This window comes from Salvia hispanica, chromosome 6 (genome assembly GCF_023119035.1).
Source record: "Salvia hispanica cultivar TCC Black 2014 chromosome 6, UniMelb_Shisp_WGS_1.0, whole genome shotgun sequence".
Taxonomy (NCBI): Eukaryota; Viridiplantae; Streptophyta; class Magnoliopsida; order Lamiales; family Lamiaceae; genus Salvia; species Salvia hispanica.
The window spans coordinates 41,233,044-41,305,132 of NC_062970.1; the positions used below are offsets into that span (position 1 = coordinate 41,233,044).

Genomic DNA, 72,089 nt, shown 5'->3' on the forward strand with positions numbered 1-72,089 from the left:
ATTCTCTATAACATTGATTCAAATGGGACTATAACAGTGAAGAATCACAATAATCAATGGCATAACTATAATCAATATCCATGGCAATAACTGGTGCTAGTGAGCTCCTGATTTACCGATTGCGATGTAACATGCAATGTGATGATGTTTAAGTGCATTTGCAGCGTAATAAAAAAAATTAGAAAAAGGAAGAAACCTCTGCTTGAGAATTCCTCGGAAGCCGGGAAGCTGAGAAATGTAGCAGAGAATCCCAACTTGAGATTCTTCGACGGAATTCATGCTCATCTCAGGCCGGTGGGAGTAGGGTTTTTAGAGAAGAGGAGATTTTCAGAAAGGGTTTAATGTTTTTCAGTGATTTTGCAATTTGACTCCTCAGCATATACTAGCAGTTAACGAGTAAATAAATAAATTCAACCGCGGTAGAAATATATGTCACTAAAATGACGAAAGCTTGGTCGAATTTTGTTTGTTAATTCGTTGATAAATTATGAATTTAAAATTTTTTGTCGCTAATACGAAGTGGCGCGTAAGTGATTTTTAGTAGTGGTGTGTGTATCAAATGTCAATGTTGGTGAAATGGATTAAGTACTAAATAATTTAAGCAATAATAATAATGATAATAATAATAAAAGACAAACTGTTTAATATAAATAATTTCTTCTCATTATTTGAAAATAAAATTACAATATAAATTATAAACTGCTAAATGCGTGTTTTTCTGCATACTCCATAGTAGAAAAACACTGTAGACCACCAACGTTTTCTCTTCCGTCGTGTGGACTCCTTTAACCTTGAGGAATCCCTAATTTTCTAAATCCCAATGAGCTCCCGATCAAACTCTAACCAATTGAATGTCTTCAACCGGAAAAATCGTAATATTCTTACTCACCAACAGCGATTTGCCCTCGACGATATCCATCACACCTTATGGCTTGCTCCATGTTCCCCGTAGCAACAAAATCACATCTGAATGATCTTTGTAGCGGAAATCAACAAGTATCATCCGAATTCATAGTCCGTAGACTTGTTGCTAGTGCTCCCTCCTGCCCTGTTCGTTAACACCACTACTAATTTTATGGGTTGCAATTTTCCAATCTCGACAGAACGAGAGGTAGGAGTGAGGGAACAAGAAAATAAAGTTTGAGTTTCTATTTTTGGTACATAGTATAGTTTTATAAATTATAGGAATTGAGTATACAATAAAATAATAAATATTGTAAACTATAATGATATATATTATCTTTAAATAAAAAATTTATCTTCGCTCATTCACGGGTAATCAAGTCAAAAAATACTTGAATAATTTATATTTACAATATATTATTAAATGATGTTCGATTTGAAAATAAATAAAATTGGATTTAATGAATCTTACGTTGACTTATGATAATATCACATAGGATTAATATTGCCTTAGTATTGATTATTGAACCAGTTCAATATGAGACAACATTAATCTCCATTACTATTAAACCAGTTCAATATGAGACGATCTCAAAACAACAATTCAATAAATTCTATTTACATCAAATATCAACTAGCCAATAAGAATTCAGAGATCACTTATATAATGGATCCAAAAGGGGGTTTCTGATAGGGACTCGAACCCAACCGGGAACCAGGCGACGATGAGCAGCCCATTCACGCCCGAAGAAGTGAAGATCCTTGAATATCTTTAGTTTATTATATTTCCATAGCTAGACTTATTTCTTGTTATTTAATTATGTTATATTTTGTATTCTTTTGATATCTTGCAAGGCAAGATATCGTTTGGGTCTAGTTTATAATATCCTCGGGTTTTCTTGTCGGTTCTTTCCCGAAACGAACTAGGAAGGTCGAACCGTCTAGGGTTGCGGATTCTATAAATACTAGAATCTCATAGATAATTAAATCATTGAGAAATATGAATTAACTTCTATTCTCATTCTTGGTTCCGAAACCTAGCACTCCAACTAGGTTTATCTTCCTTTTGTTCTTGTTACAAACGGTGTGTCGAATCCCGATAGAACGAGGTTCTATCAATTGGTGCTTTACATTGATTACTCTTCCTCCATCAAAATTGATCTCTCAAAATTCCTCAATCTTCCTCACGCCAGTTAACACAAATCTTTCTCCAATCCGTCAAAAACTCATTGCACCCAGATTTTTCTCTACATACGATGCCTCTTCTCAAGGAATCACACCAAAATACTTCTCCCACAAGTTCAATGATGATGGAAACAGCCGCCAACAGAAAAATTGAGGAAACCCTCACCAAACTGTCAGCCTCCGTCGCCATCGCGAGAGCGAAGGAGCCACCAGACCAACAACTAGTCGCAACATCTCCGCACAGTTGGGCGTTCCTTCCATCGGTCACTAAAGCACCGCTTGTGCCCGAAGCCCTACCACGCCTCCGTCTCAAACCCCCACGTTTTGACGGAGAGAATGCCCCGGATTGGATTAATAAGATCCAAACGTACTACAACCAAGACTACACATCGTTAGATGATCGTCTTTATCTTACACAATATTTATTCGATCCACCAACATCAGATTGGATGGAGTATTGGGTGGAAAATAACAAAGGAAAGGGTTGGGATGACTTCTTGTCAGCCTTAAAGCAACGATTCGATCCTGATTTGTACGACTACGTCGGTCGATTGGCTACTCTCCGGCAAGCTTCTACAGTCGAAGCCTATCAAGCATCGTTCGAATCATTGCTACAAAAGGCTTCTCACATCGGGGATGCGACACTATCCTCTTTGTTCATTGCGGGTCTCAAATCCCCGCTGAAGCAGGTAGTCCTCATGCGGCGGCCTAGCACACTCAAGGAAACTTTCACCATCGCCCAGAAATTAGACCAGCGACAACCCAACTGCACAACGGCGTTTCCAGTCGTGAACCGGGAGCCCATTCGCCCGCCACCACAGCGAAACGAGGAGGTCAAACAAGAGGTATTTGCTCCGCCTTTCTTTGACGTGGCAGTTTCATGTGTGGTTGATGACAATCAGTTAGATGTTCTACCTTCAAATGAGTTAATGGATTCTTCGTTTGGAAATAAATTGGAGGTGGAATTGGTTGAGAATGATGCCCTCGTTGGCATAGATTGCACAGTGAACTCTAATAGGGTGCTTGACTTGAAGCATGGTCAGGGAGATTGTGAGGAGTCGAGGAAGAAGATTCACATGACATTGTCGATCCCATTGAATCTTGAGGTTGAGGGCCCGGTTCGTCTTTCGGATTCTGAATTATTTGCGGATATTTTACTGACAGAGAATGATGATACGGGACTGCCCTGCCGAACAGCCAACTCTTCCTCGTCTTTCGAGTCATCGGCTGATGAGGAGCAAGTTGTCCGTGCTTCTCATTTGAGCAGCTCTAGCTTAGAAATTGTTGACCATTCTCCTCTAGTGCATTCAGTAATTCCCAAAAGGGTTGAAGCTTCCGAAAGCTCCAATAGCTTGAATCATCGTTCGACATCAGTATGTTCCGATTCTGATACTGGATTTCACATGAAGCTTGTCAAATGGTGTGATGATGAAGATGACGATGGTTTTCTTTATGTTGAATCTGCACAATCTGTGAAAGATTTTCCATATTCAGCAACTCCTACACTTTCTTATAGTGATGATACGAAGTCTTATGAAACTCAATTGGGTGAAAGTATTGACACATCGATCCTGCAGCCGCATCTGCTTACCCTTGAGGTGGAGAGTTGTCTCTTGGATTTGATGAATTCCAAGATGATGGAGATGCCCTTTTCTGGAAATGCCGAATGGGGCCAGAGATTTCGTGATGCGAATCGAGACATGTTTAGTGCCATATTCAATATTTTTGCTTTTCTAGTTCGTGCACCTAAGTGCTATTCAGGTAACAAATATGGGCACTTGGATAGGATTTTACTTGATGGCGAAGGAAGCCGAGATACTCTTCAATTTGGTAGAGACGAAGGAGTTCACATATTTGACCCAGGAGCCCTTGAAGTGAGAGTTGGTTCTATGGGTTCCTTTGTAGTTTTTACGGTTCTGGATCATGACATGTGGAATGTTGCATATGGGGAAGCTAGTATCCGGCTGGGCGATAGTCGAATCGGTGAGAGCTCAAGCAGACCTCAATCTCGCCCACAATTCCAGCAGGTTCAACTGTGTAAGCAATCGGTTTTGGTGATAGAGAACAGACATGAGAATAGATCTACATACATGACGCTGTTCGAGGTCTTGGAAATGGACGAGGATGGATACTCTCTGGTGTTTCACATGACAAACTTTCATTTTGTGACGTCGTTTCTGTGGGGACGATGGCCTTCCGTGGTGGCAAATGCTGATCGTGAAGTTGCTGAAGCAACTATGGAGGACCGACCAAATGACTGTGTAGACACTAAGGTATTTTGTGAGGCTGTAGCAGAAATCAACAATGAGCATGAAGCCATTGGAGCTGGAATTTATGCCCTGAATGTGGCAGATGTGATGATACGATTTCCAAATTCTACTCATTCCTATCAATCGGGTGATGAGGATCCTTCACCGAGTGTTGTCGATCTTTATGCACCATATAATGATTGTGGTCATTTACATGTAGGTGAACAGGTGTTGGAGCTAGAATCATTTTGGTTTAAGGATAAAATGTATGTGCAACCATCATCTCAGTCAGATACGAAGGAGAATGAGGAGGATGATATGTATACTGAAATTTATAAGATTCTTCATAGCTATTTTGACTCCCACCTTGAGGGCAAGGTGGATTTCAACCGTGGGGGAGTTGATAGGGACTCGAACCCAACCGGGAACCAGGCGACGATGAGCAGCCCATTCACGCCCGAAGAAGTGAAGATCCTTGAATATCTTTAGTTTATTATATTTCCATAGCTAGACTTATTTCTTGTTATTTAATTATGTTATATTTTGTATTCTTTTGATATCTTGCAAGGCAAGATATCGTTTGGGTCTAGTTTATAATATCCTCGGGTTTTCTTGTCGGTTCTTTCCCGAGACGAACTAGGAAGGTCGAACCGTCTAGGGTTGCGGATTCTATAAATACTAGAATCTCATAGATAATTAAATCATTGAGAAATATGAATTAACTTCTATTCTCATTCTTGGTTCCGAAACCTAGCACTCCAACTAGGTTTATCTTCCTTTTGTTCTTGTTACAAACGGTGTGCCGAATCCCGATAGAACGAGGTTCTATCAGTTTCATTTGATAGAGTGGGGCTCGATGGATTCCTTTATGCATCATCATTTTTTTTGTTTTTAAAATGATCAACAATGGTTTCTCATCTACCTCATAGTGATTTAAACTCCTGACTTGTTAGATGGAGGAAAAATATTTTACCTACCGAACTACTATTTGTCGTCAATGACGAGCATCAACATCAGCGGGCTCTTCATGCATCGCAATTATTGCTTACGTTGCTGTTGGATCGATATGATTTTTCCCTTCATTTGCAGTCATCAAAACCTCTGATAAAATGCCCCTTTACAATCATTTTCTCTCTTTAAATATTTTCATCCTATCTTTGTTGAGGAAATCTGCCTAGGTTTCTCCAATGGCATTGCTCGACACCACCATCACCACCATCTGCTTCTTCACATCACTTAACTTTTACCAAAAGTTGAATTAATATTTTCTGTTTGCTGAATCAGTAGGCACACTTCAACAACGTGATTGTCCTCATCAATTAAATACTTCAATTGCTATTAGTGGGATTTGATACCTAATTAGGGAGTAGTAATTAAGTTAGAAGACTCTTATTGCGAATTTTTGTTCGATGATGGAATAAATTCATCGTCGGTCAAAATGAAATTCAAGCCAGAACCTTGTAAGTTAGAAACTTCTACTTACCCATTATATTTTCTCTTAGCACACTAACACCACCATAATATCAAAAACTACCTTATTATCTTTATATATTCCAAACATAAAAGAATCACAATTAAAATGAAAAGCATTAGTAATTATTCAACGGCCTTGATCAACGCATATATTACACACATTTAAGAATCTATCATAAGTTATATATAGTACAAAAATCTCGATAGCATTTATTTTCTAAGTCCAACTCTAGTAACGCAAAACAATGTTTTAATACAAGAGTAATAATGACTAATTAATGATACTTAGTTTAATTTGAATTTTATTTTCTGTAACTAAATATACCCCCCTTAAATTGAGCATAGGAAAACATTATTAAATCAAGTTATTCCAATGTTTCCTTCAAGAAAGACACTATGTCTAATAGTGATTTTTTCATGCATCGTTTTTCTAGTAATGCAAAGCATCTGAAACGAAAGGTTATGGAGGAAATGCTCCTCAGTTGCAAGGTAAAAATATTGAATGTCCGACATTCACAGTGAAAAATATTGGAATTGTTAGCTTAACTCTTTAATTCCTCTTTTCGTTCCATTCTCGAAATGGATGCGCTCATTGATTTATTGTACTCCGGCCTAATCTTCACTTTGTTAATTCGGCCAAGACCAATCCATCACTACAAAAAAAATTACAGATGAAAAATATAGGTGGGCCTGGGCCTGGACCAGCCCACTTGACAACTCCTCTATTTTGAGAGCTAGTTTTATCAATGGAGTTGAATTAGAATTAGGTCAAAAGAATAGAACAAATGGAGGTTCGATTTGGGGGCTATAAATGAAGACATTAACGAGTCCCCAGTTTAAGGACATTTTATCAACGTATCCTCAATTCAAGAATATATGAACGCTATTCATTATTGTGTGTAATTTTTCGATGGATTTGTCATTTGTTGTAGTATTTTATTGAGGACGTATTTCTTTTAATAGTCAATTCAACTAGTTATAACATATAGTAGTACAACGGTTTCGCCCGTATAAAGAGTCATGTAGTCGGTGAACAACAATTACTCTTTTATTATTTGAATATTTTACGACTTTTAGCACTATTAAAGCATTATTATACTACTCCTAGCGTATAATTTGTTCCCATACAAATGTATCGTTGTTTAACTTAGTCTGGCTTTTTAGGTAATTTCCTATTTGTTTAAACGTTATTAATACAGTAATACTAGTTATTTTAGTACTCCGTATTACATAATTTTAATTACTAAAATAAAGGAACTACGAGTAGTAAACATGGTTCTCACTTCTCAATTTTTTGATTGTAGCAACGACCACGAAATAACCAACTTTATTCATACAATCATACCCAAACGTGATTGTCCTCAATCCTCATCAACAAATATTCAATTACTAGTACTACTCTGTTTAGTTGTAACTTGTATGTTACATAATTAATTTAGAAGACTCCTACGGCTAATTTTCTTGTTCGATGAGAGAATCCACTAGATATATGGAACCCGTTGCATTTATGCTTGGATAACCAACAATTCTTACAAAGATAAATTGGTTATGGTTATGGTTAGAAAAGAGTTTGTCTAAAATTTTAAAGCATTACATAATTATTTGCATTGACGCTGGCGATAACTCGTGTACATTACTGGTCTCAGACCAAATATTGAGAACAATATATAGTAGTACTCCATTTGACACTATTCATACAAATAAAATAAAAATACAGATGGATCGATGGAGTATTTTCTCAAAAATAATTTATGATTCTTTGGTGTGTATTCTGAACTACTATAGATATCAATCTTTCCTAATTCAAGTCTCACTATTCCTACCGTTAGCAACGATCAGTTAGAGATAAATAAGGGTGACTATTAGAGTCAAGTAAATAATCATAAATAAATACACCAAGTTCTTATGGAAGTTTAAGAATTAATAGGTGAATTAATTAATTAAAATATCATATGTCCCAAATATATAGCCAATTTTGCCCGTTTTGTGAAAAAATGTCCAGCTTAAAGAATATCGTTAATATATCAATTAATGAAAACACTAATTTTTGTGTTAATACACTACCTACGCTTTAAAAGGTATCATCAATTTTTTTAAAATGCGTTTGACAGATATTTTTAAGGAATCATTAAATTAAATGTGTTTATACAAAAACACATTGGTTAGGAGTATGTCATCCTCCAGCACCAAATTTTCAATGGCCCATGATATGTAATCCCGTGACACTGCATTTAAATTTCACAGAGTGACATTAACCCAACTCAAGTCTCTATTGCTGAAAAAACGTGTTGTTAAAAAGAATGGGCTCTCTGGTATATAGTACTCCCTATGCTTTCATATGATCACAATCACCCCCTTTCTCTCTCACACAAAATGATCAAAATTGTTGTCTGCCTCCTCCTGGTTCTACAAAGCCTCACATTGACGGAAAATGCGGACTGCGGTGACGGGCGTCCGTGTGTGGTAAGCCATGGGCGTTCGGGTTGGCTTTGCACCGAGGGGTATGATGCTTACCCCTTCATTCACCCTGTATCATACACCGCCGCGTGTACGGGATATCCCATGCTCTACCTCTCCCCCTCCGAGCCGGTGAGGACGGATCCGCATCTGCGGGCGAGTTTGGCTATCTCCGAAGGCGACCGTCTGGATCTCTTCCCGCAGATCGTACTCTTCGGGAAGCTCCGAAAGCTTCCTGAGCATTCGGAGGAGTGCTCGAGGGCTGAGAGGGCTTTGTTCGAAGCCCACCCCTCCCTCAGAGGTTCATATTTCTCTGTTTCGTTTCATTTAATTAATTGATGGTTATACTTATACATACATACTCAGTCACATTATATTGTTTTGTTTGCAGGATTTCCAAAGCTGACAAACACCACCTATTCCATTTACATGCTTGTAGTCGACCAAGTTTATCTCACCAACAAAGGCGGCATGCCCACGCTCCTATCCCTCGATGATTACCTTTATGTTAACTACGAGTAGTTTTTATTTATGTTACTGTATTTTTGTTAAATCCTAGTACTACTATTTAGCCATGTTGGGAAAAGTCAGTTAAGTTTGTAACTTTTTTTTGAACTTTTGGTTTGTATGTAAACTCTAATTAATATGATATGGCTGCTCTGCTTGTTTAATATGGTGCCATCCGCTATTTTTTACAGAGAGTAATTGAATAAAGTGGCGTAGAATAGGGGAAAGGGGGAAAAAGGGGCGCAGAAGGTCATAAATAGCTATTCCGTCCAAATTGGGTTGGATTTCATTTGATTACGAATTTATAAATTGAACCCAACTATTTATACTAATAATAAATGTGAAATTATGCCTCATCTACATGACCTCGATGGATTGGTGACTGACTACACCCCACTAGCATTTTATGCCTCATCTAATTGATAAATTTGATTTCGAAATTGCCATTATCATTAATTTGGGCTTAATCGGAAATAAATCCTTTTGGGCCTAAAGACTTTTCAGAGAGGTCTGCCCCGATTTTATTATGAAAGGGGATGGTCAGCATATCAATAAATTGTGAGATATCGATTTTATTCATCATTTATAATTAGGATACAGCCATAAAATTTTTAATCGTTGATATGTTGTTATGATTTTCAAGCCTCCCACCAAACATTTATTAAAAAATTTTACATTTTCCATGCCAAAGCATACATCACAATTCCAAAGTGAGTTAGAAAATAAGTGGCTAATTATAAAAAATTTAGATCCAGAGTTACAACATTCAATCTGATTAAGTGGAGAGTGTTATTTGAATTGCACCATCTGAAAATTATTTCCATCGTATCACCCAAAAAATTATGTTGTAGAAGTTTGTGTGGGCGACCTCGGATTTCCACCACAAAATACTAAAATGAATCATTTTGATTGAGTCAGCTACAATTTAAATTCGAAGTTCATTTTCGATCACAAAATTCTAATATTGAGAGTTGGTTGGCCAAGCCTCATACAAGAAAATAGTACTACTCTTTGTTACGAATGCATTATTCATTCACCAAATTTCAGTTACTCTATATATATTTTTACGTCTATTCATGAATCAATATATTTACTCATATTAATAGTCATACCAATGTAGCTTGATATTTGCTCTGGATATAATAATCCTTTTGTTGCACACGCGGTTCCATTGTCAGCAACAAATTTAATACTCCATCCGTCCTTGAAAATTTATCACTTATTTCTTTTTTCGTCTGTCCCTAAAAATTTGTCACCTTTCACTTTTACCATTTTTGGTAGTGGACCCTACATTCTACTAATTCATTCTCACTCACATTTTATTTTAAAATTAATATATAAAAGTATGACTCATATGCCACAAACCTTTTCAACTCACTTTCTATTACATTTCTTAAAACCCGTGCCGGGTCAAATGGTGCCAAATTTTAAGGGACGGAGATGGGGTTGCACGGTGTCAGCCAACCCCATGTCCACGAATACCGGAAACTATTGAATTTGGGCTTTCGATCAGCCATCGACCCTACCTACAACCCTTCGTCCCAAAAAAGGATAGCCTATCTCTGAAATAGCCGATGAAAATTGTTACTTCGATTCTTGTTTTGTTGTTTTTTTGGTTTTTTAAATGGTAATGAATTTATAATACTTCTCTCAAGTAATCATATATGGTGTAGAGAAAGTCGGTCTTAGTAATCTGATGTGCCAACTGGAAGGCTCATCACTCAATAAGTAAAAGTTACTCTAGGATATTTTGCTAATTCGTCCGACCCAACTATGAATATTCTCTCGGTCTGTGTCATTGCATTCAAGATTGCTCGATGGGAAATACTAATCCCACGAACGGACCATCCACCGTCAGCCTCTCGCCGGACAACTAATACGGGTAGCACCATATCAGTTTACTATTCTATAAATAATATAGCATCATATCATTTACCAAGTTATCAATCAATTTAATATTTGGGCATAGTCACAAAGATCACCTATTTATAAAATTTGTCACTTGAAAACGCAGAACTATTCACCAAAAGAGAGGAAACTATTGTATTTATAATATAATATTGTAAATAATATAGCATCATCCCTTATAACCCTTTAATATGATTTTTTTTTTCGAAATTAATCATGACTTTTAAACTAAATATATTTATAACCTAAAGTGTAACAGCCCGCCCTCATAGGGTACAATAAATGCGGCGGCTGCTACCCAAAACCAACTCTAAAGAAGTAAACATAGACTAGGGTTTCATTTAAAGAGTATTGACCAAAAGAATTGAAAGAGATATCAGAGTATTAAAAGCAACTACTTAACCTAGAAGATTAAAGGAAGAAAAATATCATAAATGGCGATCAAAATATCTTAAGAGCACGGCTCATTATCCAAGACAAATCACAAGAAAAAGACTAAGGCTTCAAACCGAAGGCAAGATGCAAATATTCCAAGAAGAAATTCTAAAGAATATCAAAAATTCAGCGGAAAACGACCAAGAGAAAAGCATAGCTATGTATGGTGACACAACTACACTTAGAGTTCCACATATCCATATTAATTAGTTAAGCTGCTCAACACCCGCCACCGCTCGTCATCATTCAACCTGCACATAAGGAAAACACATGCGGGGTTGAGTATTTTGAAATACTCAGTGAGCTCGTTGCCAAAACATTTTATAAGTTATGCCACCCTTACCAAGTGAACTCGAGTTTTAAGCAGTTATAAAAGGAATATCACGAGTATCACAAAATATATTTTCATAGACTGGCCAGTCAAAATAACCTCCAATTTTCTCATCAATTAACAATCATTCCATGGTGCGACGAAAGTGTGGCCACACTTTTCGCCCACGAGACCGGCCGACTAGCAAGGACGGCTCTCGATCCCATCGTGTACACAGCCTGGTAGGGTTTGCGGCCCATACTCAAACCCGAATTCGTATAAGCAGATCAGATATCACATAAAAACAAACATAGGTATGGCATAACAGTTAAACCACCCTTATAACCCCGAACAACGTTTTGATAAAATAAAAGAGAGTTTTTTTAGAGTAAAGCCCACCTCAACTGCTTAGTTTTCCGTTATCAAAACTGATTCGCTTTTCCGTTATCCGGCTTCGCAACCAAAGTTTCACCTTTTAATCACATAGGCACATATCACAAATTAGGTTCAATACTATTCTTACTCATGCATGTCTCATTACTTTTCCCTCTTCCCAACGATTTATCTTATCAACACTAATTAATCAAGATCATGTTTATCGCACACGAAGATTTAACCATCAAACACACACTACACAACACATCAATACACACACACACGGCACACACACACACACGGCACACACACACACGGCACACACACATACACATGTCCCCACATCCCTTTTTATCCCTCTTTCACTCAACTAAGATGCATGAGGGTTCAAGAAGACCGATTAATCGGTTAGAAGAAGAAAAAGAAGAGGTAGAAGAAGAACAAACATAACTCTTAAACAAAAATACCTTTTTAGCGAAAAACAATCGGTAGAAAACAAGTATTAGCCTTGATTCTTCGAAGTTCTTGGATTAAACTTCAATTTCTTCTCAAAGGATGAAGGATTAATGGAGTAATGTAGAAGAAAAATTGAGAGAGTGTGTGGGAGGGTGGGGGCCGAAAATTATGGGGGCTAGGGTTGATGTTTCTCTTATTTATAGTGCTCAACAAGATCTTTAGGTAATTAGAATAGAATATTTGGTAAGATCTCATTCTCCCCAATAAAATGAAATAATATTGTGAAGTAGGGAAGAAGAATTAACAAAAAATAGATCCTAGGGCAAATCTCCCTAGTTTTCAAAAATTAGGCTCTCAAAATAGCCAAGACTTTGTTTTGGTATTTTTCCATATAGAATAAGATATTATGGAGCAAAATAAAAATAAGGAAAATCCTCCATGAGGCAAGGTAGGGGCCGATTTCTATGCCTTTTAAATAAGGCATGAATTTTTGAATATTGACTAAAATGAAGTAAGGCAAGATCTCTTGAAGTATGGAAAGATTTGGTAGAATAATTAAATTCTAGGTATGGAAGGAAATCAAGCAAGGGATCAATTAAATAGGCAAAATAATATTTCCTTCCCACATGGATGATTTTCGAAAATCACCTAGAGGAATGAGGGGCTCGATTTTTCCATCTCTAAACAAGGAAATAATTGGCTCTTGGAATTTAATTTGGATAAATATCCAAGGATTAAATAATTTCCGGAAAAAAAATAGAAATTCTTTCTCCAAGGGGTCTAGGGTTCGAAAATTACAAGAATTAGGATGACAAGTATTAATGGAAATTTTCTCTAATATTCTCACTCACCCTTAGATAATTAATTTGCCACATAGCCTCACAAATAAATAAATCACATGCCACCTCATTTAAATCACATAGTTTGACTTTTCAAACTTTCAACACAAACCCTAAACTCAAATCGACCATAACACCTCATGAAATAAAAGCATTCTCGATTCCACGTCATCCACAATTAATTTTAGGGCTCAAAGATTAGGGTTCTAAATTCCGGGATGTTACATAAAGAAACCAAGTTTTCACTAAAAATTTCATGGATACACTTTTGGTACCACCACAGCACCACTTGCACATCGTGTGCGTTAAAAAAAATCATGTACTCCCTCAGTCCCATTGAAGATGACCCACTTTCCTTTTTGGTTTGTCTCAATCAAGATGACCCATTATTTAAAGAGGGAACTTTTTTTTTGGTCCACGAACTTTGCCAAAGTATCATTTTAGGTCCGTGAACTTTAAAAATATCATTTCAGGTCCATCAACTATGAGTTAATATCATTTGAAGTACTTTTTTACTATTTCCAAGTTTTTTCGGACAAAAATATCCTTGATACCTTAAAGGGTATATATTTTTAATAAACTTATCCTATACTCATATTTTTTTATAAATATCTTTACTATATATTTTTGATGAATTTTCTAAATATAATTTGACCTTCAATATTATCACTTAATTTTGTGACATGCAAGAAAAGATCCTTATTCAATTTTTTATTATTGAAGAAAAGTTCTTTATTCTATTTTAAAATTCTTTAATATAAAAAATTGAAGAAAAACAATTTTACTTGCATGTCACATAATTAAATGATAATATTGAAGGTCAAATTATATTTAAAAAATTCATCAAAAATATATTGTAAAGATATTTATAAAAAATATGAGTATATGATAAGTTTATTAAAAATATATACCCTCTAAGTTATCGAGGGTATTTTCGTCCAATAAAACTTGGAAGTAGTAAAAAAGTACTTCAAATGATATTAACTCATAGTTGATAGACCTGAAATGATATTTTCAAAGTTCACAGACTTAAAATGATATTTTGGCAAAGTTCGTAGACTAAAATTGATGTTCCCTCTTATTTAAAATGGAAAAACCTTTATCTCTACTTTATTCCCTCTTTCTTACTTTACTCTCTCCTCTTAACACACAAAATATAACTGCATAAAATCCCGTGCCGCCCAAAAATGGGTCATCTTCCTTGGGACGGAGGCAATTTAAAAGAATAATTTGAAAATTATTGTTTTGCACCTAGATTTTTCTCATCATCTGACATTACCTAATCCCATGTGAACATTTTACCAAATTTTGCTTGCTAATTTTGATTAATGTATATAATGAAGTAAGAGACCGTATTCAGAAAATTTTAGGGAAAAAGTTCATCAATGACAATTACTCCTACATTATTGGCAATCTCAAATCTCAATCAGCTCCCATGTCAATGTCAAAATTTATTGCCCTCTCATTCATGAAAATAATACTCATATTTGTAGTGTTTAGATAAAAAAGTTAGAGCATAAGTTTTCTGGTATAAAAATTGATCTTTAGTGGACAACAAATAAAATTAAATACTCGATCTTTAGTTACTCCCTATATTTTAACCAAATGTACACAGTACTTACTCTCCCTATACATTATCAAAAACAAAAAATTTGAGAAAGAAAATGAGGATATATAGTATAAATACATTAAATTAAATAAGGAAGTTTCCTTTTTCTCATGTCAGCACATACAATGGCAAGTACTTGTATGAAGTATTAAGCGAAATTTTCTCATGTCAGCACATACAATGGCAAGTACTTGTATGAAGTATTAAGCGAAATTAAAATTAAGATAGTTATGATAGGTGTGTGATCGAATACTAACTACTTCCTCCGTTTCTTCATAATTGAGGCGAAATTTTTCGGCACGGAGTTTTAGAAATGAATGTTGGGTAAATAAATAGATAAAAAAGTAAGAGAGAGGAAAATGTAGAGAGAATAAAGTATAAAGTGAATAAAGCAGAGAGAATAAAGTATAAGAGAGTAAAGTAAGAAAGAGAAAAAAGTTACCATATATGGAAATGACTCAACTATGAAGAAACTTCCTGAAATGAAAAAATGACTCAACTATGAAGAAACGAAGGGATTACTTTATAGTAATAACTAATAATATCAATTTTGTATGTTAAAAATATCAACAAAAAGACGCAAATTTATCAATATTCGTGTGTTGATAAATTTATGTCTTTGTGTTGATATTTAAATTTACATGTTGTATTGATATAATTATATCTTTATGTTGATAATTTTAATACACAGAATTGAATATTAGTTACTGTAAATTAGTTAGCACACTAACGCAATCCAATTATGATATTATTATATAGTTGGGCCGACTCTTGTCTTATGGGCTTGTATATGTCAATAATGGATGTAGATGATTTTTCTAAGTATAGTTTTCTAATGACATGGGAATATACGTGTTGGTCTGTTGGAGCATTTAGTAGGAGAATACTTTATCAGAAAAAAAAAATTAATAATACTTGATGAATAAACGTAACTCAATCGCTCAAACTTCATTTTATTAGGAGTACTATAAATTATGTGTTTCATTACGTATAATCAGTCTCATATAAACACTAAAACACAACACATATATTAAACTTTATAATTTTAAAGGCACCTACGTAGAAAAAGAGAATCGATTATTAAACCAATACTGATTATTAAACCAATACTAGTAATTTTGTGAAATTGATTATGACAAAACTAAAATTAGTTGTATCCATGTAGTCATGTAGACCACAAATCACATGAAAATCACGAAATTATATTATATCTATTCTAGTTCAAGATCAAATTAACTAATAACAATTGACAGTTAAGTGTTCGGTGAATGGCCAAGCTCCTTGTTGTGCTTAGAACACTTGTGCTGAATAAACCTAGCACCTACTTGTGTTTGGATGTTGCGAGCACCCCTATGTGCTCGGAAAATAGGAGTACCTCCATGTGCTCGGAATGGCGAGCACATGCGTATGCTCGAACTTTTAGTTGGTAGTTCTGAGCACAATGAAGGTGTTCAGATATTTCAAAAGTATGTTTTTTATTCCGAGCACAATTATGATAGTCGGAAATTTCGCAATTAGTAAAAATGATAAATTTCACAAGTGCTTTTTTTTTTATATCCCGAGCACATAAATGGTGCTTGCCAATTTCCGTTGCTGATAGATTGCCAGATCGAGCACGTTGACCGTGCTTGTAATTCCTTTTTATATCCCGAGCACATAAATGGTGCTTGCCAATTTCCGTTGCTGATAGATTGCCAGATCGAGCACGTTGACCGTGCTTGTAATTCCTCGCAAGTTAACACACCCGTTTTTTGTTATTGCCAAGCACTTTTAACTGTGATTGGTATTTGTGCCAGGTAAATAGGTAAATAGCCTCTTTTTTTAGTTAATAAAAACAGTAGTAATATTTATATACGGCCTCTGCCTCCGCTCGATTAGAATATTCTTCTTCCACACATATTAAGAAAATACATGTATTATATTCTACAAAATTTAATACTACTATTATAGTATAATAGTACTATAATTTTCTATTTAATTTAAAGTTTTTTGCTCCACGTGTTATCTTTATCGGCATTAAATAAGACTAGTTTCGGAAATTAAAATTTTAACACAAATTCACATAAACGTGGAATAAGTTCGGCACTCCACAACTAGGCCTGCTTATTCGGTCGGTTCCGGTTCTAACCGGATCGGTTGACCGATTAATCGGTTTTAAATTTTCATAAATCTTAGAATCGGAACCGGAACCGGAACCGGAGCCGATCGGTTCTGGTTTGGAACCGGCCGGGTAAGAACCGGTCGATTCCGGTTTCGAACTGGAGCCGATATGTAATTTTAATCCAAATTTATTTATAATTTTTAATAGTTTAATACTAAATAAATAACAATTCAACATCTAGAAATATAAATAATACAGTACTAACAAATTTAAATAAATACACAATAAATATAAATCAACAACACAATAATATTCATACATGGATAAGAGTGATGTATATTAGGTCGGACTAGTTTATATTAGCAATTTTTTAATACAAAAATAAGAGTTCTAAACTTTAGCAATTTTTTTTTAGAAGTGAGTTTTAAAATTGAATTCAATTTTCCCTTTTTCAGCTAAACAAATATTCATTGGAATTTCTGATACTAATTGATCTTGTTGTGACTTTTTGGTTTATAATGGAACAGTTAATAAATTATTCACAAATAGGTTAAAATCGTATGTTAAATGAATTGCTACATAGATTTGTTATAAAGTTAAATTTCTAGCACATGAAATGAAATTGTATTTGTATAAGTTCTTTTGGAAATTAAAAACAAACTTATGATGTCCTATTCATCGTAGCTAGTTCATAAAAAATGGATTAGAGAAATAATTGTAGTTTCAAAATATCACGGTTTAAACATTTTAAATACTTCAAAAATTAGAGCTCGCAAATCTAACAATGTTTAAATTTAAAAATCACTGAATGTTTCAAATTATTTTACTGTAATTCAAAATTAATTCAATTAATTAGACTTATTAGTATATTAAATTATAAAAAAATATAAAATTGAATTATAATCCGGTTCCCGGTTAGGAACCGGTCGTTTCCGGGATTTTATTTAAAAAGTAAGAACCGGTACCGGAACCAGAACCGGATTTTTCGGTTCCGATTCCTCAATTAACCGGCCGGTTCCGGTTCTGATTCCGGTTACTCGAGAACCGGAGAACCGTTTAAACACTCCTGTCCACAACAATAGAGAGGTTATCTAAACGGGAATAAAATATTACAAGGTCCTAATATCTATATGAAAATCTCCAATTTGATCACGAGTGCAATTTTAGAATTGTATTTTTTTAATAACGCCAACATAATCACAACTGATCGCATCTTATCTAAGTTAATACTCCTATGTTCCATGTTACTTGAGGCGTTTCTTTTTAGTACGGGATTTAAGAAAGTTGTGTTAGTGAGTTAAATAAAGTAGTTGGGAGAAATAAAGTGAGAGAAAAAAAGAGAGAGTAAAGTAAAGAAATAATAAAGTATGTGAGATTAGATGTTTTGTTTTAGCAAAAAAAAAAAGAAATGACAAGTAACTTGGGACAAACCAAAATGGAGTATGATTTTTCTGACTCCATATATACACCCCTCAAATCGATCAGAGAAATCATTATCAAATCAAGTTATTCAATGTCACCTCTAAGAAAGACACTTTGTCTATTGATGATTTTTTCTTGCATTGTTGTACAAGAATGCAAAAACAAAAGGATATGGAGGAGGTGGTCCTCCTGTGCCGTGTACAAAAGTTGATTGTCTAATATATACGGTTATTCACAGTGAAAAAGAATTTGAAATTAGAAATTACAGTCAATCTTTATGGGTGACACGTCCGAGCCTTATTCAATACTCAGTTATGGGTGGTCTTGCAAAAGCCGGAGAAATGTAAGTTTTTTTCTCAGTGTTTCTATCATCGTATGCAATTGATATTCAAATTCGGTGGAAACAAGTTAAATTCAATCCATCTATTGATTTTCAAATCGCATTATATGTTTTTATCCCTTTTCTAAAATTTTCTAAGTGATTGCGTTATGTCTGCATATTATTGGATTACTATACTCGGGGTAATGACCAAGGAGTGTTTATATTTGATAATTATGATATAGGCCATGTATTGATGATGGATGTATCAAATTCTACAGCTGCAAATTTGACTTATACAATCTATTATTACGTACCTAAAAAGTATCAAAATGATGGTCTTCCTAAACCTCTGAAATCCGAAATAAAGCAAGTGAAACTACCTATATATAAATATGCAGTTGTTAGAAGGGTTGATGGCGAGATTATTGAAGATATTATATTAGGACAAGTTGATGCATTGAAGAAACAATTGAAAAACACTAGTTATAGTCGGGCACTGGATCGTGGTCAATTTACATATGTTATGTACGGTGGATTAACTTATAACCAAGGATTTGAAATTCTTATATGGTTTGACTAGTTATACCATGAATGAAATATACTTGGAGTAAAGCCTAAAATATATAAATTTCTATTTACTTTTACATAGTAAATTAGGGGGTGTTATATTGCTAATTCATAACTTAATTGCTAACTACAACTAAATAATAGTCATTAGATATTAAAATTAAGGGCTTAGATCATTAATCCCTAAATGTCAATACGGTCAGCAAAAAACGTCAAAAAAGCCATAGAATTAATTCCAAAAAATATCAATAGGGATATTAATGTCAATTAACTACATGTTTAGTTATAACTAACTTTTAAAAGAAATCCCAAAACTTTAAATTCATATACCATATATCAAATTAAAGATAATTTCATAAGGATTCCAACCAGTGGCGGACACACGTGTATGAGGTGAGGGGCTTAAGCCCCTCCCAAACCCATTTTTTCTTATAAATTTCTACTGCAAAATTTTTAAAAAAAATTCGAACCTATAGTCAGCCCTCGCCAAGTTAATACCTTTGAGGTCTAAATTATTAGAGGTTTAATGGAGAAGAGGGGCTGAAAATTAAATTTACGGACAAAACTTTATAACCATGGCCGTTGGCGCTGAGTTGAGAAGAGGAAGATGAGAGCATTAAATTTAAATGAATAAAATAATAAAAGTTGAAAGTAAATGCCTACTTTCCTATTTAAATGGCACGTGTGTTAGACGTGTAGCTTTACATTTTTTAATAAAAGTATCGTACTCCCTCTGTCCCGCTTTAGCAGTCCCATTGACTTTTCTGTCCTCTTTTTATAAAAATGATAAAAAATAGTTAAAATAGATAAATGATAAAGTAAGAGAGACAATAATGTAGATAAGACTCTTCTCTATGTTATTCTCTCTCTTAATTTACCATTTCTCCTCTTTAATTATTTTTTTATCATTTTTACAAAAAGAGGACAGAAAAGTCAATGGGACTGCTAAAGCGGGACGGAGGGAGTATTATTTTAAATTATTAAATATTGATTCCTATATTTTAGCCAACACTTAATCACTAAAAGTAATTAATTAAAATCTAACAAGGATTTTGTCATTGTTCAGCCCTACTCCACTATTCCAGACGGCAGGAAAAAAAAACAAAGCTTCTCCCACAAATTCACGAGAATTACTTGTCTTCCTCACAACTTTAATTGCTAAAGTAAGGTTAGTTTTTCCCTTTTTTTTGTGTGATTCGGTACTTTATATTCGAAACTTTTATTTACATAGTATTTCTTGATTTATTGAACTATTTTGCTAAATTGCTAATACAGAAGATGGAACGTTACTTCAAAAAAAATGCAAAGTGGTGGTTCTTCATCTTCTCCAAGTGCTAGAATTGTTGAATCAGTAGAAAATCAGTCTACAACAGAAGTTGAATTGGATTTGAATGATATCGATGCTGATCCAGGAAAACGAAAATCAATAGAGGCTTTTGATGTTGCTGTTCGGGATAGAGTACGGAGAGAATATTTGGTTAAAGGTCCTTGCCAACCAATTGGGAATACATATCCGAAAAAGAAATATGGTATTCAAGAAAGAAGTTTTCAAGATGCTTGGTTTACAAAATTTCCATGGTTAGAGTATAGTGCATCAAAAAATGCAGCCTTTTGCTTTTGGTGCTATCTTTTCAAGCAATCAGATAAAGGAGGTCGATATGCAGAAGATGCTTTTACAAAGACAGGCTTTAACAATTGGAAAAATGCACTAGAAAAATTCAATCAACATGTTGGGGCTGCAATTAGTTGTCACAATAATGCTCGAATTCAGTTTGAAGCTTTTCAAGATCAAAGGCACAGTGTGGCAAATGTATTTCGATCAAATACTCGTAAAGCGGAAGTTGCATATCGTGTTCGGTTGACTGCTTCATTGGATGTGACTCGTTTTCTTTTAAAACAGGGATTGCCTTTTCGTGGACACGATGAATCAAGTAGTTCTTCAAATCTAGGCAATTTTCTTGAGTTGCTTCATTGGCTTAGTGAACATAATATCGATATTTCCAAAGTGTTGGGTATAAATGCTCCTGCTAATAATCAGATGACTTCTCCACGAATTCAAAAGGAATTAACAAATGCTTGTGCTTCAGAAGTCACACTTGCCATAGTCAAAGATATTGGGGATAGAGTTTTCACTATCTTGGTTGATGAGGCTCGAGATGTTTCAATGAAGGAATAAATGGGTGTTGTTTTAAGATACGTGAATAGTGAAGGATATGTGATTGAGCGATTTCTTGGGATTGTACATGTAACTGACACTTGTTCTCGTTCTTTGAAAAATGCTATTGATGATTTATTATCGAAGCATAATTTATCTCTATCCAGAGTGAGGGGTCAAGGATACGATGGAGCTTCAAATATGCGGGGTGAGTTCAATGGATTGAAATCTCTAATATTGCAAGAAAATCCTTATGCCATGTACATCCATTGTTTCTCTCATCAACTCCAATTAACAATTGTTGTTGTTACTAAGGGTATTAGAGTTGTGAAGGATTCTTTTAACTATATCTCTATGATTGTGAATATGGTTGGTGCATCTTGTAAGAGAAAGGATCAACTTAGGAAGTTGCAATATGAAAGATTAGTTGCACAACTTAATGATGAAGAAGTGACTAGTGGAAGAGGTCAAAATCAAGAAACTACTTTAGTAAGACCAGGAGACACTCGTTGGGGCTCACATTACTCTACATTGCTTCGTTTATGCTCTATGTGGCCTGTGGTTGAGAAAGTGTTGGAAATTGTTAGAGATGATGCCACTCTCCTTGATAATAGAAGTACTACTGAAGGCTTGATCGAAAGGATGGATAATTATGAGTTTGTTTTTACTTTGCATTTGATGAAACACTTACTAGGAACTACAAATGAATTGTCTCATGCCCTACAACGGAAAGATCAAAACATTGTACAAGCTATATCATTGATCTCAAGTGTGAAACATCAATTGCAAAGTTTTAGGGATGATGGATGGGAAGCCATGTTAGACCAAACAAATAGATTTTGTGAGTTGCATAATATTTCACAAGTTAATATGGAGGACATCATACCACACCCTGGTCGAAAAAAGCATGGAGCAGAGTTGATCACAAACTTACATCATTATCGGGTAGAGATTTTTTATCAGGTAATCTAATATTTTTATTCATGTTTTTATCGATATATTTACTTTTCATTAACTTATTGTGGCTGCAATATTAAGGTTGTTGATTTAATTATACAAGAGATGAATAATCGGTTTTCTGAAGCTAGCACCGACTTGCTAAAATGCATAGCGTGTCTTGATCCAAGAAATTCTTTCTCTGAATTCAATGAGCATCAAGTTATTCATATTGCTACTTTATATCCCGAGGACTTCTCTGCTAGCGAATGTTCACATCTTCCACAACAAGTTAGTAATTTTATTGCTAATGTGCGGTGTGATCCTCAATTTGTTGCGCTTAGTGATTTGGGAAGTTTTGCTATGAAAATGGTCAAAACTAAGAAGCATTTAGTTTTTCTATTGGTCTATCGGATTATTGAGCTGGCCTTGGTTTTACCTGTTGCGACTGCTTCTGTTGAGAGAGCATTTTCTGCAATGAAGACTATCAAGACTGATTTACGAAATCGAATGGGAGACGAGTGGATGAATGACAGTCTTGTTGTGTATATTGAGAAGGATATTTTTTCAACGATTGATAACGAGCCGATCCTGTAGCGTTTTCAATCGATGAGAACACGTAGAATTCAATTGCCGCCGCTGTAGCAAACTGTATTATTCTTTTTGTCAAACTTGTGTTGGATTAATTTTATGTATTAGATATTTATGCATTTTTGGAATTTTTATTATTGTTTTTTTTATAATATATATATTATATATATATACCATGTGTGTGTGTGTCCCCTGCCAAGATATTTTAGTGAAGCCCCTGCCAAGATTTTTTCCTGCGTCCGCCACTGATTCCAACGATATCATACATGCATATGTTCCGACGTCAAAATTTGAAAAAAAATTCAAAATTTTTTAATTTTTTTCGTACAATCAGAAATGTCAACATACCATATAAAATATGTCAATATAATACATGTAGAATGTCAATATAAGCAATGGATTAACATTCTTAAAGCATTGTGTTGACATTCTCAAAGCATTGTGTTGATATTTTTGGAACACTATGTTGACATTTTCATTCAAAACCCTAATTTGGAGTTTTTTTTTTATCTTTTTCGATTTAATTAATAAAAACGAAAGTTACACGTGGCAAATTGTAGACCACCCGTTTTCTAAAATCATATGGCCAAATTAATTGTAGTTAGCAATTAAATGATGAGTTAGCAATTGATCACTCCCCTAGTAAATTAATTATATATTAACTAGTAGTACTTGTGTATAATTAATTACTCCATTGTGTTTATTTTTATTGTCATATGAACTAGCCTTCATATAGAGCTTGACCACAGGAAGTACTCCATTGATGGACTCACCAATTTGGAGAAGCATTTCGCATAAATCACTTCATGATATTCACACTTGAAAACAAGCTATAGAAATCAGTTTATCATAACCCAAAAAGACATCTCAAAATACTTGGAAAAAAATAGCCCTTAAGGTGATTAAAATATTTACTCGATTTTTAACCAACTCGATCCAAAACATTCTCGCCAACATAAATCCAACAACAATGTGTCCCAAACAGAGGCTGCACACTTTTGGTGCGTGGCTGAAAAGGATGGTTAATTAAGCATGTTTAAACCAACACCACGGCTCATGTAGTCCGAACCAAGGAATAAGACTACTTGATCTAGATTCATAGTGTGTAAGATTACATCTACGTATGCTCGGAAAGAAAAGGTCCGGTTTGATGCGAATCGTAGCTCAAAGTAGGTGGGTGAGCGATATTTAAATTCTCACAAGGTGATTCATTTATTTAACAAAATTATTTATAAAATTCAAAATTTGGTTCAACTAGTTATACTAAAAATGACATGTAAAATTAAGAGCCCAATAAGACTGTGGAAATTCTATTGTACTATACTTTTTTATCTTATTAAAGACGTATTTCTTTCAATAGTCAATTCAACTAGTTATAATGGATTCGCCGGTATAAAAACATGTTAGATCTTTTAATTTTTGATGTACCTTGAAGAGAAACTACAAGAATGGAATAATTCAACCCATCCTAGATAGTTTCCTATAACGTTCTCTTTTGTGAAGTTCAATAAAATCAGGTGCTAATACAGGCTAAGCTGTATAAAAGCTAAATAATGGAGCAACAACCTAACTATATGGCTATAAAGATAGAAACTTTCAAAGCTTGTTTATTCTATTCAGCCCCCACTTGCCCAATTACTACTCTATATATTATACTACCCATTGCTATCTTATTATCATTCACAAATTGTATTTTCCATATCTCAAGAATTATAATCATAGTCATCCACAAAAGAAAGTCAAGGCAATGAACTAGGATATTGATATATCTTCTCTTAAATGGTCTAAATTAAGTTGCTGAATTTTAGTGCATTGGTGATAATGTAGAAGTCCTTACAATAGCCCTCACAAAAGGACCATGCCCATAAATATAGTAACCATGGAGTTATAAACCATATTGGTATAAGAATTTTTATCAAGCCTTTTTTTTAATACATCAAGTCATCAACCTACATGGTACACTGGCATCGTCATGAGACAGAGACTTCATTTAATTCATTGCTGCATCATTACAATAAGTTATTACTAGTAATTACTGTTGAATAATAGAATTGAAATGCGGAAATGTAAATACTAAAATTAAAAAATATTGAAGAACTTTGAAGACAACATTTTGATAAATGGCTTGATTGGTTTCTTCAATAATATAACACCCTTATATAGGGTATTACAAAACTTGTGCTCCAAGTATTCTTGGGCACCAGTCACCAAGCTAATGTATTTCTTAGCCTCTAAGCTAATTGTTTCTTGTCCTCCAAGCTTTCTTGATCTCCAAGCTAATATCTTTTCCTTTTTCTAACACTCCCCCTCAAATTGAGTAGTGAGATCTCCGATACTCAATTTGCAAAGAACATCTTCAAAGCTTCTTGAGTTGGCTTTCTTGATTCCTTAATTTTCTCTTAATTGATTTCTTCATTCCAACAATTACATCTTCCTTGCGCTACTGCGGGTGCGGTGTATATAGACAGGGAGAAAAAAATTAATTCTATTTGGTAATTAATTCAAATGTTATTTAATGAAATACATGTATATATGTACATATATATTGCATTAATTTTTACGTACTCAATTACAAATTTTTACATGCACTAATCATATAAGAATTTAAAACGAAGGAGTAGTAATTTAGTAAACAAATTCGGATGCCTATTCAAATAAGGTGGATAGCCACTTTATTTATTTTACCAGTTTGGTTGGTGTGAAAGTATTTTCATAAAGCCCAACAAAACATTCAAAGCCCGCTCTCTCGACCAAAATCTTTTTGTTTGGGCCCAAAACTTCGTCTTCGTAATAAAGATGCAAGATTATTTGTGGAGATCCGAGTTTAATTTCCAATAATTTTTGGTGGGTGTGTACTGTATTTTCTTCATAACAATTTTGTAATTGTTCAATGCATAATGTTTCCATTGTTCTTCATAATCTTAAAAGGTATCGCAACTTGAGTATTTCCTCGTTCCGAATTTAGAGTCTCACGGAACAATTCCCTTTACATAAATAAAATAATAACGCAACAATTAGCGCGAGAAAACTACTAATTAGATGCATGCATTCTAATTAAAAAAAATTTCTCGTTTCTCGATTTTTGCATAATTTTTATTATTCGGCGGCCGCCCAAGGCGTCGCGTACGACGCCGGTCGGCCGCTTGCGCCCACGAACTCCTCTTTTGAATCCTCGTATGTTTCCCCCACGAAGTAGAATTCAATCCCAAGATTTAATTAAGCGTGTAATTAAATGCGCACAGTTTATTTTTCCCCGAATTAAAAATTATTTCAGACTTCTCATAAACTATTCACCCTTCGAAATATTCGTGAATTAAATAAATAAGTCCCCCAAAAATTAAATAAAAACTTCGGCCCAGAGGAATTAAAACAGCCCAAGTCTTATAATTAAACTAGCCCATCAATTTAAGTCACAGCCCAACTAATAATTAATTAGTAGCCCAAACAATTAAAAGGATGGAGGCCGAAGATTTAACTCTCAATTTAAAATAGGAGGCCCAAGAGAGCAGCCCAATTTAAATTAATTCACTCCCAAAATAATTAATTAATAGCCCTCTATTCTATATATAGTGCACAAATTTGTTATTAATACATTATTATATTTATCTTTAATAATTTAGCAATGTTGAAAATATATTTGATAGGGGTCCTATGCTTATAGCATCCTAATCCAAAATCAAGAGTAAATCTCTACCATTGAATTTTAAAATGAGTGGATGAGATTAAAGCTCATAAATCTCAATAAATAGTAGACAAAATATCAACAAAAGGGTAATATCGTCATTATGTTATCATATGATAATTTTCGTGTGTGTTTTTTTATATCAATATTGTGTATTACAAATATCAACAATATGACATTAGAATATCAATACAAGGACAAGAAAAATATCAACACATTTTTATTGAGATTGGACATGCATAATATTGAGATTTTGACTACAATATATTGAGATTTTTTGTTCATTTGTTGATAAAAGCTGCTTATCAATATGTACGAAAATTGAAATATAATTTATCAAATTTCATCACCCGAACATCGTCGAAACATATGCAATTGAGATCTCGTTGGAATCCTTATTAAATTATATTTAATTTGATATATTTTTTGCGAAAAAATAATTTAAATTGAGAGAGCTACGTAAATTTAAAGATTTGAGATGATTTTGAGGAGAGAGAAAGTAGTTAGTTATAATTACTACATGTAGGATTTGACATTAATACCCTTTTTATTTAATTAATAATTATTTAAATTTAAAATACATTACACTTGACATTATATTAACCACAATATGTTCTAATCTAATGATTGAAAATTAGTCTCAATTTAGGATCGATAATTAGTTAGCAATTGATTAGAGAAAATTTCTAAAAACAAAAAGTATCCGACAAATTTGGGCTTGACTTTTTGAGACCTTTCATAAGGGGCTTGAGGTGATAGTATTTGGGCCGATAGTATGAAGGAGGGAGAAGAATTTTAATTGGGCTGATCCTCTATTTTTTTTATCACACTTTGGGCCAGCAGGAATAGGGAATTAGAGTGGGCAACAAATCTCATACTCCCTCCATCCACAAAAAATAGATCATTTTGTGTATGGCACGGGTTTTAATATATAATTGGTAAAATAAGAGAGAGAAGAAGAAAAAGTAGGTAAAGTAAGAGAGATAGGGAGAAAAAGTGAGTAAAGTAGGAGAGAGAGAAGAAAAAGTGGGAAAAATATGAAAGATAAACTTTCCATTTTAAGAAAGTTTCCATTTTAAGAAAGTGATCTATTTTTTGTGGACGTCCCAAAATGGCAAAAGTGATCTATTATTCGTGGACGGAGGGAGTATTAGTACATTGGAATAATTAAACTGTTGGGCAAAATAATGTAATTGCTGACCAAATAGTTAGCTAAGCATGTGGTGACAATTTTAATATCAGAAAGTATTCACCCTTTTCTCCAAACTTCAGTGGTTTAAAGATAAATTTAATTCATAGCCTCATAGCTCTAAAACTTGAAATTAAAATCAAGTACGACTAGTTAATCTAATGAGACAGAGACGATAGTAACGGGCTGCTATTGCATTTCGATTTGCTTGGGCTGGAGATGAATGCTTTTGGGCCCATAGTTAAAGAGAGGAGGAAGAATAATTTTCATTGGGCTGATCCTTTATTTATTTTTATCACACTTTGGGCCAGCAGGAATAGGGGTTGGAGTGGGCTGCAAATCCTTATATTATTAATACATTGGGTTGAGTGGACTAACTTATTGTTGGGCCAGATAGTTAGTTATCGGATTGACTAATTAATTTCCGAGACAACGATTTAATTAGTTATCGTATTGACGAAAGGTGAACACACACGAGATAGAGGCAATGAAACCTCAAAGACAGCGAAAGTAATATTTCAAAGCGAGAATGTTATATAAGACTTGAAATTCGCACGGTGTAGAAAACAAGGTGATAAATTAAAATCATTTCTTTGCAATGAAGTAAAATAGATTCAAAATATTAAATAAATTGGATTATTCTAGAAGATGAGTCAACAACGTTGAAAATGTTAATTTTCTAAGAGAAACTTGAAATTCGCACGAGAATATAAAATCTAATTAAAATTTTGAAACGCTTAACTGTAATTTGTTAGTAATAAAATGGATTTTAGTGATGTGAATTTTGTCTAAATGTAGTTTTATTATATATAGACATCCTTAATCTAGATAAAACTATCAAAAAATTAGGCATTATAGTTTCCCACTCCCACTCCCACGGACATCTGGGTCAGCCTTGGCTTATCATTTTATTTGGACTGATATTAAAAGAATATTTTAGAGGGACCTCACGGTGGACTCCTACATCTACATCGATTGAACGTCTGAACGGATCTTTCTTAGTTATGCTTTGTTTTACTACTTGTGTATTGCCCGCGAGATACTCCTCCACAGTCAAGCTCCGGGCAGACGCCGGCTTGTTGACAAGATAGATGTCCTCAATGTCTAGCATATAGACACTGAAGCTTCCGTTCATGCTCGGAAATCCTGCATTTACATAAAAAAAATTAGTAATACTATGTAAAATAAAGTAAAATACTTAATAATAATAGTAATAACACCTTTGAACGCCGAGTGGGCATTGAATAACGCCCCCTGCGCCCGGGACTCTTCGTCGGAGTTTGGAGCCAGCTTGCGCAGCTGAAAAAATGAATTGATTAGAGCGTGAGAGAGAGGCAAAGAGAGAGAGAGAGACCTGGCCGAGGAAGGTGATCTTAGAGAAAGCGGGGGACTGGGGGTCCGAGCCTTGGCAGTCATTGAAGCTGATCTCGGAGACGGCGAAGCTGGATCGCACATCCGCCAGGACGTCCATCCCGACTGGGTCGAACCGGGAGAAGTAGAACAGCGGGAAGCGTTTCCATCGTCGGCGTAAGACACTGGGTAGGTGAACGAGGTGGAGGAAAGGGTGTTCGACGCGATCACCCCTCACCGACGGCGAGATACACCTCCACCGTCAGGCTCCGGGCAGTCGCCGGCTTTTTGACAAGATAAATCTAGTCGATGTCTAGTGTATGGACTTTCATTCAGGACTCGGAAATCTTGTATTATAGAATCAAAATTAGTACTAAAATGTGAGTAAGAATGAGTTAATGGAATATGAGGTATAATACCAAAAATGGTAAAATAGTGAAATGCACCAAATTTTATGGGAGGGACAAAAATGGAAAAATATGACAAAACTTAAGGGACAGAGGGAGTACTATTGAATAAATAATGAATAATCTCACATTTTAATAACTTGAAATTCGCACGATAATATAAAAAATAGGATTAAATTCCAGAAGATAACGCGACAATGTTGAAAATGTTGATATAGAGTGACTTGAAATGCGCACGGTAATATTAAAATTCAATTAAGTTTCAAAAGATGACTCGACAATGTTGAAAGCGCTTATATAGAGTGACTTGAAATTTGCACGGTAATATAAAAATTGAATTAATATTTTGATTGTATTTTGTTAGTTATAAAATGGATTGTAATGATATCAACTTTGTTGAGTCATTTTCTAGAATTTAATTGAATTTTTATTTTATCGTGCGATTCTCAAGTCATTCTATATCAATTTTTTCAATATTGTCGAGTTATCTTATGGAATTTAATTGAACTTTTTTAATCGTGCAAATTTCAAGTTACTCTATATCAACGTTTTCAATATTGTTGAGTCGTCTTCCGAAATAACACATTAGGTTTTTAATATTAAAAATTAATTATTTTAAATTTATTTTACTTCGTTTGCAAAGAGGACTAGTGAAGCGAGGGAGAGTGGGAGTGTGAGATGAGAGGGAGGATAATAAGCAAAGTGAGTGACAGATGATAAGTATTTCATTAATTCAATGCTATATTTATAGTTACAAATTTATAAAACAACAATTTGGCAACTTCTCACGATTTTTTTTTTCTTAATTCAGGATAAGTATTTCAATAAGTCATAGCCATGTGCCTTAATTCAAAGAGTATTTCAGCCAAACCTAACTTGCCTGTCTTCTTACAATTTGTTGATATTGTATCCATTTTTAGTATCCAATATGTGGTAGATAGCACTAATTTTTCAATTCAAATACCCATGATCTTATAACATGCAAATATAATTAAGTCGGCAGTAAATATTGATCTGATATTTTCTCTGGAAATAGGTATTGTCAGAATTTCTATATATATTAAAAAATGGCAAGCATGATAAAATTGTTTCACTTTTATTATTGGTTTCATAATAAAATGTGAAGGATGTGAATTAGTGAAATGTGGAACTTACTTACAATTTATGGTAAAAATAAAGTATGACTCTTGTTATAGGATAGACCAAAATAGAAAACCGTGACTTTTAATCAACTACTCCCTTCGTTTCTTCATAGTTGAGGAGGAACTATTTGGCACGGAGTTTTAAAAATGAATGTTGGGTGTGTTGAATAAATAGATAAAAAAAGTAAGAGAGAATAAAAGGTAGAGAGAATAAAGTATAAAGTGAATAAAGTAGAGAGAATAAAGTAAGAAAGAGTAAAGTAAGAAAGAGAAAAAAATTACTATATATAGAAATGACTCAACTATAAAAAAACTTTTTGAAATGAAAAAATGACTTAACTATGAAGAAATGGAGGGAGTACTACATAATAGGACAAAAATTTGTGCAACGATGAAGGACAATTTAGAGAAAAGTGCAAAACATAGATTTAATGAACATGTGTTCGTCTATATTAAATAAAGTCAACGGGAATATTGATATGAATGCACAATGTCGTGGCCCGTGGGTGATGGAAAAGTAGTTATAGGATTCAATATTTTTTAAGAGAATGACAAGATAAAGATGTTCTATTATGGATGACCTAATAGTAAACATATACTCCAGTTAATTAGATAAATAATTAATTTAAAAAATTAATAGAAGTATTAGCAATAATAATTTATTATATGTGCGGAAAATTTTGTGCTATTTATTTCCATGAAGTTTGTGTTTAAAAGGCAGTTTTCTTTTACGGATCTCGCTAGGATTATTCACTTTGTTTTGTGAGGAAAGAATCCAAGCGTATTTCGGGTTCGATTAAGAATATTATAACATTAATTGTGTGAGTTATTATTATAATTTTATTACTACTATTATTTATGAAATATGGGCATGCACGTACTTGTTAATTTTTCTATCGTGGTAGAGTTCTTTTAATTAAAGATTAAACAACTCCACTAATTATGCAGAGGATCCCTCTCTTTACGTTTTTATTATATAATTATGAGCCGGTACCCAATCAAACCAATCTCTACGACGTCTACGTAACAATAAAAAAGTCTCTGATTCTTAATTAATGTCTAATTCACGTATGGAAACTTCGAATATAAACGATGATGGAAGAAGCCCCATAAATGTTGCAACTATTTCAAAGTTCTCAAACTAAGAATCAATTATCGTAGTAAGTATAATTGGTGAAAGCATAAAAAGGAGTCGACCGTAGTAGATTGGTTGACCGGGAATATCGCTACGGTGCTAATAATTATTTTTGTTGTCTAACGACATTTTTTTTACCAAGAAATAATAATTTATATGCTACGTCTTAAAACTACTTAGAAAATTAATTGATTTCATAAATCTTAACAAAAGTAGATAGGATCGATTATACCAACTCAATAGTGTAACATGTAAGAAACATTGAAATACTAATTGTCTTTGATTTTGATTTTGATTTTGATTTTGATTTGTTTTCTATCAAAACGTACATTTCTTTCTTGAATCAAAATAGTAGTACTAATGTGATGGCAAGATTAAAAATAAAGTTTCAAAAAAAAAATTAACGGTAGCCCTTGAAATGAGACCACCATTTTCGAGCACGTGCAATGAGAATGCGTCACTTGTTATGATCTTACTTCTAAACATTAAAGCGGGAATGAAAATGCATATACAAATAATTTCTTAGAGAAAATCCAATCTGCATAGTTTGAATAAGTCTTAAAATTACAAATTCAAACTCGTCAAAATCATGAAACTGACCATGATCTCTATGCGAAAAATAAATATCGTCACGAACGATCAACTATAATGAGCTACCGTGGACACAATTTTCAAGGCATGCATCTAAAAGTAAGTACAAGTTGGATATTGTGCTTCTTAAGGAGTCGTTCGGTTGTGGATAATTGGCCAGATAAGGCCCCAATTCTTGGGAATAACCAGTGTTCGGTTGTCATTATATATTTCTTCATGGGCCTAGAATTAGCACAAGGCCCACACTTTTCACCAGAAATGAAGCAGAATGAAAACCAAGAAAATGGATGGTATATAATTCTGCATTGATTTACGTCTCAAGATATGGAAGTATGAAAGACTAAATTAACCCTTCTAGAAAGGTTTCCCCCATTATTTTCACCCAAAAAAATCATTTGAACCCTAGAACGATCTCTCACCAGCTACGGCGCGACGACTAATCTGAAACGTCTCGCGCCAATTCTTCCGGTGGCTGGCTTGGTATCGTGTCATTGTTTTTGCCCGGAATCGTTTGGTATGTCATAAAATTGTGCTGAATTTTGATATTCCTCTGTTTTGTGAATACCCATCTAAGTCAGCAATACGTAAATTTGTTGCAGCAGTTCGGGCGATCTTCGAACGTCTCCAACATTGCAACTTTTACCGCAGCTGAAGTACGAAAGGTACCCTCTGAAAAGTGTGAATTTATTTGATTTGTCAAGTGTTTGATGTATATTTTGTTATGGTCCTACGCACAAAGATAGTTTTTATGCTACACTATGGTTTGTCTGCTTCAATTACTTTGAAATACGGTTTTCTGTGGGAACGACACTGAAATTATGGGCAAAGCGAAACGAACACCGCAACTCTCCCCATTGCTATGTACTACTCTATTTGGTTATTGTTCACTGTGAAAATTAGTGGGGGCTGTCTAAACTGATAACGCATGTTGCAGTGGTTATTGTGGGGTTAGAAACTACCGTAATGATGCGAATACGTTCTTGTACTTATGCTCCGTTGCGAGAGCTACTTGAAGATATAATGCTTATATATCGCCTTGAGACAACTGTCCTGTTACGCCGATATATGAGTGCCCGAAGCGGCAACCGAAAACGTCGAATTTTTGAGCAAGCCAGAAAGTATAGCATTCTGAATAAGATACCTCGACAGTTAGAACACATAGACCGACTTGTCCACCTAACGGACGCAGATTGTATTGCTAACCTCAGAATGGACCGTAACGTGTTTGTGAGGTTGTGTCGTGTTCTACGTGAACGGGGCGGACTACGTTGTGGTCATCATGTAGGGGTTGAGGAACAAGTGGCCATTATGGTTGGAGTACTTGCACATCACAATAAGAATCGGGTTGTCAAGTTCACATTTAGGAGGTCTGGGTCAACAATTTCATATTATGTTAACAAAGTTCTTGGGGCAGTTCTTTGTATGTCTTCAGTGCTCCTTCCTAAACCAACACCAGTTCCGGACAACTGCGATGACAACCGTTGGAAGTGGTTTAAGGTATCTTCAATGTTGTTGATTTCATATATTGCATCACAAAGCATTTTATTGTTAGTTTGATTTGTTGAATTTTTTTTTAAAAGGATGTCTTGGGGCTTTAGATGGTACACACATCAGTTTGTTGGTTAGTAATGAGGACAAGCCTCGGTTCAGATCGCGGAAGGGGCAAATTTCAACTAACACGCTGGCTGTATGTGACCGTAACCTGCAGTTTGTTTACTTCTTGGCTGGGTGGGAGGGGTCAGCCGGCGATTCCAGAGTACTGAGGGATGCAGTTGCCCGTCCAAGAGGTTTGAAGGTTCCACAAGGTCGGACATCTTTCACCGTACTTCAATTAGACAGTTTTACTATTTATATAACATAATATATTTTGATATTGCAGGGGGTTATTATTTGTGCAATAATGGCTATGCCAATAGTAACGGTTTCCTAACTCCGTACAAGGGCGTACGGTATCACCTTCGTGAATGGGGTCCTGGTAATTCAATGCCTGAGAACCATAGAGAAATGTTCAACATGCGCCATACCAAAGCTCGGAACATAATTGAGCGCGCATTTGCAGTGTTAAAAATGCGGTGGGGTATATTGAGGTCTCCTTCGTTTTACCCGATAAAAACTCAAATTCGTTTGATCATGGCCTGCTTCCTATTGCACAACTTCATCCGTCTTGAGATGCCTATTGACCCTTTCGAAGCTGAAATTGATGGAGATAGCTCGGTGATGGGTGAGGAAGAACAAAACATCGGGCTGGAATATGTTGATTGCATTGAACCAACGGCGGAGTGGACCCAGACGCGTGATGATATAGCCATGCATATGTGGAACAATAGATAGAGATGTTTTTTTTATCGTTATTTATTTTTTCCCCTCTAGACTGATGTGAATCTTTTGTACTTGGCCTAAATATTATGCATTGATAAGTATTAGCTATGTGAACTCCCTGTGAACATGGTTTCTTGATTTATTGCAACCTTATGTATAAACCTTATGTATACAGGATTTTCGATGTCTGATATTCCACTGTGTTCCTGCGGCAATGGGAAAATGGTGTTGCGCCGTGCTGGGCCGGAAGCTAAAAATGCTGGAAGATACTACTACAAGTGTCCAGTGCGTGGGCAACACTCGGGTGACTTCAAGTGGGCTGACGAATATCACGCAGACAAACCACGAAGATGGCAGGTTGTCGACCTTGACAAACACCAGTGGGGTGATTTTGTAGACCAAAAGCCGGTGTTTGCTGTGGGTGGCTGCAACGGCGGTGCGGCCCAATGTTGTGGAAACAAAACATCGTATCGCATTGTTGCGCAGGTTTTAATCGGTGTCATGTGTGTGGTATTGGTCATCATTGGTATTTTAATTGGAAAGGTCATGTAGCAAGCTACGAGTGATGTGTGTGAATTATAGGCACTCCATGCTTGAGACTCGCAAATGCCTCATTTTGTTTACCGCTTTAGTTTGGTAGGGTATGTAACTGCAAGCACTAACTTTCCTTTATGTAGGCCTTTTGGAAATTTTTTGATTCAGCGTCTCAATTATAAGGAACTGTCTGTGAATGTAGATATATTTCATACCCTGACATTGCTACTAATATGAATACATTTTGCGTACACAAGAGTATTTTATAATATTACACACCAAGTCATATTACGTACTTGATGCGTATTTTAAAGTCTCTGATTCAGTTCACACAAATTATCAAGTTTAATTAATTAACTCTAATAATACTACGATACTGCAATATGTCTGAATCCCCTCCTCTCTTTTCTCTCTTTTCCTCTCCCTTTTCTCGTGTCAATCCCCTCCAAAACCGCCCCAGAAACCAATTTGAAACCTAAAATTCGGCAGTATTCCGAGAAAAACGCCCGACCGGGCAAAATGAAATGCTGACCCGGGCGTTTCCTCTGTCCCCGGGCGTTTTTAATGCTGAAACGCCCGACCCGGGCGTTTTTGCCGGTTTTTGACTGCTTCGCGCAACCTTCGTCAAATGACCATAACTTCTTCATCCGAGCTCCGATTAAGGCGTACAATATACCCACGCAAAGTTATTTCAAAGACGAAGATAATGGTGGTAAGATAAAAGAATTTGGACACAATCTTGATAGGCAATGAACAGTTTCAATAAGACCCTACTCCACATGTACATCTATCAACTAATATATAATAATCAAACCTTAATGATCAATTGATAGATGATTTAAATATACAAAATAGGAGAAAACTTGGAGTAGAATTAGCATCATTTGATTCACATCAGTACTACACATACAAACAATTCATTCACTACCCACCTTAACATATCCATACTAAATACTAGTACCTAACTGTCACTGGACCTTGTTCTAAGATATCACAAAATATGAAAGGTCTAACCATCGAGGTGATTTTATTTCTTTGGATCACCGTTCCACACTAACATGGAAGTGGATACCATCTGACGGAACAAGGTTAAAGGTGCACCGGTCCCCTGTTCCTAGGTCGTTATCACGAATGAAAGTCTTCCAACCACCATGAATGGCATATCCAATGATCTTTTTGGCTATAAGCACATCCCATGTGCGGTGGTGCACGGTAAGGCACGCCTTACACTTGTCACCATCCATTGATATGTTAGCATTCCAAAATTCAGTTGGTATATTCTGTGGCCATGAAGATGGAAGGTGTCAACTAAGGTAATAGAACAAAACAATATATGAAATAGTAGCTAACAATAGAGTATCTAACACGCACAAGATGTTGTTTTATCGGAGACCCCCCTAGAACGATGGTGAATGATGGTTGTGTGACAATTTCGGTTATCTCGGCATCAAGGCCTGGACCGGGATAGTGAATCGATTTCAGACAGTGAATCTAACCATCCGTCAGACGAATCCACATCCACTTGGTCGTCGTTTGGTGTCATTGAGAGACCCCCAACTACAATAGAATTCTTTGTTACTATACAACTATAAAATATTACATTAATAAAACCATCAACACTTACTCTCGAGATCACTACGAGGTGGGCATCCACTCGTAAATAGAAATCGCTTCACATAAAATAGTCCATCGCCCGTGTAAGTGAATGTGAGCCATTCTCCATTCGAAACATGATTGTTGTACACAAACTCAGACCACCCCTCGCCAAAGTACCAACCACCAGGCCTTTTTGCTATAGCTACTTCTGTTTTCTGGAAATTTGGCATTGCGAGTAAACATTGCTCAGGGATTGTGTCGCCGTGCTCCGACACAAACTCGGGAGGTATGCGCTAGAAATTTTATGTACAAGGGTTAATTGAAATGATCTAAAATTCCAAATCTTTTTGGATTTAACTTCACAAATGTAACGCAGGTATGTACAGCTTAGACTCACCAAACTGTTCGAGTGTTGGATCGTGTAAAACAATTTGAAAAACTGGGGGAGCAAATTGTATTCTTCGAAATAAATTCTGGCACCATATCATCGGGGATTAGTCACTCTCAAATATTACGAAGTACACTGGCTTAAAAACAAGTGGTGTAACCACTTTTACGAATACATGAAAGCTAATGAGTAACATACCTCTTGTCATTCATGTTGGGATCGACAGCCATGTCAACTTACTCAACAGAGATGGAGAATGTGGATATGTGTTTAAGGCAGTTTTGGTTCAGTGGGAAGACATTATGGAGTTAATGCAAAGCCACCAACTTCATCAACCAAATTAATAGCATCTAGTCAATGTTAATGTGGTTGAGCACGTTTCCATTTACTTCATTCGGCTGTGAATAGTAATGAATGACAAACTAGCCAATAGAATACACACAGCTGCATGAGGTCTTCTCAGATGATATTAATGTTGGTAGTTTGATGTCAATCACATTAGATGCATTCAAATTTTTGTTTATAAAATATACAAGCCAACCGCTCTGCATTCCACTTGCAAATAGAACCTCCGAAAATACCATAATCTTTACTGCAAACATGAATATCCCACCCCAATCAAAATTCCTCTACGAAGGAAAATGGTCCCCGTTGGTGGACAATATCCTTGTTGATACTATAATTCGTTTAAAAAATATGACGGCTTGGACTCTGCTAGAATTCCCCTCCTACTTCTTGCTTACGGCAGCAAAGGAGATTCACACCAAAACTTCGGTGCATTTCACTGAAGTCGAGCTCACTGACCGTGTGGGAAAGCTTCATATGAGGTATCGGACATTCAAGGAACTTGTCGCGGTAGATGGCGTCCAGTGGGATATGCCTACAAAGTACGTCAGTGCCGAAGATTGGCTCTGGAAGAGAATATGCAAGGTAAGTATGAAACGGTTTGTTATATGTAGCTCAGCCCATGTTGCACCAGAATGTATACTACTATTTCTCGCGTTTGCTCATATCTTCTCATTTGGTGTTTAGGAAAACAGCTTAGCCGCTGCGTACTACTACAACGATGAGCCTCTCCATAAGAAGCTTGCATGTTTGTTTGGCATTGACGACATTAAGCTTGAGTCAGAAGAAGAAGTGATTGTCATCTCTGAGACTACGGAGAAGATTTCGATTGACGAGGGTCCGTGTTATGATGCGGGTGAAGACAACGAGGAAGTCAACTCTCCCTTTGTCATGCCGCCAACGAACGTCCGCCGCAAGCTTTTCGTAGAGACAGAGGATCCTGACGATAGACAGTCTACAACGGAGAAATGCATCGTCTTTGTTGATCTCGGAGAGGATGTCCAGGTAATTACTAGGGTCGACAAGGGTAGGAAGTTAACTAAAAAGCTACGGACCAAGCCGGACAGTGCAGGGCCGTCGGCATTCTCTCCGCGTGGGAGCTCATGTGCCTCCAACTCGCCCATAGGGTCGACCGCACGCCTCCACAAATGATGACAGCACCGGGGGTGAGGGGAGATAGTGGGCGGTCCTCGTAGGTTGATGCATAATATATTCATGTAGAAGGGGAAGGGGTCTTGGCCAATATGGCCATTTTTTTGGTAATTAGATGACTCCCGGATTCATATATTTGCTCTAGTTTGTTATGAATCTGTTTGTAAGCGTCCTTATAGCCTAGTTTCTTATGTTTTGGCTATGTAATTTGGGCTATCACCATAATATGACATTAGTTTCCAGAGTGTATTATGGTAACTAACAAGTGTTAATGTGGTATGCAATATTTGTAGTATGACCAAATGTTACTCTGAAAGATATGTCCATACAAATTGATTACAGATGGAATCCCAAATGCATACAGATGATAGTTATATTATGCATCCATAATGCATGATTCAACTGAACCAAGCAACAAAAGTCACAAGAGATGTCTCAAAATAACAACTGCGATACCTAAAGGGGGTAGTGGCTCACCCAAAAATGATCAGGCCATGCCATCATATACTATGGCTATGTATAAGGCCGCACCATACGATAAACTACTTCAGAATGCAATACTTACATTCAAAACATAAAAATCCAATAACGACTGAAACAACACGCTGCCAAGCTACTTAACTGTTATCCTCAATGAGCATGAGAACGTATCCCAGCTTATCACATTCTGGTATGCCATTCAAAACCTCAAGACGCTGCGGTTTGTCACCAAGGATATTACACAACTTGTACTTATGTGCCAGAGTAAGCCCCTCCACACTCCCCAGCTTGGTGTAAATTGTCTCCCTAGCCTTCGCAACATCGAATTCATACCCAATCCTTTGAGATATGGCGTCCAGGCGAGAGTTTGTATCTGCATGAAGATTTCCAAGGAATTCCATCAATGCAGCATCAGCAGGATGGAGTTTACGTTTCTGACTCCCAGATTTGGTGCTCGACGCTTGGTGCTCCGTATTGCCAGAAATGTTGTTCTGGTTTGGTGTTTCGGGCACCATATGTGGGACATCATTTGGCAAAAAGTCCTCAAAACTAGGATGGTAGTCGTTGTCATGGTCTTCACCTCCCCTAGCCATTTGGGCACGAACCTCGTCAGTGGCTTCGTCAAGGTCTTCAGCTGTTCCGCCAGTCGCACGATCTTTCCCGAAGATGCTTTTCCAATCCTCCCACAAGTGGCCAAGACTTATAACGCATAAACTTGGCTTTCTTATCCATCTGCAAATGCCGATGTATAAGTGCATATCAGACACGATTAACGCTTGCAATCGCATCAAATGAGAAAACAATTTATGATGATACTTGGATAGATTGAACACGCACCTGAACGACTTGTGCCCACTGGTCGTCATCTATGTCGATCCTGTGATCCCCATGGTTGTTGTACCCAACTCCAGTCCTTGCAAGAATGTTTCGAAGGCTGTTGTAGTTTTTTTTCCATGCACTCATTCTGGAGGTAATATGCGGTGTCGCCTTGACATCAGAGTTGGGAAACTCCTTGCGGATGTTCTCTTCTATCTTCTGCAAATATCCAGAACGGAATCCATTATCGGCTTTCCAACCCCGGGCCACAAGATCCAGCAACGTGGCGGCCATTATTTCCTCTTCCCTGATGCTCCACAGTCGACGAGTGCGATCTCCCTTCCGATACTTCCGAGGTGTAGAGTCATTACTACCTGATACAAAACAAGGAGACACACACAAATATACGCTTCAAATAGAACATACATGAACATATCAACATATAGGGTCACTGATGATTAAACCACCTTGAACGGAGCCACCACCCTGACTAAACCCACTTGCACGTATCGAACCAGACATACCACCTGTCACAGTCAAGACGGCACAATATTACAGAATGTGAGTCACCGGCAGTTTAACTGAATAAATAGTTCACCGATCGTTGTCATTATTTCACATAAGATTGCACAACACGAAAAAAGTAGAACGAAATTGAAATCGCATCAAATTACGCAGATGACAGAAGAACACAATGTTGGAAACATTACGATACCGGTTACGGAGGGAGGGATACCAAAGGGTCGAACTCTATCTTCGTCGACGGCAATCTTCTAACACGTTTCACAATGAAAATACCGGTGATTAAAACTCATCAATGGATTAAATACAGCGCGGCTTCACTTCAAAATTCAATTTGGGAGGGAAATGTTTGGTGAAAATTTTCATTTGCCGCGCTTTAGGGAGGAAGGGTGGTGTAGGGAATCCATAAAAATATTGAGGGGTTTTTAGTCAGATCATTGCAAAAAAGGACCCCTAGTTTAAAAAAAAAGAAAAAAGCAAAAGGAAAAATCGCCCAAATCACAACAACCGAACGCATGTATTGAATTTCAGTTTGGTGGGGCCCCCACCCTCAAATCTGACTGCATACAATTCTGCCCATTTAGGAAAAAGGGCAAGCGAACGACTCCTAAATAAATAATGAAATTATGTACTACTACTAACTAAAATACCCAAGAATAATATCACTATCATTGACAACAATTCAAAGAATCAAAACAACAATGCTTGCTCACGACTTAAACATAGAACCAGCCAATTACCACTAGTAGTACTCATAGTTTCAACATATATACAAACAATTGCATGAACAAGGTAGGATTTAATGTAAATTTAATTACCGCTGAAGCCATGAAGAGATTAAGGAATAAACGGCTTGCATAATGATTGAGTACTAATTTTATTATTATGTAAAGTTCTGACCGAAATCGACAGAACACAATTACTGATCAAATTGTGTAGGAAATGAATATTGATATTTAATTCACAAATACAACTATACAATAAATCAAATTCCACACACTATAGTGCACTTGGTGTAGCTATAGCAAAACTAAAGATGATCAATTTTAAATCGTAGTAGCATTTTAAACAAAATCTTAATGAACAAATTGGAATTAAGGAGATAATTTGATGAATTAAGTACATGCATATTATTCTTAAATAAAGCCATATACTCGAATTAAAACTTGATCCTAGATCCGTTACTAATGATATCATAAATTACTTTGTTATTCAATTTTAAGCATAAGCCACTAATCCAATCATTGGACTATGTTAGTTTCACTAACACATTTATTTTTTTCATTTTCTAATTATTTGTGTTTAGCATACAGTTTGCTCACTTCTATCACGGCAATGACCAAAAAGAGAATATTATCAATACCAATTTAATGGTGATGTTGGATGTCATGAACTATGAACTCTACTTGTACGATTTATTTTGTGTACCTAACAAGGAATATTAAAAATGAGGGCCTTTCTGAACCCTCTAATACAAGAAGTGAAACAAGTAAAACTCCTAAATATAAAAGTATGCTGCATTTAGGAGGATTTATTATGAAATCATAGAGGAAAGCATAATAGCACAAGTTATATACTCCTACTTAAGAAACACGAAATCTCACAAACGAGCAACTAGCGGATGGTGATTACGTTTACGTATGATCAAGATTCAAGGCCATTGGGTACAAGGGTATGCAATTCTTATTTGGTTCACCTAGTTATACTAAAAATGACATGTAAAAATTAAGAGCCCAAATAAGACTCTGGAAATTCTCTAATGCTATACTTTTATTTTGTTGAAGACTCAATTCAACTAGTTATAAGTAACGGATTCACCCGTATAAAAACATGTTACACTTGTGACTAAAAATAATAGCACGTGGTACTAAAAAAATAGGTCTATTATAAACGATTGTGATTGGGAGAGGGCATTATTTGTGATACATAGAGGGAAAATAAAAATTGTGCCAGGGCATAATAAGCATACTTTATTAGATCATTTATCTTTTGATGTACCTTAGCTTGCTGAGAAACTACAAGAATAGAATAGTTCAACTCATCCTAGATAGTTTTCTATAAAGTAATCATATAAGAATGTAAAATGAAGGAGTAATAATTTAGTAAACAAATTAGAATACCTATTCAAATAAGGTGGATAGCCACTATATTTACCTGTTTGGTGTGAAAGTACTTTCCTAAAGCCCAACAAAACATTCAAAGCCCGCTCTCTCGACCAAAATCTTTTTTGATTGGGCCCAAAACTTCGTCTTCTTAATAAAGATGCAAGATTATTTGGGGAGATCCGAGTTTAATTTCCAATAATTTTTGGTGGGTGTGTATTGTATTTTCTTCATAGGAATTTTGTAATTCTTCAATGCATATTGTTCTTCATATGGATATTTGATGTTAGATTGTTCAATTGTAATCTCAAATAACCACGAAATAAAACATTGATATTACTACTAACATAATAATGAAACACACACATACATACTAATATATAATAATATTTAAATACAAAAATAAAGTAATAAGGTTATTTTGGTAATGTCCAAACTATCTACGGATAAATAGAAAGAAAAGTGAGTTAGTGGAGAATAAATCACACCCTATTAGAGAGAAATCAATTTTCTTAAATAGAAAGTTTTTAATTTTAGGGGATGAGCCAAAAAGAAAAGTGTTTTTTTTAGGTGACGGATGGAGTAATTTTTTAGACAATCATATTGATCAACAAACATCATACTCCCTCCGTCCCATAAAAATAGTCTTATTTTTCCATTTTGGTTTGTCATATATAAATAGCCTCTTTCTATTTTTGGCAAGTCTATTTTCTCTTATAAGGTAGATTCCATTATCATACTCCAATAACTTTTTCTTGCAGCAAAAAAGGCGAGTCCGTCGCCTTGGCGGCCCCCACACTCCGGTCCGACATTATATGAGAGGGTTACATCAAAGTACGCAGTAGCCCGTTAAGGAGGAGGCCTTAACCCACTGGTTGCCAGAAGCCGATGTCCCAAGGCCTCACACTGTGCCTGAGAAATGGAAGCAACTACACGACAGCAGTGAGATTTGAACCCAGACTCATTACAGCAAGATCTGTCCCTCCGTTGCCAACTGCGCTACGCCCATGCGGACAACTTTTTCTTTTTACACCTCTCTCACTTTATCAAAATCACTTTAAAAACCATGCCGTCCCGAAAAATTCTATTTTTATGGGAAGAAATGAGGGAAAAAATGTACTAACATTATCTTAACTTCGGCTTGAAAACTCAATATCAATTATCTGGTTAATTGTCTTAATATCTTATTATATTCAAACCCATACAACCAAATAAGCCCTTAATATATTTACCACTTATTGGAAGTGAAAGTAATTAAAGAAAATACTGATGAAAGCCAAGTAGGAAATATAGATTGTACTGATGAAATGCTATATTATAATTCACGAACTTATTAAGAAAACAAAGAAAAATTGATTCTTGGTAAAAAAGCCATCTCGATTTTCAAAATTTTCAGTTCAAACGAGACATGTTAAGAAGTACGAGTATACAACACAACATCACAAGTGGTAAAGTCTAATTTGAAGGATTTATGAATGATGTCTAATCTAAACCGAGATAATGAAAAACGAAAGTAGAAAACATTTGTGAATTGTGATATTAAATTTATGTACTAATATATAAATTTTACATTTAACATTAATAAAAGCAAAACATGCAATATTATTAAATGAAAAAATAAACGATAATAAAAGCCAAAAAAACTTGTATAAGGAAATGCCATATGAAACGAATGACATTGTTCTATTTTAATTTTGCCAACTCCAAATTGTGAACTATCAGACCACCATATGTCTAAGGAAACGCCAATATAGTATATTAAGTTTGCGATACATATTTTTAGACAGCGACAGCAGTCCCCTCTCTATTCGGTCCAACGTCGTTTTGTATGCTTACCGTTGTCTGAATTTGTATTTGGAAGTTTGCAGTAGACCAAATAAACTCATAGAGGAGGCAGTAGAGCATTCAAAAGTTAATGAGCAGTTATTATTTTAATATTTTAATAGTAGTTTTTAGTAATCCTATTTCCTTAATTATTAACAGTATTATATTATTAAAACTTAAATTCTTTAACTATTATTATTATTGGGGAGTGATCAATTGTTAACTCATCATTTAATTGCTAACTACAACTAATTTAAGGCCATATGATTTTAGAAAACGTGTGGTCTATAATTTGCCACGTGTAATTTTCGTTTTTATTAATTAAATCGAAAAAGATAAAAAAAAACTCCAAATTAGGGTTTTGGATGAAAATGTCAATATAGTGTTCCGAAAATATCAACTAAATGCTTTGAGAATGTCAACACAATGCTTTAAAAATGTTAACCCATTGCTTATATTGACATTCTACATTTATTATATTGACATTATTTTATATAGTATGTTGACATTTCTGCTTGTACGAAAAAATTAAAAATTTTTGATTTTTTTTTTAATTTTATTGTCGGAACATATGCATGTATGATATCGTTGGAATCTTTATGAAATTATCTTTAATTTGATATATATTATATGAATTTAAAGTTTTGGGATTTCTTTTAAAAGTTAGTTATAACTAAACATGTAGTTAATTGACATTAATACCCCTATTGATATTTTTTGGAATTAATCATATGGCCTTATTGACGTTTTTCGTTGATCGTATTGACATTTATGGATTAATGATCTAAGCCCTCAATTTGAATATGTAATGGCTATTATTTAGTTATAGTTAGCAATTACGTTATGAGTTAGCAATATAACACTCCCCTATTATTATTATTATTATTATTATTATTATTATTATTATTATTATTATTATTATTATTATTATTATAATCACTTTTAAATTATTATTTTTCTTCCTTTCAATTTATTGATACAATATTTGAATTTGTTCATAAAATTGTACACTTGCTCATATGTAGTAGTAATAGTATTATTAAGACTCAAGAGTTCGTTTCACAGTGCCGTTTTCTTTATAAACTATACTTTAAAAATGCAATAGATATATACAGAGAGAGAGCGTTTTAGTAGTAGGGGTCATCTTCTATTCCTTATAGCATCCTAATCTAAAATAAAGATCAAATATCCACCCTTAAATGTTAAAATGAGTGGATGAGATTGAACCTTACGAATTTTAATAAATAGTAGACAAAATATCAACAAAAGGGTAATATCGTCATTATGTTATCATATGATAATTTTCGTGAATGTTTTTTTATATCAACATAGTGTATAACAAATATCAACAATATGACATAAGAATATCAACACTAGTACAAGAAAATAGTAAATTTAAAGTTTTAAGATGATTTTAATAAGAGAGAATTGACATTAATATCCTCTAATTTTATTTATTAATTTTCTTAATTAAAAATATAATCCATATTACATTATTTCAACTACTTGATCTTTTAATTTAATGACTAAGATTTAATCTTAATAATTTAAGATTGTTAATTAATTAGCAATTGATAACTCCTATTAGTAATAACATATGTGTTTCCTTAAGGATTTAAATAAAAGAATAGAAAACATGTTCGGTCTTTGACTTTAGAAGGTGACTTTATAGACACACATGTGTCAGTTAAATTTACTTTCGAATCTTCGATGTCAATTTGTCATTCGTCTATCGTCGTATCAAATCCTTCGTAGTATAATTTTCGAATATATATCTGCTTTTTTCCAGTAATTTTCTCTTTTTTTGAGAAAAGGCACCCAATGAATTCTCTACGCAAACAACCACTTTATTAATGATTGACCTCATCAATTAAATATTCATTTTTCAAAACCAAAATCACACATTTAATGGGATTTGTTACCTAATTAAGTTAGAAGACTCCAATTGCTAATTTTCTCGTTCGATGATGGAATAAATTCATAGTCGTTTACAAGTTAAATTAAGTTAGAACCGTCTACTTTACCATTATAATTTTGAAAAAAAACTACCTTATTATCTTTTTATATTCCAAAAATAAAAGAATCACAATTGAAATGAAAACCATTAATAATTACTTACGGCTGTGATCAACGCATAAATTTCACAAATCTAAGAATTTATTATAAATTATACTCCATCCGGCCCCGAAGAATACGTACTTTGGGGACGTATTTCTTTTAGTCAATTCAACTAGTTATAATAGTTTCGCCCGCATAGCACTACTAGAAACGATTGTGATTGAGACGAAACTAAAATTCTTTCGTGATTGTAATTAGGAATTGTGAATTTATGATCTTGGTTGATTGTGTTATTATTTATTATCATGTTTGATTTGTTTTAGATGCTTTTGAACTATGTTTAAATTGATAAAGGTGTGCAAATGTGGAGAACGAAAATCATATTCGACTGCATACGTAGAAGAACGGATATCATGTCCATGAAATGAAAATTTATTTGTTAAACAAACTGAACACCACAAACTTCTGAAGAAAAATTAATCAAACTATTTGAGAATATTGACAGAGGTTATTTTTTAGCTACGTACCGGCTGACACGACACACACACATCACAAAAATAACAGTAACTTTAGCTTGTCGCGTTATCATTTTGCCACTATAATTCTCAATCACTAAAAAGTAAAGAATAAAAATAAAAAAATCCAGGTTTTAGATTGGAGAAATCAAAGAATTCATAATCGACGATTTAAAACAAAACAAAAAAAAAGGAGAACCCACTCAAATGGAAATAATTAATACTTATAGTATAAATAAATACTCTCTCCGTCCCGCTTTAGCAGTCTCATTGACTTTTCTGCACTCGTTTTGTAAAAATGATAATAAATAGTTAAAGTGGAGAAATAATAAAGTAAAAAAAAGAATAATGTAGATAAGATTTTTCTCTATATTATTCTCTTTTTTACTTTATTATTTCTCCACTTTAACTATTTATTATCATTTTTATAAAACGAGTGCAGAAAAGTCAATGAGACTGCTAAAGCAGAACGGAGGGAGTATTAAAGTAGATGTCTGTAGATTAATGTTTTATAGATATGTTTTGTACACTATCTATCTGTTCTTTTATTTGTTGCGGGCATTAATATTGTGATGACAGTGATTTGCTTAAATTGGTGCAACGGTAGAAAAACAGCTAGAGGTCAAGTCAAAGAAATGCGAAACTTCTGATTTTTTACTTTAGAGTTTAGACCCACTCCAAAGTCCAATGTTCAATTACTTGTAAAGAGATTTATATAATTAATTCTAATAGCTGTATATTATTATCATTTGCATAAAAGTGAATCCATCCTATCTTTCATATTATTCCTATCTCTTTACCAATTACTACCTCTGTTCCTGAAAATTTGATATAGTTTACTATTTCGATCCGTCCCTGAAAATTTGATACACTTTACTTTTACCATTTTTGATAATGGACCCCATATTCCACTAACTTATTCCTACTCATATTTTATTATAAAACTAATACTTTAAAAGTAGGACCCACATCCCACCAAACTTTTCAACTCACTTTCCATTACATTTCTTAAAACCCGTGTCGGGTCAAAGTGTAGCAAATTTTGAGTGACAGAGGTAGTAATAAATACTAGTACTAGGCAAAAGTACATTTTAAGGTCCCACTACTTTTACAGTTCCGTATTACTACTATGTTTTAGTAGCTAGATTCTTATGTACATTTTTTATAATAAGACTTATATATACTTATACTAATTGATAAGATCAAATTCTTATTTAATGGAGCCAATATATCTTATAACTTTTTCGTCAGATATTATTGATGGAGAGTGACAAAGAATTATCATAATAATAATGTGCATCATGCTCGTGCTTAGGAACTAGGAGTATAATACTCCACTACTTCTATATCCATAGGCACGTCTGCGGCTTCCACTACTTCCACTATATAGAATAGAAGAGAGATTTGGACTTATCATACGTACTTATATAAAATATGTTTAGATAAATTGTAAATTAGTAGTACTTCTCAACAAAGTGGTGAACGAGTTGGGAAAAATTGAAATTCGACTTTTGAACTACTAATATCGATCTTACCTCTTTATATTTTATCAAAGATTGATCTAAATTCTGATAGTTTTGAGTTCAAATTTATAATGTTAAAAGTCAAGAGTACGAATTATTTCGAAGATGTGCCCCTCTCAATCCTATTAGAAAAAGTTACGTACATTTTGGTAGTGATGGGCGATTGAATTTATGCCTTGGATATACATTACATATTGTAGACTAACCATTCGCTATTTTGCATAGTTTAATTATACCAAAACAAAAAGGCAAAAGTATTTCAACGTCTTAGTAATTTTTAGATATTCAATATCGGGGGAGAGTAGAAATAAGGTATAAAATTATATTCTCTCATTAAACACTCTTTCAAGTTCTTTTGGAAGTTGAAAATTTCATTCATTTTGGATTTATTTTGCCATCGTTTTCGTGGCGTGCGTGGGTTGTTTTGCCGAATCGTCTTCCCTACCTTGAAGTATGTATGGCATACTATTATGGTCTCAAATCGAATTTAATTCGAAACATGAAAATTGGTTGTGAAAAACCCTCGGTCAAAGCAGATTTTTGAAGTCCATTTCAAAACATGTTTTGTGGCAGTTTTTCGCGCGACTTTTCCGACTCGTTTGAAATCATTTTCCTTTGAAACTTTGCAGATCTGTAGCTTGATAAACCAGCTACGTATATATGTTTTTAGACATGAATTATGTGAATGTTTGATAGTTGTTTTAAGCCTTAGAAAACCCATTAAAAATGAGACTTTCATGTGGAAAATGATTTTGTTTTGAAGTCTGATTTTGATTCGATATTTTAGATTTAATTTAGCATTATGATGAGTGCTCACAAACATGTTATTGATTTTGGATTTGTGTTGGGGAGTGTGTTTTGGAGTTGGTTAAAAATCAAGTAATTTTTTGAATTACCTTAAGGTCTATTTTTCAAAGTATTTTATGGACTGTCTTTTTGAACCCTATATTCAGGAACAATATATATTTCCAACTATTGATTTTCTGTTACAAAGTTATTTAGTTATTTTTAACCAAAAGGAAAGTGTATTGTTTGTGTCAAATTACTAAAAATGTAAAATACTATGAATATAGGGTTTTGTAATTTTGGAAATGTTAATGCATTTCTAATATTATTGCAAACAATTAATATTAAACCCAAACAAAATATTTTTAGCCTTATATCCCTATTCCACATGTTTTGCTTACTTGGGCCTCGTTTTATATCCTTAATGGGCTCATCCCGAATTGCATGTCACCCATCTCAATAAGTACATCTTCAATAATTGGAAGTTTAGAAGTAAATGTTGAAGTTTATATATTTTGAGACTTTACACCAAGTACATTTCATTATTCCTATAATTAGTCAAACCAAATAAGAATTTCATACCCTTGGTTAAAATTTAATTCACCGTACATAACATATGTATATTCACCACGATCCACCGCCCGATTATAACTAGTGTCTTTCAATTGTTTCTTTAATGCATCAACTTGTCTTAATATAATATCCTCAATAATATCACTATTAACCCTTCTAACAGCTGCATAGTTATGTTTAGATAGTTTTACTTGCTTTATTTCAGATTCCAGGGGAGTACGAAGTACGAAGTTCACCATTTTGATACTTTTCAGGCACGTAATAATACACTGTGTGGGTCGAATTTAAGGCAGTAGAATTTGAAACATCCATCATTAATACTGGGCCTATATTAGAAGTATCAAAAATAATCACTCCTTGGATATACATAACATATTGTAGACTAACCATTCGCTATTTTGCATAGTTTAATTATACCAAAACAGAAAGGCAAAACGTCTTACTGTCTTGGTACTTTTTAAATACTCAATATCGGGGGAGACTAGAATGTTTAATATATCCATGTTACATAAATTTATACTCTCACCATATATGTAGAGTTGTGTCATACGTAATTATGCTAACACACAAGATATCATAATAACACAAGTACTAGCTAGGTAGTTAATTAAACTAATAGTAAGATTGCAGAATAATCATCAGATAACCCCTCATTCCAGCTCCGCGGCAAGATACTCCTCCACAGTCAAGCTCTGGGCAGACGCCGGCTTGTTGACGAGATATGAGACTATCCAACCACATCAATAAACACATTTTTGAATCTTTACAATGCTAGGAACTCTACCGTAATAAATAAGTTCTAGGAACTCCATAAACAACAAATAGTGGGCAGCCATTAAGTACTTGTTTCTCTTGTTACTATGAATGAATGATAATTATTTACCAAGTACAATGGAGTATTATTTATGTATTGAACGCGTAGCTACCTACTAGTGTTGTTTTTAAAAGTACATCGAAAACAAAATATAGTACTAATAGGCCAAAAATTTGTACGATGAGTGATGATTGAGTAAAAAGTGAAATGTGCCAAATTTTGTGGGAGGGACAAAAATGGAAAAATATGACAAAACTTAAGGGGCGGAGCTATTGAATAATCTCACATTTTAATAACTTGAAATTTGCACGATAATATAAAAAAAATGGATTAAATTCCAAAAGATAACGCGAAAATGTTGAAAACGCTGATATAATGTGACTTGAAATGTGCACGGTAATATTAAAATTCAATTAAGTTTCAGAAGATGACTAGACAATGTTGAAAACGTTTATATAAAGTGACTAGAAATTCATATGGTAATATAAAAATTGAATTAATATTTTGATTGTATTTTGTAAGTTATAAAATGGATCGTAAAGATATCAACTTTATCGAGTCGTTTTCTTGAATTTGACTGAATTTTTATTTTACCGTGCGAATTTCAAGTCACTCGCAATCAACGTTTTCAACATTGTCGAGTTATCTTATGGAATATAATTGAACTTTTTTATCGTCATGCGAACATCAAGGTACTCTATATCCGAGCCCTGGCAGTCATTGAAGCTAATCTCGGTGACGGCGAAGCTGGATCGGACATTCGCCATGACGTCCATCCCGACTGGGTCGAACCGGAAGAAGTAGAACAGCGTGAGTGTCGTTTCCATCATCGGCGTACGACGCAGGGTAGGCGAACGGGGTGGAGGACGGGGTGTTCGTCGCGATCACCCCCCATTTCCCCTGGCTCACCAGCCAACGGGCAAAACGGGGGACGTCGTCCACCGCCGAACGCTCCCCACCATAGGCGATGCTTAGCACCACCAGCACCATCAGTGTGAGTGTGTTAGTGCAAGCTAGTGAGTGTGAGTGAGAGAGTGAGACTGAGAGTGAGAGAGTACAAATTAGAGAAAAATTGGATCTTTTTACAATGATTATATCTTACTAATAATTAGTGATTGGGACAAATACCCAAATCCAATCATAATAACCTTGATCAATTTTCTCCTTGCACAATCACTAAAATAACTTATGCCCTGCATTTAGGATATCTTGGAAGTTGTAATAACCAAATTAGTTTCAAAGATCCTTTCAACAATGTATGCATATTAGTCCTAAATAAAGCAATATACTCGAAATAAAATTTGATTTAAGATCCGTTACTAATGATATCATAAATTGCTTTGTTATTCAATTTTATCATATAATATTGTAAATAATATAGCATCATCCCTTAAACCTTGAATATGAAAAATAAAAATTTGAAATTAATCATGTCTTTTAAACTAAATATATTTATAACCTAAAAAAACCTTGTTTTCAAAAATTTAATGAATACAATTTTGGTACCACCAATTGCACATTATGTGTGTTAAGAAGGTACATTTGTGCGGCAATTTAAAAGAACAATTTGAAAATTATTGTTTTACACCTAGAATTTTCTCATCATCTGACATTACCTAATCCCATGTGAATATTTTACCAAATTTTGCTTGCTAATTTTGATAAAAATATACTATAAAGAAGTAAGAGCCCATATTTTGAAAATTTTGGGGAAAAAGTTCATCAATGACAATTACTACTACTCCCTCCGTCCCACAAAAGATGTCACATTTCCCTTTTTGGAAAAAGTTTTATCTCACATAAATATAAAAATTATATTTTTTCTCTTCATTTAACATACAAAATAAAACCTCCTAAAATTCCGTGTCATCCCACAAGTGTGACATCTTTTGTGGGACGTGACGATTGAGTAAAAAGTGAAATGTGCCAAATTTTGTGGGAGGGGCAAAAATGGAAAAATATGACAAAACTTAAGGGGCGGAGCTATTGAATAATCTCACATTTTAATAACTTGAAATTCGCACGATAATATAAAAATTGGATTAAATTCCAGAAGATAACGCGAAAATGTTGAAAATGCTGATATAATGTGACTTGAAATGTGCACGGTAATATTAAAATTCAATTAAGTTTCAGAAGATGACTAGACAATGTTGAAAACGTTTATATAAAGTGACTTGAAATTCATATGGTAATATAAAAATTGAATTAATATTTTGATTGTATTTTGTTAGTTATAAAATGGATCGTAAAGATATCAACTTTGTCGAGTCGTTTTCTTGAATTTGACTGAATTTTTATTTTACCGTGCGAATTTCAAGTCACTCTATATCAACGTTTTCAACATTGTCGAGTTATCTTATGGAATATAATTGAACTTTTTTATTGGCATGCGAACATCAAGGTACTCTATATCCGAGCCCTGGCAGTCATTGAAGCTAATCTCGGTGACGGCGAAGCTGGATCGGACATTCGCCACGACGTCCATCCCGATTGGGTCGAACCGGGAGAAGTAGAACAACGGGATGCCGTTTCCATCATCGGCGTACGACGCGCGAACGGGGTGGAGGACGGGGTGTTCGTCGCGATCACCCCCCATTTCCCCTGGCTCACCAGCCAACGGGCAAAACGGGGGACATCGTCCACCACCGGATGCTCCCCACCATAGGCGGTGCTTAGCACCATCAGTGTGAGTGTGAGTGTGTTAGTGCAATCTAGTGAGAGTGAGAGTGAGAGTGAGAGAGTATAAATTAGAGAAAAATTGAATTTTTTTACAATGATTATATCTTACTAATAATTAGTGATTGAGACAAATACCTGAATCCAGTCGTAATAATCTTGATCTGTTTTCTCCTTGCACGATCACTAAAATGACTCATGCCCTGCATTTAGGATATCTTGGAAGTTGTAATAACCAAATTATTTTCAAAAATCCTTTCAACAATGTATGCATATTAGTCCTAAATAAAACAATATACTCAAAATAAAATTTGATTCTAGATCTGTTACTAATGATATCATAAATTGCTTTGTTATTCAATTTTATCATATAATATTGTAAATAATATAGCATCATCCCTTAACCCTTGAATATGAAAAAAAATTTCCGAAATTAATCATGTCTTTTAAACTAAATATATTTATAACCTAAAAAAACCCTGTTTTCAAAAATATCATGAATATAATTTTGGTACCACCACTTGCACATCATGTGCGTTAAAATGGTACATTTGTGCGGCAATTTAAAAGAATAATTTGAAAATTATTGTTTTACGCCTATAATTTTCTCATTATCTGACAATACCTAATCCCATGTGAACATTTTACCAAATTTTGCTTGCTAATTTTGATAAAAATATACTATAAAGAAGTAAGAGTCCATATTTTGAAAATTTTCGAGAAAAAGTTCATCAATGACAATTGCTATTACTCCTTCCGTCCCACAAAAGATGTCACACTTTCCTTTTTAGTTTGTCCCACAAAAGATGGCACATTTTCATTTTTGGAAAAAGTTCTCTCTCACATGAATATATAAATTATATTTTCTCTCTCCATTTAACACACAAAACAAAACCTCCTAAAATCCCGTGCCGTCCCACAAGTGTGACATCTTTTGTGTACGGAGGGAGTACTATATTGGCAATCTCAAAATTTGTGGTGTTTAGATATAAAATAGAGCATAAGTTTTCTGGTATAAAAATTGACATAAATCTTGTGGAAAGCAAATAAAATTAAATAATTGATCCTTAGATACTCCCTATATTTTACCAAATATACATAGTACTTACTCTCCCTAGGGGTGGAAATTGTGCGTGTCGGGTCGTTATTGTGTCGACACGATAACGACACGAACATGATAATAACAAAACGAACACGACCCGTTAAGAAAATCCCAAACACGAACACGACACGAACCCATTAACGACACGAACCACTTCGGGTCAACAAGACACGATAACAACACGTATTGGAAAGTGATTAAATATTTAAATGATTTAAATGAGATATGACCGTATGAGACTATGAGAGTCAATTTAATAAGTATTGAAATGAAAATAATAAGAATTAATAATTTTAAATTGTTATTTGTTAACGAATAACATGAACCCTACATGAACACGACACGAACACGTATTGTTAACGGATAACATAAACCCGACACGAACATGACACGAAAACGACACGAAATTTTTGTGTCCTTAACGGGTCAACCCGATAAGGACACGAACCCAATAAGCTCTGATCCAAACCAATTAATTTCGTGCCGGTTCGTGTCGTGTCAAAAATTGTCAGCCCTAACTCTCCCTATAGATTATTCAAAACATAAAATATAATTATGAGAAAGAAAATGAGGATATCATAGTATAAATACATTAAATTAAATAAGCAAGTTTCCTTTTTCTCATGTCAGCATATACAATGGCAAGTACTTGTATGAAGTATAAGCGAAATTGAAATTACGGCCGTTATGATATTATTATATAGCCGACTCTTGTCTTATGGGCTGTGTATATGGCAATAATGTATCATATGTAGATGATTTTTCTAAGTATAGTTTTCTAATGGCATGGGAATATACATGTTGAAGCATTTAGTAGGTGAATATTTTATCAGAAAAAAGTTAATAATACTTAGATGAATATGTTGGAATCGTGTTTGGTTAATGGACTTTGACCAATATAAATGTGACGAGACATTTAATTTTGTAAAATTAAATGCAATAGCGACGATCTACTTTTGGAGTAGATGTTTGTGGTATATTCATTTTCTCTAAACCGATTCCTAGTGAGTGAGAAATTATGAATTTAAGTTTGTCACAGTGGTGAGCTATAAAGGAGCTATGAGATAAAACCAAGGGATTAATTAAAAGATTTAATTATCTCACGTTGGTGTAGAGAACCTTATTAAACATTGATTTAATATGATAAATTATTACGTGTAATAATTTTAGTGGACCCAAGTGCACAAAATATGCTAAAAGGTCCACGACGGACCCCGACATATAGCGGGTCCCAAGAGGTCTATGACGAACCCCGCCGCATAGCGGGTGACAAAAGGTCTCCGATGAACCACGACGTATCGTATGACCAAAAGGTTCACGATGAACCTCGTCGTGTAGCGTGTCCAGATGCATCAGTCTCCTCTAGCTCCTGTAATGGCTAGTAACCCCAGGCGATTACAGTCAAAGTCATCATGGCACACATAATGGTCGTTGACTCCATCAATGCTCATGAATGGACTTGACCTATAAATAGGCATGCATCCACTGCATTCTCTGCACAACACTAGACACAAAAGATTGCATATTATTTGCATAGCTCTCTCACCCTCTCTGCATAGTCTTCCATCGAAGCTCTGCCCTGGTCATCATCCAGTTCGCCGGAGCTTGTTCTGTTTGCGGTGCTGCAACGAACAAGACGAAGCCGTTTTATCTTTGGGGACGACATGCCAATCAGAGAGCACTATCGGGGCGTATCTTGTCTTGCGGAAAGAGGACTCCTCGACTCGGCTTACAACTTAATTACAGTTTATAGTTTCGATTATTGTTTTGTTATTTCAATTCAGTTTATTGTAATTTTATCTTCGTTTACGCCCGATTAATGTATCTTTGTACCACAGTGAAAATAAAAAAAAAAAAAAAAAACAACAAACGTAACTCAATCGCTTACACTTCATTTTATTAGGAGTACTATAAATTAAGTGTTTCATGATGTATAATTAGTCTCATATAAACACTAAAACACAGCACATATATTAAACTTAAGAAATTTAAACGCACCTACATAGAAAAAGAGAATCGATTATTAAACCAATACTAGTAATTTTGTGAATTTGATTGTGACAAAACTAAAATGAGTTATATCTATGTACACCAGAAATCACATGAATACCATGTAATTATATTATACCTATTCTAGTTTAGGATCCAATTAACTAATTACAATTGACAATTAAGTGCTCAGTGAAAGGCCAAAAGTGCTCGGGGAAATTGGGAAATACCGATGACTTCAAGTGCTCGTTATTTGTTTCGTTGGAATATTTATCCGAGCAACGATAAAGCTCACCAAACTGGTCAACGCAACCTTGTGCGATCATTCCAAGCACTTGTTGTGCTTGGAACACTTGTGCTGAATAAAGCGAGCATACTTTTTTTTCACATTGGTGCACCATTAGGCATAATGCAAGTGTTATAAAAACTAGAGGATACGGAGGAAATAATTTTCTGGTCGTGTAATGTATCAAGCTTGTCGACCATTTACTGTTATTCACAGTGGAAAAAAATTGAAATCATAAATCACAGTCAACCTTTATAAATCACATCTCCGATCTTCCACTCTGCATTTCTCCGAACCCAATTCATTCGCTAATATTTGATCATGAGCTTCATTTTGGTAGAAAACTTGCCCGGAAACAGGAGATGCATTGGCGACAGCACGAAGAGAGGCCGGGGGGAGAGGAGGAGGAGGAGAGGGTGGCGGTGATCATTGTTTTGAAGATGTGGTGAATTGTCATGGTGTATTTGATTGTGAGTGAAGTTGGAGATTATTAGAGTTTTGAGTTTTGCTCATTATATAAGTACTTTTGTCCATGAAAATTTTATTTTTATTGATTGCTCAACAAAAATATCGTGTATACGAGTAGTATATATTATAATTAGTATGATTGACACATTTCACAATATCCACCATGCATTTAAATGACCCCTCTCAACTAATTACAATAATCACGACACAACCAATTACGAATTTATTAAAACTCGTACCAGCTACATCAAGATACGGATGTAGTAAATTATTAGGATTAGGGATGGTTTTATCCATAATTAATGTTTGACTCGTAGTATATGGTTTCTAAAATTAAATTCGTACGTATTTTTATTGGTTTGAAGTGTTTGAGTAATCACCAGATGTATATGGACACGATGATTCGTTCAAAATTCTCACAACTCAAAAACTTGCGTCACAATGAAATTGTATAGAGAAAAATGGGGAATATGCACATCTTTTTGAATCTTTTGACTAGATTTCTACTTGAGTCTTATGACAATTAATTAAGTTTGATGACCAAATAATATATCAAAAAATTAGAATATGAGTATATCGTTTTATTTTAAATTTTAAAGATTTATATTAATAAAGTAATAATAAAAATATTATACGTATGCAATTTTGAGTCGGTCACCACGATTGTCATAAATGAAAATTGGTGGATAGAGTTGTGCATGCTTGTTGCATTGATATATAAGTCGTACCTAATTTTTTGTTCCAGAACAAAAGAATAAATACAATATTATCATTAAGTACTAGTATTTGATTTTCTTAAGTAGATGAATTGTTATGTGTATGTAGTATGGTTTATTGACAGCTTATCATAGCCAAAGAATTGAACTCGTCAAGCAAATTTGGGCATTATATGGGGGCCATTTTTGTAGTTAATATTGATTCAGACAGTAATGCACATAATTATACTTTTCCAATACTTTAAAACGAGATATATAATTATATAGTACGAAGTAGATCTTATTTCATAGTATAGATTTGCAATTTTGTAAATCGATATTGAAATTTATTATAAGAATGGTATGCGATTTTTGAAATATGAATTTAGTCCGGCTACTACAAACGTGGTTAACCAATTTTTTTCTTTCTAAAATATACTCATAATTTTAGATGAATTCAAACAAACAAGTATAGTACGAATATAATTATTTGTAAAATAGAGTGGAAAAATTAGCACTTAACTGTTCAAACGGCGTCGTATACTTGTGCACTATTCCTGAGCTACCATCGGCGGCATATTTTTTTCAATTTAATTACTTACTTCGATTAAACTAGCAATTTAATTATTGCTCAGTAAATTAAAAAATATCTGAAGTAATATTATAAATCATTTCTTAAAGGAACTATTGTTCAAAATCATTCTCAAAATAAATATTGTCACAAACAATCGACAATGAGCTACGGCTACCATCAACAAAAATTTTATCTTTATCTAAAGCACCACTTTCACTTCACTATGCGTTGAATCTAAGAGACAAAATATTTATGAATTTAGTATAAAATATTAATAAAAGGGGGATGAGTTCGGCCAAAAATCATTTCTTAAGTTAAATTCAACGTGTGATTAACGAATTACACAACATTTATAATTTACCCTTTAAAAAATAAATTAGATAAGCATTCTAAATCAAATTTTAAGAGTGGATTCCTTGTGACAGATTACTAATTTTAGAAATAAGAATCGGATGCAAGTTGACATCTATGATAATCATTTCTTCCCTGAATTTGGTGTTCAGGCAGCCACCGGCCACTTCTTGCAGCAATAAATATTTTCATTGCGTGAGAATTAAGTAATGTTTGTTTTTATTGTAAGAACTTTTCTTAAAATTGAAATATTTTTCCCTAGTAATGCATATATAATTGAAATTTTCAATTTAAAAATATTAGTACAAACTATGTATACAAACTTGAGAACGTTGGTCTCAAACACAAATCATTTGACCACTAAATCAATATTTACATGTATACACACTTAAATAAGGAGTACAATTTTTAGATCTCCTACATTAACCACTTTACTATTAAGCCATAACACCGCTCATTTACTTTTTTAACACATCCCTCATCCCTTTGAGCAATTGTACCCACATGCTTGTAATAAATTTGGTTATATCAGAAAAAAGAAATATGGACAGCCAATGGTCCCAAACCATATAGTAGTAGTAATACATAAAATTACAATCAAAATCCAATGTATATTTAATTATATATACATATGCTACTGATTCGACCAGCTGAACCGTGAACCAGTAGCTTCACCGATTGCTTACCGATTCGATTTTTAAAACATTGAGGATATAAGCAACGACCGGAGGTGGCCCAAAAAGTACACCCGGGATCGAGGAGCCGAAGGCTTTAATTTGGCATGCATTTTCATCAATGCAACAACAGATAAGCAACGACCGGAGGTGGAAAAAATACAGATATCTTAGAATAAGATCGATATGAAGTTTAACGAGTATAGGGCACTTGAACATGATTACGATATGCTATAACTTTTGCTTCAGCTTTTATCTCGAACTAGACGAATCCAGGTCTAAATTCCATATTTCGTAGTTGGGAGAATTTTTTTAGTTCCATCAATTGGGTCGCGATAGAATTCAAGTAAATCCATCGATTGCATTTTCATACTATTAGTTAATTCGTACACATGGTCCCTCTAATTCTTAACATAGAATTTCCTGAGAAAATCGAGTATATGAAACGAGCATTATTAAATTTTAAAAGAAATAGTTATTCAATAATTGAAACACCATAGCATAATTGCGTTTATTATTAACAATATTTCTTGATGGAATTTAAAGCATAATCTCGTTTATTATCAATAAAATTTGACGTGGTGCATTTTAAACTATGTTTATTTCAATCCGAAATTTCTTTATTAATTATATAAATATTCAAGGCCAGTACGTACTGATAATATGAACAATTCCTCACACAATACAAATCTTTAAAGAATATTTTTTTTCAACTTTTTATTTGTCGTATGTGGAACTGGAAGAGGTTGGGTTGTGCTATTAATGTTCACTAACTATTCTATCTTCATCCAAAAGATTTAAAAGGTGTCAATATTCAAAACATAAAATATAAACATAAGAAAGAAAAATGAGGGATATGTATATGGAGTATATATTATTCAAGCAATTTCCTTTTTCTCATATCACTATATCAGCACATATAATGGCAAGTAGTTGTGTGAATTGTAAAACGCATTAGAATTAAGGCAGTTATGATATTTCATTATGGTTAATTATGTGGTGATCTGGCAATTAATCTTAAAAGGTTGGCCCGAGTCATGGAAATTAACTTTTTCATTCACGTAAATGTTATTTTTATTAAAGTATATGGTAGTTTTTATATTTTAATTTAGAATAATTATTAATTAAGTTAATTAGATTATAATTAAGTCAATTTTTTTATTTTAAGTGAATTTCCTTTTAATTTAATCAATTTTTATTTTAAGTGAAAAATATTTTATAAATTTTAATATAAAATTAATTAAGTTAATTAGGTTAATTAGATTATAATTAAGTCATTAATTTGGTCAAACATCTTTGACAGTTAGTTTTAACACCCAGAAGTTTTTTCTACATTCTACATTTAAGTATACGCACATATAACCTCCAAACACTTTCTTATATTTGCCCTCTTTTATTCCATAAAAGAAAAGAATCAGAATCAAAATCAAAATCACACCATTAATTATTTCTCAATCTTAATTAATGTAGTCTAAATTACATGTACAGATCTCAAATTCGAAACGCCAACATAATCACAACTTGTCACATATGGTTTATTACAATATTAATGACTAATTTATGAGAACTATTTTAACATGATTCTTTGTGACTATATATATACCTCTCAAATCGAGCAAATGACAACATTATAAAATCAAGCTCTTCCATTATTTTCTTCGAGAAACATAATTTTTTTATCGATGATTTTTTCTTGCATTGTTGTATCAAACTGCAAAGGTTATGAAACTGAATGATACGGTGGAGATGGTGCTCTGGTGTAGTGTAAAAACATTATTTGTAGTGACAAAAACTTTCAAATAAGAAATTACAGCCAATCATTATGGATAACAGCTTTGACCATCAAACAATATTCAACTATAGGTGGTATTTAACAAGGTGGACGAATGTAAGTTTTTTTTTTCAATATCATTCATTTTTATTTTTCTATGAGCCATACACACTAAAAATCTTATTCTAATAAACAACCATCAAACATTTCAACCACGGGTGATCTTAAACAAGGTGGGCAATTATAAGATTTTTTTTTCAATGGTATTTATTTTTGTTTTTCATGAGCTATAGAAATTAAAAAGTTTATTCAAATAAACTTATTATGATTTGATTTTATTTAATTAGATATTCGGTGTGAAAAGATTCAGTTCAGTTCATCCATAAGATTTTCAAACATAGATAAGTTCTCTAATAAAACCAGAATTCATTATAAAGTAGTTATAGTTTTCCTTTCGAATATTGTCTTGATATAAATCACGGATTATCTTATTAAATTACTCAAAATAAAAGGAGTATTTCCCAAAGAATATTCTAAAAGAATAAAAGAATCATGATTAAAATGAAAACGCTTATTATTCTCCTCCGTATAAATGCGTATATTTTACAAATTTAAAACCCATCAGATTATGGGGAGTACGTTACGCAAAATTTGTTATATCATCCTAGTCAATGATTTTTACTATATTTAACTTTACCTCTGTATAAATGCATATATTTTACAAATTTAATACCCATCATGGGAGTACGTAACGCAAAATTTGTTATAATCATCCTATTCAATGAATTTTTTTTTTCTACGTTTAACTTTACGAACTTTTGGTAACGCAATCACAACTTGTCATATATACTTAGTTACAAGATCAATGACTAATTAATGAAAATATTGTCTAGTATTTTCCGTGACTATATATACTCCTCTTAAATTGGTAAAATAACATCGTTACAATTAAGTTTTTACAATGTCAACAAACACACTTTGTTTATTGATCATTTTTTCTTGCATAGCTTTACAAGAATGCAAAGGTCGTGAAACTAGAGGATATGGAGGAAATGGTCCTCCAGTGCAGTGTAACAAAATTGATTGTCCGTTATTTACTGTTATTCACAGTGAAAAAGATTTCGAAATAAGACAATACAAACCAGCTATATGGGTAACAGCTCCGAGCGTCGAACAATCATCAATTCAGGGTGGTGTTGATAAAGGCGGAGAAGTGTAAGTTATTTTTTCTTTATCAATAACTTTTGTTTTTTTTTTTCTCTCTAAACAATAGAAACTGTAGATTTAATTTAGATAAGTATATTTTAATTCGCCTCTACTAAAGAAATTCACTATTGAATCAGTGTCATAACATATTCGATTTAATTCATTAATTAGACTTTGAAATTCTCCATTTTCTTAACTCTTCTAATTATTTGTATTTTGCTTGCAGATTGTATGATTACTTTTTTGAGGATAATAACGGTTTCGTGGACATTATGGGGAGTGATAGAGGTCCAGTATTGATGACGGATGTTTTAAATTCTACTTATACGGTCTATTATTATATACCTACCAAATATCAAGATGGTGGAATCCCGGACCCTGGAGATCCTGATGTAGTGCAAGTGACACTACCTAAATCCAGATATGCAGCCGTTAGAAGGGTCGATGGTGAAGTTATTGACAATCTCGTATTAAGCCAGGTTGACATACTAAGGAATAATTTGAAAAGGACTTATTACAAGTGGGCAACGGATCCTCATCAATTTACCTATGTTATGTACAATCAACAAAATTGGGTAGAAGGTTACGAAATTCTTATTTGGTTGAATTAGATAGACTAGAAACTTTTTGTTTAGTTTCATCTTTATGAACAATAGATTCATAATATCCTATTTTTGTTTTTAACTTCAGTAAAAAAAATTATATTATCATATCAAAATATGTGATAATATAAACGAATCACCATTGCTAACGCATAAATATAATGTTCACAAATGGATGGGAGATTAACGTATTATATGATTTCCAAAAAAAAAAAACATAACTCGTATGAACAAAAACTCAAGAATTTATTGTATGTTTTAAATTAATTATATCCAACAACTAAATAGATGAAATTAAGTGCCTAAATATAATAGAATAATTTGAGAATTACGATTCATTTACCCTTGCGCTCCTTTGGCAGTACGCCAGACCTGTCCTAATTCCATAGTAAAATTTTCTTTTTTATCATTTTTTTACTGATTTTATGGAAAGTAATTAAGGAAATAAAAGACAAATCCTAATTTTCTTTTTTATCATTTTTTTACTGATTTTATTTATTTTCTCTAATTTATTCCACCTAATATCATTGATCAAATCCTAATTTTCTATGTAGTTTGAAAATCAACTACTGAGATCATGGAGTACAATTTTTTGCTAGTATTCTATTAGTGAAAAATCGGTAAACTATATATCTTAAATTATTGACGTATAGACTGCCTTAAATTTGATGCTATACTCCATGTGAGCATTGAAAAATGATGTCATTTCTTAAAAAGAAACCAACATGGTTTGAATTTTATGAAGAAAAATTGGTGTATTTGTGCATGATATAAAAAATAATAACAATAAAGCGTATGAACAAAAACTTAGGAATTAATCCCGTCTTTTATACTAGTTCATTCTCTAACTATATGAAATTAGGTGCCGAAATATGAAGACAATATTGGAACTAAAAATAACTTAAAAGAATAATTTGATAATTACGATCATTTTACCCGTGCACTCATTTGACTGTACCTATCTTAATTCTAGAGTAACACTGTACAATTTTTTACTAATTTTAGTAATACTCGTATTTAAGCAAGAGAGAATTTTAAAATATGTTGCGGAAATTAAAGGAAATTTGGTGACATTGTTTGTTTGTTTGTGTGATTCATTATTATTAAGAAATATGGATGAACACGTACTAGTAGATTCTCCTATCATGATGGTTTAAATTATACACTCCTCTATATAATGTGGTTTAGCAAATTCCTTCTTTATTCTTTGATAATTTTAAAGTGCTGAAATATAAAAAACAATATTGGAACTAATTAAATACAACAACAAAATAAGGAATTAGAAGTTAGAGGCGATTGTAAAAGTTGAGTTAGATCGCTAATCTTAACCGAATGAAATTCATCAACCAGTTTTCGAGTTGAACATCAAGAATTCATCCAATGAATAGTATTGGTACCAATTGCAGAGAGATCACGTGAGTGATATTTGCATTTGTAAGGTAAATTCGTGTTTAAAAAAAATACTACTTCTTTGAGAACTAATTCTATTATGTACTCTGCCCCCATCTGACAAAGTCTATTCCAGAATAACATTTTACAATTTTTTACTTATTTTAGGTAAAAGTATTCACAAAGGGAATTTGACAGAAGGAATAGAATGGAGTACTCCCTCCGTCCCATTGAAGATGACCCACTTTCCTTTTTGGTTTGTCCCAATCAAGATGATCTATTACTTAAAATGGAAATCCTTTTATCTCTACTTTATTCCATCTCTCTCACTTTACTCTCTCCACTTAACACACAAAATAAAGTTGCATAAAATCCCGTGCCGTCCAAGAAAGGGGTCATCTTCCTTGGGACGGAGGGAGTACCATTTATGGAGAATTAGATACGGGTAAGAAATTAAAAGATAGAATGGGTGAATGTGATTAGACGTTTACCCAACAAATTAATTTTGGTGATCAGCATTGTTTTATCAGACAAATTATTTGAAAAAACGTCATTTATGATTGTAATAATTTTTAAAAAATTACAACTCACATACAGCTATGGTCAGATGGCACAAACTTCAGCCTATTTATTTTGAGGAAGACGTTTTGCTAATTGATTTGTGTTAAATCGTCAACATTATTAGTATTATACAAATGAATTAGGAAACTCAATAATATACAAATACAACGGCCCAACTCTAGAAATAAATCCATAGGTTATCTATTAAGCCCACCCATAATAAAAATCTAATTTTCCACCTAATTTCAAATCATTTGTCACATTTCACACACACACGCCCACACTATTCATAGGCCATAGCCATGAATTCCATTCTTAATCTTCATATTATTATTTAATCTATTATTTATGGTCTTAAATATAGCCAGCAATCAATTCTTAGATGGACTGTTAAACATAATTCCACTCTGAATGGCCTTCATACCAGGGTGGGGTGGGGCTCCTATAGCCTTTACTATAAATTAGGAAGAAACTTCTATTCTCTATATAGGTGCACAAATTTGGTGTTAATATATTTTCATATTTATCTTTAATATTTTAGCAATGTTGAAAATATATCTGATAGTAATAGAAAAATTCCAAATACAAAAAGTATCCGACAAAAAAGGGCTTGACTATTGAGCTCTTACAAAGTGAAACTTGACTTTTGAGCTCTTTCACTCCAAGGTATGCAAAAGATATTTTCAACGATGTATGCGTATTCGGTATTATTCTGGGGAAAAAAAATACAAATTACGTGACAGTTTCGTAAACAATATTTTCACATAAACAAATCAATTTTGATTGCTCACTAGTATAAAACGTTACCATCAAATTAGAAAAGAAGTCACATATACCATGAAACCAACAATATGAAAGCATCAACCACCTATATTGTTTTTCTATGGAAACTTATGACAGTGTTCATGAATCATGATTATGAGTTGAATAAAATAGGGGCAATTTCTTTTGTTAATTAGTAAACTAGTTTGTTTGGTTTTGCTCCTGGTATCTTTAGGTTATTATATTGTCTAGTTGTCTTGTATATATAAAATTCAAAATTAGTATGCTAATGTGTGTTTTTTTTCTCGCATTGAGGGGCCTAGCTTGAGAAACTTGTGGTATAGTATAATATTCTTGACTATTATTGACTACACAAAAATACTAATTAAGGTAACAGTTTTCAAATTTGATACATTTTAGTTCACACACTTTATTGGCACTTTCCGGCGAACGAAATATAGCAATATTCCCATTTCCCAACATACTAATAATACTCTTTCTCCGTCCACTACTTGAATCTCGAAACATATTAATCTTGCAGTTGTCTCATTATAATTGAATTATTTCAGTTTTTAATAAAAATATATATATATTTAGTTCCACTTATTCTATTATCCATTTATCCAAGTAATTCTCTCTCGCACACTCTATTTTCTCCATTTAACTAAATTCAATTTTCTTAAAATTATAGTATGCCCCCCAAAAAATTGGCCTTTCTTCATTTGTTTCTGTTTTATGCTTACAAAATAAAACATACTATTATTCTGTATATTTTATATGGATCAAGATTAAAGCTATTTTTTAGTAATAGCCCTTATATCAATTACTCCATGTACTTAAGGTGTTGCTCACAAGCATGCTACCCATTGACTATTCAACCATAATCAATAAATATTAAAGGTTTCTATGATATTTCTACATAATTAAATAATAAATTTTCTTTCATTATTGTACTGTATGATATGGCTGATATTAAACTCCATCTTGTTGAAAGTCGTCTTCCGCGAAATTTTTATTATGAGGATGACCCCATTGCACTTTTTTGAAAAGAGTAGTATATATATTGAATTTTTTAATAAATGAAGTCAAACTTGCAATTTCTTTATGTTAGACTTCTATAATAATTATATAATGAACTGTTAGTTTTAGTCTCTACTCCTAAAAGTCCTATATTTCAGTCCTTTTTTTTTGTAGGACCGATACTAAATGTTTATTTGTGTTAACTTAGAAAAGAGCGTTCAACATTTTTTTGTTATATGAAGATTATTAGTATGGATTTTTTTTCTTCATGTAAGTTATTAAGATATACTCTCCTCTATAAATAATTTTGATAGTAAAAATCATAAATTTTATTATAAAATTAGTAACGTACAAGTGAAATAGACTGAAAAAATAGTCGAAATAGTTTTAAAGTACCGTGAACGGAAATTGAGGCTCTAGATAAATTGGCCAAAAAATATACGACTATTAATATGAACATATGAAATATTGATATTTGATTAATCTGAATTAAGATGTCACATAGAAAGAGACATATCTGTCTAATTAGTACCACTGAATTTTCTATAAACTATACATAGACGAAAAGTACACTCCTACTATATTATATAAGCAAAGTATAGATGGAGTATTTTTCATGACGCATTAGCTATACTTAAAATAATATTTGAATTTAACACACATTAATTTTTTCTACTCCGAGATTATTATTAATTGAATACCTAAACTAAAATCTTTGTTCCGTCACTAATGATATCATTGCTTCGTTATATAAATTTAAGCATAAGTCGCTAATGACGGTCTACATATATTTGAAACGTGTCACACTTTTTTATTAGTAATTCGCCGCCCGCCGCTGCGGTGTGCGGCGGAGAAACGTTGTTTGATGGCTACACTATCGTTTGTTGTTTGACATTAAAATATAAAAAAATGAATATACAATGATTGATTAAACTCTAAAGTTGGGGATTTATTCATTCAAATTTTGTCCTCTCAATGTGGATAGGTGGAATTCCCACAATAAATGGCACACTAAGTGTTTTTGTGTAGTTTATTTGTTTTCTAATCGGACTTCTTTTATAAACTGATCGAACGCTTGAGTCAGAAAACGACGAGCTAGAATTCATTATACAAATAAGAAATTCAAACCGTAAAAATAGAAAATTTATTGGACTACCTTGTGCGCCGCGAAACCTGAATAATTTAAGCACTTAAGTCAAACTAGGAGTTCCATTTATTCTTCTAAAGTACTTATTTTATCACTCCATGAGACTTAAATGACAAATCGTTCTCTTCTACATGCATTTTCTTTCCCTTTTTCTATTTTTTTAAAAAAATATTATAAATTCAAAAAAAGTGTATCTATGTAAAAGATCAACCATATTTAAACCGCTTTTCCAATACAGTTGTTTGGAGATTGTTTCTTTTGAATTGAGAGTAAGTTTGACGAAAGCCTAGTTTCCAACTAAAAGTACTTTACTAATACTAGTATAATTTATTTTTTTGGTGATTAAAATCAGTTAAGGTTGGTTTTGTGATCACACTTATTTTTAATAATATCTATAAATATAGAAAAATTGCCGGTGTGACAGCCAAAATTATAAAACAGAGGATCTCACATATCTTTCAAACTTGTAATATTTGGTAAAATTGAGCCTTTAATCAATTCTAATTGCTTCATTCAGTCCATTCTAGATGTTTAATGATCTTGTCAAAATATACATTGGAATAAATTTTACCGACCCACTAACTTAGAAACGAGATTAATTAGTCTGATAAATAAGTTATAGTGTTGGATTCATCATTGTATCATAAGAATTGATGCAATTTAAGAAAGGACTGATCAAACTTATATGCGAGGATATTCCTCAATATAATTGCTCCACTATGTAAAAAATATTAAAAGAATTACTATCCCATGATTCTCATCATTCGAGTTTGGATTTGTTGCAGAAAATAATCATTCTCTTTTTAAATTGTCCAATTTTACAAAAAATATTCGGAAGTTTCCTAGGAGCTCATTACTAATTTTCAACTCTAAAATATATAATTCACATATATATCATTCACACACAAAAATCGGAAACAATTAATAAAGTACAAAATATACTCCATTTATATGACACACAATACGTATTGGTATGATAGATTAAACGTCGCAATTGAGGTATTCAATTCATGATAACTCTAGTGTGTCTGTGACAGTTGACTTGGACTTTTCTCATATGTGCCAAGAAAAATAAAGATGAATATGGACCCCTAAATGATAATTAAGTGTGAATGGGCCAGCTGCAAGCATGTAGTTGGGGAACAATAATAATTTAATACTACTATGCACGAAATTACTATATACATATAGGGGGCAGAATTCCTAACATCAAATTAAAAATTAATACCAAAATATTTAATCTGGTTGCAATTATTCGGTTGGTTTAATTGTTGTTAGCGCTTAAAATGAAGCATCGCTTGGTGTGACTCTTACTTTAATTTTTCATTATAACCTAAATTAGAGCATTTTCACTATAATTTTGGTGTAACCAACGTCGTATATTATATGATCAATGTAAACTCAGCTTGTACGCCGAGGTCATCTTAATCAACCACATATTTTAAATTTGTTTTTGTCGTAAAAATGGATTCACCACTTCTTATCCTATAATTTATAATATACTATATTTATGTAATGTGTAATTTGTGTGCATATCATTTATTGGTGATTACTTCATACGGTCCAGCATCGTTTACTCATCGTCGACTTTCGATGTCCTACTGAATTACATCGGCTTGCAAGCAAAAGAAGAAGACCTCGTTTTTATATTTTTATGTGGAAAAAGTACTCCACTTTGTGATTGAATATGACAACTTAATTATAGGGAAATAAACTCGATTGCATGATTAAGTTGTTTAAACTTAGAGTGATTTTTTGTACTAAAAAAACCTTAACAATGAATTAAGGTTACATTAGGGTCTCAGGCACATACTAAATCATTACAAAAACTTAACTATATATATAAAAATTATAACGGCAATCGATTATTTTATGTTGTTAGGTCCAAATTATAGAAAACTTGTGTTTCCAACTATATAACCAACACTTCAAATTCAACTAAATGAAAGCATCTTAGTAAAATAAAAGATTAAGATAATTTATTCTCAACTTTCGGTCACTTTCTTTTATATCCTAAATTGCAGTTAATTTTTAAAATTTTCTACACAAAGTAATTGCGTATAAAGATTAGCCTTATTAACTGTATGTATGGATAATGGATTGAACATATCAAGACGTATCCATTGAAAAAAAGAGAAAATGACTTTTTGATGCAATTTTTCCATGTTGTATTTAATTCTACTGACGGTGTGTCAGTTACGTTGCTATGGAAATTTCATGGAAATCAACCAAATAAAATGACAAGGATGTAGGTCAAGAATTTCCTTGGTCACAAAAATTAAAACACAATTTTTCTCTCAAATTTAATTTGCTGAAATTACTAATTGGCAAACATTCTTTAACAAAATACCAAATTTGACTTTCCTCGGTCACGAAAATGTTTTCTCTCAAATTTAGCCGAAATTACAAACAGGCAAAATTCTTTGAAGTTCATAATTTTTGTGAATACCAAATTTGATTTTTCTATTCTCTCAAGTTTAGACGAAATTACAAATAAGTCCATAACTTTTGTGAATACCAAATTTGCCTTTTCCTTGGTCACGAAAAGTCACAAATTTGCTCTCAAATTTAGCCGAAATTATAAACAGGCAAAAATTCTTTAAAGTTTTTAATTTTTGTGAATACCAAATTTTATTTGATGTTTGGTACCGCTAGCATACTAAAATACTACTACCTCATCTTAATACTCCGAATTATACCTTTTCCTTCTTAGGTAACAAGGATATTCTTTTTAAAATACCAAAGTTTTACTTTCCAAAGAAAAGAGAGATATGAGTAAAGAATCTGATGAGGTAAAGTTAATCTTTAAATCACCCATCCGTTGACCAATAGAGTACGAAGTCTAACCAAGGGCAAATTGCATTCAAGGGAGGCCCACCAAAGATGACACGTGTCAAACCTAAAAAGGCAGAGCTGTTTGGATATTGGACCCGTATCCCGAATATGCCGCTTAGATTCTTCACTTCGTATATAAATACCAACCAAGTATTTCTCTACTTCCACATCAAATCGAATCTGTTCCCTCTCTCTCCTCGTCTTGATTTTTTTCTCTGATAATTACTGAAAAATATTTGAAGGAAGAGTGAAATATCGATTCTGAAGCACAGCTGAGGTCAGTGCTGTTAAAATATTTATGTTTTCTTCTTTTATTGGTTTATATCTGAATCACATATATGAAGTTCAAATGCATTTGCTGCTTGAGGAATGAATATGTGAATAGAGGACTTTTTTCACCTTATTGAAAAGGGGATTCCATCTAATTATATAGCTCTTGAATTGATTGTGAATTTGAGTTTGAAGAATCACGTAACGATTATTACAATTCCTTATTTTATGCTTGTAAGTTCTAATAATGAAATTAGGAGTAGAACTATTTAGTTTGCCCTATTTTCAAACGGCCTTTCCAAAGTTTCTGGGAAAGTGCCAACTGCCAACCTTTTGCGATCTCTTTTTGTTTGTGAACCACACGTTTATGAAATAAATCCAATAAATTTCATTATACAACATAAAATTTTATTTTAAAACTTTGATTAATACAATTATCATACTCAATATTTTGTACTTAATGGTATATATAAAAATATTAATTATAATAATTAATAAACGTATATTTTCTATTTGACGGCGTGGGCACATACGTAAATTGCGGAATGAGCATGTTCGATAACGATAAGTATTGAAATTTCAACGTTCAATAAAATAAATCTAGGGATCTGTGCCATAATAGAAACAGCTGTGGGCATTAATTCAAAATCCGGTCATTGATTTTAATCCATATATTGACTTATACTACCATTATTGACTTCAGAAGGAGAGTTTTCTCCATTTCCATGTCCTATCTAAACAACCATTCAACTCTTCTGTTCAATAAATATCTTAAATAAGTAGAAGTAGTATACTTGGAAATATATCGTTTTCCTATATGATTTATCTCATGTACTACTACTAATTCAGAAAAAAAAAATATTTTCTTAATTATTTAAAATCATGTCAAAATTTGACATGATTTTTTATAGTCAGAATCTTCCAAAACAATGCATTTTAATTGAAGCACGTTTATCTTGATTCGCATCATTATTTTAATTGTATCTTGGATTAATTTTTCAGGTAGTTATGGCTAAGAAACAATTAGAAGTGCTAAACGCACTAGACGTTGCCAAAACACAATGG

At 33.5% G+C, this 72,089-nt stretch overlaps 3 protein-coding genes and 2 pseudogenes across 3 annotated transcripts in view; 3 read left to right on the forward strand and 2 right to left on the reverse strand.

Moving 5' to 3' along the window:
• The window catches only part of LOC125195361, a 13,359-nt pseudogene extending 12,440 nt beyond the window's left edge, over positions 1-919 (reverse strand).
• Positions 920-8,101: 7,182 nt separating this feature from the next.
• LOC125192210 lies at positions 8,102-8,938 on the forward strand. Its single transcript, XM_048089729.1, has 2 exons — positions 8,102-8,568; positions 8,659-8,938. Exons 1-2 carry the CDS (start codon positions 8,139-8,141, stop codon positions 8,787-8,789), a joined length of 561 nt encoding a protein of 186 aa, XP_047945686.1. The 5' UTR covers positions 8,102-8,138; the 3' UTR covers positions 8,790-8,938.
• Positions 8,939-20,418: 11,480 nt separating this feature from the next.
• Positions 20,419-22,806, forward strand: LOC125195362 (annotated as a pseudogene).
• A 13,383-nt stretch (positions 22,807-36,189) lies between these two features.
• Positions 36,190-37,363, reverse strand: LOC125195363 (B3 domain-containing protein Os03g0212300-like). The gene is made up of 5 exons (XM_048093521.1): positions 37,332-37,363; positions 37,143-37,218; positions 36,774-37,038; positions 36,521-36,603; positions 36,190-36,429 (listed from the first exon to the last, which is right to left on the reverse strand). The coding sequence occupies exons 1-5, from the start codon at positions 37,361-37,363 to the stop codon at positions 36,190-36,192; spliced, it is 696 nt and encodes a 231-aa protein (XP_047949478.1).
• Positions 37,364-70,909: 33,546 nt separating this feature from the next.
• LOC125195719 (low affinity inorganic phosphate transporter 1-like) overlaps positions 70,910-72,089 on the forward strand; it is a 2,982-nt gene continuing 1,802 nt past the window's right edge. Inside the window, exons 1-2 of the mRNA XM_048093896.1 lie at positions 70,910-71,031; positions 72,027-72,089. The exon at positions 72,027-72,089 is cut by the window's right edge and continues 1,802 nt beyond it. Of these exons, the coding sequence (XP_047949853.1) occupies positions 72,033-72,089 (57 nt within the window). The 5' untranslated portion in view covers positions 70,910-71,031; positions 72,027-72,032. The remainder of the gene's footprint in view (positions 71,032-72,026) is intronic.

What these genes read in the sequence shown, in the direction of transcription:
- LOC125195363 (XM_048093521.1), bottom strand. Translation starts at nt 37,363, where the DNA reads ATGGCTGTCGATCCCAACATGAATGACAAGAG. An exon ending in ACCTCGTAGTGATCTCGAGA is followed by an intron (nt 36,604 to 36,773) that starts GTAAGTGTTGAT and finishes ATCCCGGTCCAG; the next exon opens with GCCTTGATGCCGAGATAACC. An exon ending in CTCCGATAAAACAACATCTT is followed by an intron (nt 36,430 to 36,520) that starts GTGCGTGTTAGA and finishes TCATGGCCACAG; the next exon opens with AATATACCAACTGAATTTTG.
- LOC125192210 (XM_048089729.1), top strand. Translation starts at nt 8,139, where the DNA reads ATGCTTTCATATGATCACAATCACCCCCTTTCTCTCTCACACAAAATG. An exon ending in AGCCCACCCCTCCCTCAGAG is followed by an intron (nt 8,569 to 8,658) that starts GTTCATATTTCT and finishes TTTTGTTTGCAG; the next exon opens with GATTTCCAAAGCTGACAAAC.